The sequence below is a fragment of the Tamandua tetradactyla genome, chromosome 2 (assembly GCF_023851605.1).
Source record: "Tamandua tetradactyla isolate mTamTet1 chromosome 2, mTamTet1.pri, whole genome shotgun sequence".
Taxonomy (NCBI): domain Eukaryota; kingdom Metazoa; phylum Chordata; class Mammalia; order Pilosa; family Myrmecophagidae; genus Tamandua; species Tamandua tetradactyla.
The window spans coordinates 154221311-154293399 of record NC_135328.1 but is presented as its reverse complement, the minus strand read 5'-3'; the positions used below and the strand labels follow the sequence as shown (position 1 = coordinate 154293399).

The 72089-nt window shown below is 39.4% G+C and overlaps 1 long non-coding RNA gene across 1 annotated transcript; it reads right to left on the bottom strand.

Moving 5' to 3' along the window:
• Positions 1-13271: 13271 nt before the first annotated feature.
• Positions 13272-70467, bottom strand: LOC143662766 (uncharacterized). Its single transcript, XR_013165573.1, has 4 exons — positions 70368-70467; positions 69887-70003; positions 14521-14572; positions 13272-13429 (listed from the first exon to the last, which is right to left on the bottom strand). It is a non-coding gene; the product is annotated as an uncharacterized LOC143662766 (long non-coding RNA).
• Positions 70468-72089: the final 1622 nt, after the last annotated feature.

Here is a 72089-nt window from a genome sequence, read left to right as displayed (position 1 = left end):
GATGAACATTAAAAAATCTTTGAATGGGCCTCTCACCTTCCTCAGCCCTGTCTTTGCAAGAGTGGCCACATGTCCTCTTACATGTGTTCTCAATAAATTTTCTATCTGCTTACTAAAAAAAAGATCTTTGGATGGAGATTAGTTGCCTTTTTTATGAGTTTTAAAGTGGGGGAAATGGAAAGTAATGGAATGTAGCTTGGAAATTTATTTGATAGGCTAATCAGTTTTTCTCTTAGTAAGGACCCCTTTTTAGAAGCATCATTCAAAAGAGCTTTCTTCTAGATGGATCTAGGTTATATCGTCTTCTCTACTTCTCTATTGTCATCAGTTATTTATTGAGGGTCTATCATGTTCTTAGTTCTGGGGGAGATTCCAGAAAAATATAGCAAATCATCTTGTTCTTAATATCTAGTTTGGGAAACAAGAGGATAATATAAGTTAATGCATGATTAAATTATCAATTATAGGCTTAGATATAAGTGCCACAGAATATCAGAGCAGAAGGAGAACACCAGAAATCTAACTGTAGAAATCTGATGATGGTGGCAAACTTGAGATGGGCATCCACTCCTTGAATATTTAACACATGCCAAGGAGTAGATACAATATAATTGTTGTTTATTTAAATCCTCACAACAGCATTAGGAAATATGTATTATTAACCTCATTTTAAAAATAAGAATATTGAAGCTCCAAGAGGTTGCCCAACTTACCCAAGTTAAATAAGAGAGAAGATGGTGACCATCCCTAATGGGGAAAACTGTCAGACACTGCACCTGCCACACACACACACACACACACACACACACACACACACTCACTCACTTACTCACTCACTCACTCAGGGATATAGGGAGTTAGCCTAGCAGGCCAGTGCATAATTTGGAGCTCAATGGGACTGAGTTAGAATGTGATATCTTGTTGGAAAGAATCAGAGCAAAGGAGCCAGAGAATTAATCTCCAGTTGAAGCCACCTGGGGAAAGCCAAAGGATGAAATGGAAAATCAAGATGAATCAATAAATTCAGTGTATATTTTAAAAAGTGGGGGGAAGGGGAGAAACAGAAATTGAATATAAACCAAAGGGAAACCCCAGAAAACTGGAATGATGAAGGGATATGGCTGTGAGTAAAAGACTCCGTGGTGATTCTTTTCTAATAGAGCAAAAGGGCTGATGCTTACCATGATTGGTCGAGGAGTGTTTGTTGTGGACTCAAAGAGAGATAAGTTGGGATGGATCCAACAGTAACAACAACATGGAGGCAAAATTGGACCTGGCAGCAGGGTGAATGACCTAATGAAGTAAGGGGCATGGCTGCAGGTCCCCAGGGACCTCAAGTTGGAGGCAAAGCCAGATAAGGATGGACCTCGAATAACAAGAGCTTCAATTCAAGGCACATGTGTATAGAAAGCAAGGGAGAGAAACGTTTTCAGCTTCTCAACTTTAAAGAATCTGTCCTTTACCTACACTTTTGAAAAAGGAACCGCAAAATGTGAAAGCATCATTAATACTTCCAGAATTAAATTTGTTTTGCAATTCGATCAGTGAACGTGAAGAGGGACCATTTATACTTGGCGAAACCCAATTTCCCCATGACTTGTATCTCAGGGTATTAGAGAAAGATGTGACTTAAAATTCAGATTAAACTTCCTCAGCTAATCTTCTGTCACTCTAAAAGCAATTTACCCTCAAGTGAATAAAACTACATATGTTTTTTGATAGGAATTTAAATTGTCAAATTCTCTTCTTGTGTAGTCACTCACAAACTTTGCTTGTTTCTAATTCCATGATGTGGGCTGTCTTTTAATGACCATATGCCACTGACTTTCCCAATATCTTGTCCCATTGTTCATATAAATATGACTCAACATAGGAATACAGAAAATATTTAAACAGTATTCTATCCAAGTCCTGCACAGCACATTCCTAGAAAGCAAGGCCTATGTCTGTGAAATTACTCTGCCCAATTAGGTAGCATTGTAAGAGCTCAAGGCTATCTTTGTCATGATGAGTCAAAAATCTGTCCTGGGTCCCCATGTAGAGTATTCAAGCATACTGAGATTCATACCTTTGATGAGGCAATTTCAGAAGGGCATACAGTCTTGTGAGAGATGTATATGTAGATTTACTGAGGGTAGAAATTCTGTGTTGCTTCTTTTCCCCTCCAAATTATGGACATTTAGGTTTGTGATCAGTGCAGTTTCAGCTTGCCATTAAACAAACCAATAACAAAAGGATTCATGGCTCTATGCTTCTACAGCATCTTCCTCCCTACATAAAGTTCTTTCTTTTTCCCTTTAAACCATTTCTTAAAATGAACACTTTCCATAAATTCCCCATTTCCTCACCACTTCTTCATGACTTAACTCCATCCAATCATACTTTTGCCCATGATTCAATTAAATCCACATCCACAAAAGTTACCAGTGTCAGCAAAATTTATGTTTTGGGGAGGGCATTTCCTAATTTAACTTACATGGTCAGTTAAATTGAACACCATAAGTACGTGGAATCTTGAACAGGTCATGAGATTTTCCTGGTTTGTCCAAGTTAGTGGCACGCCCCAATAAATCCCAGAGTGATTTGGACAGTGAATAAAGAAGTGTTTGCAAAGTTCCCTTGGGGGAATGGGGCAGGGGGAATAATCAACTTCCCCATTTGGAGAATTTCTGATATTCTTGCAAGCAGTGGGGACAACCAAATCAATAGGTTGAGCCCTTGATCTTGGGGTTTGCCCCTATGAGACATTCCTGCAAAGGATAGGCTAAGCCTACTTAAAATTAGATCTAAGAGTCACCCCCAGAGAACCTCTTTTGTTGCTCAGGTGTGGCTTCTCTTTCAGCCAACTTGGCAAGTGAACTCACCCCCCTCTCTTTCCAACGTGGGATATGACTCCCAGAGGTGTAAATCTCCCTAGCAATGTGGAACAGAAATCCTGGGATGAGCCAGGACCTGGAGTCAAGGGATTGAGAAAGCCTTCTTAATGAAAAGGGGAAAGAGAGAAATGAGAAAAAATAAAGTTTCAGTGACTGAGAGATTTTAAATAGTTGAGGGGTTATCCTGGAGGTTGTTCTTATGCATGATATAGATATCACTTTTTAGTTTATAGTATATTGGAGTAGCTAGAGGAAAATACCTGAAATTGTAGAGCTGTGTTCCAGTAGCCTTGTTTCTTGAAATGATTGTATAATGATATAGCTTTTACAATGTGACTGTGTGATTGTGGAAACCTATGTCTGAGGCTCCTTTCATCTACAGTATGAACAGATGAGTGAAAAATATGGATAAAAATAAGCAAATAATAGGAAGAACAAAGGTTAAAATTAATTAGGTAGATGGAAATACTGGTAATCAATGAGAGGGAAGGGTAAGGAGTATAGTATGTATTTTTTCTTTTTTTCTTTTTTATTTCTTTTTCTAGAGTGATGCAAATGTTCAAAAAAATGATCATGGTGATGAATATGCAACTATGTGATGATATTGTGAGCCACTGACTGTACATCATGTATGAAATGTTTGTATGTTTGAATGTTAAGTTTTATCAATAAAATTTTTTCTTAAAAAGTCACCAGTGTCCTTGTCTCCATGTCCAATGTGCTGGTTTCACTCCTCCTCCCTCTCTTTCTCCTCCACCTCCTCCTTCTCTTTTTCTCTTCTTTGGCCTCACTGTAGCATTTGTCACTGCTCACTGCCTTCTCCTTCTGGAAACTCTCTCCACTTTTAGTTTCCAAACCACTGTACCCACTTGATCCTCTAATGGTCTTTTTTTTACCCCAAATAGGCTGTACACCAAAACAACTGCAAGATCTTAGCAACATATATTGGCAGCAATCTGGATGACATACAATAGAATCTAGGAGTAGATTCTATTGAGATTAGACCAAGGAAAGCAGACGTCTAGATAGGATTAAATTCATAGATATGGGCATATTTTCTAGTGTCTTGATTTTTATGTGTTAGGTTGAATAGTTTGAGATGACTTTAACTGCTTACTTGATTGGCTGACTAATATTTGAACTCAATAGTAGCCCATGTTCGATGTGGCTGAGATGCCAGAATTCCCTGGTATTATGTAGAGGAGCCAATCCAAAGGCCTGGGGAATTAGGGGTGCCGCAGTGTATTTATTGTGTGACCTGCACACCTATCCCTCAACTACATTCCACAAAGAAGGCCCAGAAAACATTCTCTTCATTAATCCATGAGTCTTCTTAATCCCAACATCTCTGTCTACTTTACTGACCTCCTCTCTTCTCCAGTCTCCATAATAGATATGTAGCTCCAAAGCTTCTCTCCTTGACTTTCTTCTCTTCTTATTCTAGTATCAGTCTTTGGGGGATTTAAAACTTTCCCTTTCCTACAGTTAATTCCTTCCAAGAGGCTATCTCCTAAACAAGTATCAGTAACTCTCTCCATTCTCTTTAGCCTAAAAACAGTATTTCTGAACTGTGTGCCACATATTTCAACTTGGACTAGCTTTGGCATTTCAAATTTATGACACTCAGCTTGGTCTGAGCTGCAAGGCATGCTGGGAGTTCGCTTTAGGAAGAAGGCAACAAAATGGGGCTTTTCTGTCACTACAGTGGAATGAGGACTGAGAAAAACTGCCTGGACGAAAATAGACAGATCCTCCTCTTTGGGGAGAAACAGGCGATCCTAAACTGAATCAAAGGTAGCAGAGAAAACTTAGTCTAATCCAGACTTGGATTCATAGCCCAGGAAGCCCTGATATAACAAATTCAAAATAAGACTCAGTATTTTGTCTATTGGGTCATAAACCAGGGAAAAATATTTGGGAAGACTTGATGGATATGAAAAATAAAGTCCAGTTCAGGGAGGCAAAGGAACTGACAGGAGTTCCTCAAAAAGATCAGGGCACCCCTAGAGAGCTGGCCAGGAGAATCAGGGCAGCAGGCCCAAAGAGATCAGCAGTACCTACACAGTGGTCAGTTTAAAGAGACTAAAGGTCTGTGTCCACATAAGGACATAGATTTTAAGGACAGCAAATAAATTCTAGAATGCATCTGGACAGACTTGCAAGTTCGGATAAAGCAATTGCCATGTTAGGCCTATTCAAGGAACTGAGAGTGGCCTCTTAGCAGACAGAGAGGCCCTCAGTCCAATAGCCCACAAGGAACTAAATCCTGTCACCAACCATGTGAGTGTGCTTGGAAGTGGATCCTTCCCTGTCTGAGCCTTCAGATGACCACAGCCCTGGCTGACACCTTGATGTCAGCCATAAGAGAGACTTTGAAGCAAACGACTCAGTCAAGCTGCACCCAGATTCCTTGCCTATAGAGACTGAGTTAGTAAATGTCTCAAACCACCATGTTTTGGGCTATTTGTTGCACAGCAGTAAGTACTATAGATGGCTTCTGCAACTTCAGCAGTGACATAAATCTGCCTAGTACCCTGGGAGCTCTGGACAATGACTTTCCCACAATTGTGGCCCTTATAAGTCCACTTTCTGTTGTGAATCCTGTTGTGGTGGAAAGAGTGTCTTTGTGACTGAATGCTTTCCCGTTTTCGCTACAATTGCAATGTCAAAAAAAAAAAGGCATGCTGACTCAGGTCTGACTCTGATTGTTCCAGAGTCGGGGAAGAAAGAGATAAGCTTGCAGTGAGCAGACATCACTGGGGCAGCTGGGATTGGCAGAGTCCTGTGGAACTCTCCCTTCTAAAATGAAACACACTTTTCAGAATCATCTCCAGACCCAGCCTGACTCCTGATTTTCCTCTCTCTGATGAAGACTTGGAATCATCTTTGATTCTTTGTTTTTTCTCATACTTTTCATACAGTCAGCTCTCAAGACCTGTTGATTATTAATCTATGCACACTCCATATTATTCCAAAGAGGACTTGAAGTAATTTGTAAAGTTGCATGCATTATAACAAATCTAAAAATGTATAAATGGCAGTGGGGGAGGGGATGGGGAGATGGGAGAGAAAATGAACTCAAGAAAAATAAGATAAAGTAAGGAATATGGTGCCCAAAATATAGGTCATAATGCCCCTTATTAAAGAAAGTCTCCAAGTTTGGTTTTGAGATGTTTAGCAGCTAACACAGAGGGGAAACATGTTCAGTATCACTAATCACAATGTCCCCAAGATAAAAACAAATCACTCAAGAGAAGCCCATCTATTCCTGGTACCAAGACATAAGCTTCAGACCAAGATTTTATATGATGAAAAACTGGAAGCATCCCAAGGCTGCTTTTGCAATGTCCTCTCAGGGTAGATGCATGACATAAGGCCAGAGTACCATTCAGTAGAAGTTTGTTCTCCTGTACATTCTCAATAGATTTCACTCCCCTCCATTCCCTACTTTCCATGACTACCGCTACTCACTTTCTTGCCTAGACCTTTCTCCCCTAGTCTTTCCTTACTTTTTTAATTTAATTTTATTTTTTTTATTAATTAACGGAAAAAAAAAAGAAATTAACCCAACATTTAGAAATCATACCACGGACATTTGCACACCAGTGTTTATAGCAGCGTTATTTACAATTGCAAAGAGATGGAAACAGCCAAAATGTCCATCAACAGACGGGTGGCTAAACAAACTGTGGTATATACATACGATGGAATATTATGCGTCTTTCCTTACTTTAACGTGTCCTGCATCAGCATCAGTTAACCCCCTGAAACCACAGCACATCACCTTATCTCTTCCTCTTTGGAAGCCTTGATCAGTGAGGTCACCACTTATTCTTCACAGGCCCAATCTCCCTTAAGTCTTATCTCCCACCACCCCGTTCGCATTATCGAACACTCCTGCCTGATGCACTACTAACATTTCTTCAAGCATGTGCTACCCTTTCTCAACTCCACACATTTATTCTCCTTGTCCCTTCTTTCTTGGTGCCCACTTCCACCATTTCCATTGGTCAAAATCTAATCCATACTACTAGGGCCAGCTTGGTCTCTCTCTTCCGTGAAACATCTCCTGATTCCTTCCAGCACAGTGTGTGATCCATGCACTTTGCTCACACTCTGCTTGTGTTACGTTTACCTGGATCTTGGCTTACCATGCTCTGCTGGAGCGGAAGCTCCATGAGGGCAGAGATTCTTTGCCTAGGGATCAGCATCCAATAAATCTATGAAGACACTTAGAGAATTTTCATGGCAAGCATTTCTCCAAAATGTGCCTTCCCAGAGCATAGCTTAGCCAGATCAGCAACAAAATCTCCATCTCATAAATGAAATTCTGAGCAAGGAAAGCCCAAATTCATACAGTGATTCAATCATGAAATTGAATGAAGTGTTCAGAAGCCTCTGGTGTCTTTTCTCTTTCTTTAGCACAAGGTCAGTAAATAGTGGGGGCAAACCAACATTTCCTTATCCGTTAATGAGTGAAAACTCATGTGGCAAGACAAAGAAAAGCAAGAACTACCAGCAGCTAAATATTCCCACTGGCAGCTGAGCCGAGGTCCCGGTGGGGTAATTAAACTTGCTCAGTATGAAGTCACCCAGTGGTCTGTAGCCAACCACGAGGGACATCAGGAGCTGCCAGGCGGCTTGTCCGGCTGTGCAAACTGTGAGCCAATCTCCCTGCAGGAGGACGGCGCTCCAGGGTGACCAGTCACAGCTCACAGGGTCCCGTCTGACAGCAAGGCTGCAGCCCCGGGGCAGGCAGGTGGATCCGACAGAGTTTATGGAGCTGCGTGGCTCGGTCAGAGAGCTCCTTTTGAAGCAATAACTCCAACACCTCATGGAGAGCTCAGCCTGCCACTGAGGGCTTAAAATTAATAATGCACAATAAACATTTAGGTCCCACAGTCATGCCGGCCAAATAATTAATATTTGCATCTTCTATTTCTTCCAGGGATGGCTTCCCGGCGACATTATTGCTGTGTTATTAATTCTACCAGAGCTAGAGGGAACTGACAAGGTACGAGTCACTCAGATCAGGGCTATAGACCAAACTCCAGCCCCCACAGACATACAAGCATCTCAGCCATCGAGGCTTGTGTGGGTACAAACGGGACATGGTGGGGGGCACCTGGCAGTTCTGGTCCTACTGTCTCTAGTCCTGTGTCCTCTAGTTGGTCATGTAATCTAACCAGGCCTAAGTTTCATATCTGAAAATAAAGGGATTGGATCCTATGATCTCTAAATCCCTTCCGGGTGGAACGTTCTGCTTCATCTACTCTTCTTTTGACTGAATGGAAGGTTCAGGCAGAATCCACTGTCTATAGGGCCCTATTTTCCACTCCCTCCTCCTACCTCACTTATGAAACCCCTGCTCTTTATCTAGCAGGGCCTACAGGTCATTGCTTCCTTTATGGGTTCTGTTTGCCTGTGTCCAGCTAAGTGGAACACAGCAAGGAAGACTATGCTGAATTCCGATATAGACACAGGATTCCGCACAGCTGCTATTTTGTTGCTATCTTTGGTAAGTAAAGTAAATCAATAGTCTTTGGATCCCTGTCTAGAGGGAAGATTTTGTTTGTCCTTCATTCAGGACACTGCTGGACCATTCAGCCCCTGCTGCCAAGCACAGACAATTGGCTGCTGGAGACTATTGCTAAGAGGTTTATCTGGAATGGCGTTAGGATTCTTTACAGAGGGGACTGTCAGCGATGCTGCTCTCTGCCACCCAATGGTAAAGTCATGCCCCGTGCTTTGCATTCACAGACTTGAGCTTTCTTCTATCTTCTGATTTCCAGCTGGAAAAATTGAACAGCCCATCTCTGACAGGATAAACATCAGCAATGTGTATGAATATTCTAAGGAGCCCTGTCCCATTGAGAGAAGTTCTGTGGAATTTCCCCCTACCTCATCCCACTCACCTGGGACAGAGAGTGATGGTGACTATTCAATATCTCCCCTCCTCTTCCCCCTCACTACAAAATCTGTATATCTTCAGCACCTGTGATGTGCCCAGTTAAAAGGCGATATTTTCCAAGACTCCCTTCTTATTAGGGGTTGCCATGAGACGAAGTTTTAGACAATGGCATTTAATTGGAAGTGTGTTGGGAGGAACTTCTGGGAAGGTTCCTTAAAAGAAGACAGACTGTCAAGGAATTTCTTTTGCCCTTTCCCCCTTCTCACCACTCTCCTGCCTGGAATGCAGATGAAATGGCTGGATGGCAGCGGCCAACTTGGACCATGATGTGACTTCAGAGTGGAGGCCCCACACTTATATGGTGGAGATGAAAGATGGAAGAGGCCTAGAACCCTGATGTTGGTGAAGTGACCACACCAGCCTAGGACTGTCTGCCTCTGGACATCTATTTAAGAAGAAAATAAACTTCTATCTTATTTGAGTTAAATTCACTATGCATTTGAGTGTTCACTTATATATAGCCAAAGTTCACCTTAACTGTTATATCACCCTCTATTATTTCTTATAACAGTTGTGCCAACTTACCACAAACTTAGTAGCTTAAAATAACACAAACGTATTTGTTATCAGACAGTTCTGAAGGTTGGCAGTCCTAAAAAGAAGGTGTCAGCAGAGCTGTATTCCTTTGGGGGGTTTAAAAGAGAATCCACTTCCTTACTTTTTCCAGCTTCTGAACACCACTTGCAAGGAACTCCTTGGCTTATGGCCACCTCGTCACTTCACTCCAACCTCTACTCACGTCTGCTTCTCTGACCCTGACCCTCCTGCCTCCCTGTGATTATGGTGCACCCAACCAGGTAATCCAGGACACTCTCCCCAGCTCAAGTTTCCTAATTCATCACATCTGCAAAGACCCTTTTGCCAGGGAAGGTAACATGTTCACAGTTTCCCGGACCAGGATGCGGGTGTACATTGCCCTGTCTACAACACGCCCCTTTCCAATAGTCATCTTTTTGGAGACATGAGTCAACCAGCCTTTTCTGTGAATGGGATCAAGCATCAGTGGTGCCCTAAAGGCTGACTCTGGGTGAGTAGTGCAATCCCTGGCATGTTGCCGACAGCAAATCTGGGGCAGGAGAACTCTTGCTCTGCTGACTGGTCCTGGGCCACTCCTACCCTGTCCTACCTCTGCCTCCTTCCCCTCCTTCACCCTCAAGTGGACACTGATCTAGAACCATGTCCAGTTTTTTTTTTTTTTTTTTTTGGCTTTCATTATTTTCCAGGAGGGATGAGAGTGGCTTTGTCAGTCCCATCAGTACCAGCAACGAGGATTAGCTCAATATTCAGAGCTAGGACCAAGGCATAAAAGGTATCGGGACTTGAGAAAAACAGCAAAAGTGGTTGGTAAACAATAGATGAAATGGATAAATAAAGAACAGAAGACCTTTAAAGAAAATACACTGCAAATACCAAAAGATAGAGGATTGTTACTATGGCAATGCAAGGTTTGAGGCTGGGGTGCAGAGCTGCTGGCTGTGAACAAGTGCATTGAAGATGACACGTGATGAATGGAGGCAACGAGCCCAAACTTGTGCCTCTAGCAGGAGTCAGCAAGCGGCCACAACATTCAGTTCACTCCCTCACCCAGCGACTTTACCCACAATTCTTCTTGCCCATCAGCTTCAGCTGCCTCTGACCTCCAAAGATAGAATAAGGCTTTCAAAGCCAAGGCAAAGTACAAATCAGCCCTGACCTTGGCCTGCGCTCCTTTCAGCTAGAACAGTATTGTCTTTCATTTGTTTGGAAAAGAGGCAGCAGAGCCAGAAAAACAAAGGGATGCTCTCCCCATAGTCTCTGCCTTCAGGACTCTGCAGCTCCTGAATCCACAAATTGGAATCATCATCTTTCCATGTTCGCTGGTGTGTTGAAAAAAACTCCCCTCTTCTTTCCTTCCATGTTTTATTCTTTTATTTTGTGCTAATTATGGAAGATTATATGGCAGAGTGAAAACTTTCCATACCAACCTCAGATATACAGAAAAAAAATAAGGCATTTTAAATTTTCTATGGGTGACTTGAGTTTGTCCTGAAGTACCTGCTCCCATTAAGGGGTGGTCCTGGGAGCAAGGTTGGAGGGACAAGAACTTACATTCACCAGGTAAAGGAAGCTCAGTCTATTTAGTTTAAAATGGCTTTCTTAGGATAACTTGGCTTCTTTGCAGTGAATATTCTTCTTTTATCGTCTCTCCCTCTCTCTCCTCCTAGCACAGGTGACATCTGGAGGTAGGTTAGGGGAAGTTGACAGGTCTGTAGGGTGGTGAAGATGGGGCTTTGGACCCACGAGCCTGTCTTGTTTTGGACCCTCCACCCTTGCTGGTCTCCTCAGGAATATTCCTTGAGCTGCCAGACTCTGGACATCCCAAGGCACTTGCTGTTTAGGTTTGCCATGGAGAGGCTGGATTTAGTGGGCAAATCCAGTGCCATTTCTGCCACCTCTGAGTATCCACCATATGCTCTAGCCAGCCCTGGTTAGGCTGGACACCACAACTTCTGCTATAGGGTCACCTCTCACTTTGCCACTGCTCTTTGGTGTGCACCCAAGCTCTCGGCTCCCAGCTTCCTTCCAACCTGGAATCAATGGAGACTCCAACTCATGCCCCCAGTTCTCTCACCTCAGCGCATTATACTACTATTTATTTTCTGCCAGGACCTCTCTCTGATGATATAGGAAGCATTCTTTGAGATTTTATCTTCCCAGTGTCCCACAGAAGGAAAGAAGAGGAAAAGACCCTCTTCTCCTGCTTTCCTTTTGGTCTATGTCCTAGTTTGCTAGTTGCTGGAATGCAATACACCAGAAATGGAATGGCTTTTAAGAAGGGGAATTTAATAAGTTACAAGTTAACAGTTTTTAGGCCATGGAAATGTCCCAATTAAGGCAAGTCTATAGAAATGTCCAATCTAAGGCATCCAGGGAAAGATACCTTCATTCAAGAAGGCTGATGAAGCTCAGGGTTTCTCTTTCAAGTGGAAAGGCACATGGTGAACACAGTCAGGGTTTCTCTCTCATCTGTAAAGGTACATGGTGAACATGGTTTCATCTCCTAGCTTCCTCTCCAGCTCCCAAGGAGGCATTTTCTTTCTTCATCTCCAAAAGTCTCTGGCTGGTGGACTCTCTGCTTCATGGTTCTGCAGCATTCTGAAGCTTTCTCCAAAATACTTTTTCTTTTATAGGATTCCAGTAAACTAATCAAAACCCATGTAGAATAGTGGAGACATGTCTCCATCAAGTTTAATGCCCACAATTGATCGAGCCACATCTCCATGGAGATAATCTGATCACATTTCCAACCTATAGTTCTGAATAGGGATTAGAAGAAGCCATTGCTCTTACAAGATTGATTAGGATTAAAACATAGCTTTTCTAGGGTACATAAATTCTTTCAAACTGGCATAGTCTATCTTGGATGTTTACCTTTTCCCACAGCATCTTTAGCGATTTGCCCCAAAGACTCTGGATTCTCACATTTGACTGGTCACTACCCTTTCTATCCAAACCAGAAAGGCTTTCACTTCCCCTTCCTGTCAGATAGGGATTTTGCTCCATCATGGCTTCCTTCTTCTCTACCCTAAGGACTCGCTGTGTTAGTTTCTCTAGAGAAACAGAACCAATAGGAAATATCTGTAAATATGAGATTTATAAAGGTGTCTCATGCAACCATAGGGATGGAAGAGTCCAAATCCATAGGGCAGGCTGTGAAGCTGGCGGCTCTGATGAAGGGTCTGGATGAACTCCACAGGAGAGGCTCATTGACTGAAGAAGCAATGAAAGAGTCTCTCTTCTCCCTTAATAGCCTCTGACTGATTGGATTATCTTGGTGTGGGAAGCAGGCCTTAGTTGATCATGGATGTAATCAGCCACAGATGCAATCCACTGACCGATGATTTAATCAACCAGGCAGGAAATACCCTTGCAGCAATTGTTAGGCCAGTGCTTGCTTGACCAGACAACTAGGCATAACCATTTGGCTAAGTGAACACCAGAACCTAACCACCACAGGTACTAACTACCCATTCCCTCGGAAATTCCCGTGGCTTAGTGTGTATAGTAGAATGAATGCAGCGAAGGTGGCCACTTATATATCACAAAGCATTTCAAAAATACTTCATGCTATACAATTGTTACTAGATTTATTTGATATAATATTGAATTATAATTATAACATATGCAAATTAAAGGACACAGAAGTTAGAAATCTTGCCATCAATACTATTAACTATATGAGTATTTTTACAAACTAGAAATTTCTATAAGCAAATTCCTTTATGGATTTATTTATATAGCGATACATGTTTTATAAGATACCAAAACTCTGTCTAAATTAATTAGCTGGGCTATCAGTCAGGAATTCATTTGACTATAACAGAAATCTAATTAAAGGGACTAATCAAAACAAACATTTATTGTTCTCACATATCAGAGCCTGGATCTAGGCAAAACAGAGCTGGAGTGGCTGCTTGACAAAGCTGTTGGGGACCAAAGATCATTCTATCTTCCTGCTTCACCAGCCTCAGCATGCTGACATTCATTCTTAAGCATGTTGCCTCTTAGTAAAAGATGGCTGCTGCACCTCCAGACCTCACACCTATGTTTCAGGCAGAAATATGAATAAAGAACAAAGAAAGAAGGGGAACATCTAAATCATGAAAGGAAAAACTCTCCTGGGCAGACTTAACTTATATTCCATTGGACAGAACTTTACTGCATGTCTAGTCCTGACTGTAAGGAACTTTGTGGAAACAAGTATTTTTAACTGGGCACATTGCCTCTCTGAACATATCTAGGGTTCTGTAGTTTAAAAAAAGTGGGAAGTGGATGGGAAATAGATATTGTGTAAGCAATCTGCAATCTACCAGGCTGGGGGATTAGGCAAAATATTTCATCTTTCTGGGCCGAGTATCTTCAGTTATAAAATGAAAATTGGACTAGATATAAAAATTCCAAAAACTTTCATCAAAGAGCCCCTAAGAGTAGAATATAACCAACTCTTTACCCCATCCCATCTCAGGGATAAAGCCTATAGAGGACCACAAACTCCATTGAAATCTTACATTAAATCTTGAAAGCTCACGAGGTACTTTTATTCTGGGTCACCATACAAGTTTTCATATTTAAAAATTAGCTTTAAAATATATATTTTTAATTTACAAATAAAGCTGCCCTATGTTTATCCTGTGACTTTGCATGCCCCTTCCAAGGGACATGTGCACCCAGTCTGAGGTGCTTTTAAATTCTTAAAACAGTGCTAAGAAAAGATGATTATTGTTAGATTCTTCCCTAGCAGGAGTGGTCATGAAGCAGGTGGTCAGGACAGCAATGAGACAGAGCAGTTGTCTGGTCTTGCTGAAGTCTAAACTAGAGCTTCTTTTTAAAAAACAAACCAGTTGGTCTCCGTGGGCATGCTTAGATAAACTGCAACTGTCTTCTGAGTCCTAGAACTTGGATCTCTGCTTCATAAATGTTCATCACTTTGGCTAATGCTGTATTATTTGGCGACTTCTTGATTTAAGATTGTAAATCCTCATAGTCCTGTTCACCGGGTGATATAGAGAACCAAGGGGAGCTTTGGCTGCTTCTTTTCTGAGCTCCAAAGCAATACCTGAGAAATAGACCTGCTCAGGTATCCCAAGCCCAGTGTCAGACAAAACCTAAAATAGCAGCCTTGTATTTACTTACCTCACTCTCCTCAGTTACTTTCTTTTTATCCATGCATATAGCAAAGAGAGACCTGGAATGCAAGAATTAAAGACAAAGCTCAGGAAAGGAAGAGAGCACACATCTTTCCCATCTGTATTCCTTATTTAACTGACAGCACATCACAGTAGAGTTCATTGGGCATGGCTGCATCAAACTTATTCCTATGACAACTCAGAGTTTTTTAAACACCTCTTTTGTGTACTAATATGGTGAGAACCCATTGATTTTGAGAAGAGATGTGCCCATAGAAAATCATTCACATTCCTCTAAACTTCTGTTTAGAGAAGGTTGCAGAGCTGAGGATCAGAAGTTCCCCGTGGAGACACACCAATCTACAGAGCTTACAATCTACAATCTACAATCTTAGAGTCGCAGTGTATATCTGCATGTTAAAAGGCTCTGAAAAGTCCTGTAGAAAGGAGACCTATTTAACTCCAATAAGTGTACAATTTCCTAAACGCACGTAGACATGGATTGCTTCTCTTCTCTGCATATCTATTAAGCACAGAATGAATGAAGTTTCATGGAGCACCACTTTAGGAGACAGTGCTCAAACTGGCTGAATTTTGGTGGACATTAATTTATAGTTTTACACATTGTACTTGCTCCCACAAAGCCATATCTATTGTTTAAGGTATGAAATGAAAAGTCAAGGATTTCTATGTCTAATTCTCAGCTGATATTCTGCTCCACTCTTACCTTGGGTGAGCTATCTCTTATTCTTCCCATCTGCAAAGTGAGGATGGCGGTACTTGTCTTACAAGAACATTGTGAAAATTACTTATAAAGTCTTTAAAGAAAGAAACTTCTGGTCATTAACAAAAAGGACATGCAGCATCTTGGTAGGAACGGTTCTTATTTTGCTGAACTCTGTATTCTGACTTGGGCTTTGACTGAAATGTAGAATGTTAAAATTAATGAAGATTTTATTTTAAAGTAGGCAAATTACATGACTAAGAAAATTAAACTTGTGATTAGAAGAGCAAAAGAAAAAGAGGAGAAAAAGGAACTTGAATGGAGAGAAATAAGAAAATGAAAGTCACTACGAGAAAGGCTGGAAAGAATGCCTGGGTACTTCTCTAAGGCTGTCATCTCACAAGTACCTTTGGCCTCCTATAGCAAGGTATTCACCTGTATGGCACTTTCTCCCTGTTTCCTACAACAACAAATTAAATATGTATGGGTTTTTAAAATATATATATGGATGTTATAGCCTTTTTAAGAAAAGGGGACTAAACATAATATCACATGCTACTCTTCTTATTACAATAAAGATCTCTCCCGGGCCCCCATATAATTGCACCTATTTAGATTGTTTGAAGGATATTGTAAAAGAACATCACACAGTGCCTGGCTCTAGGGTGTTAACAAATATATCATGAATCTGCAGCAGGGAAAACAGGAAGTCATAAAGAAGTAAAAAAAAAAAAGCATATGGAAGACATGGGAACAGAGAGTAGAGTAGCACTGGTAGGGCCACTGCCCTTGGAAACCTTATTCTCCTTTTTCCTGATTTGGGGAAAAAAAGAAAATAGGATAGCCATATTTACCTCCAAGCTATTTCAAGTCCTTGTTAAAGAAAGAAGGCAGGCATAAATAATCAAGGAACAAAAAGTCAAAGGAGATGGAATGGTATGGCAGCTGGTTCAGGGTCAGAAGATCTGGGTTCAAATTAGAATTCTGGCAGCCAAATACTTACATGCCTTGGATCACTGAGCTTCCCAGAGCCTCAGCTTCCCTGTCTGTAAGATGAGGATAACAGCACATCTCTCACAGGGTTTTGAAAAGCAATTGAGAGTATTTGTGAGCAAACATATTGTCCCCACTGGCACTCAGTCTGCCAGGACTGTTTTCATCTTATTTATCCCATATCCTGGGCCAGGTTGATACCAGAAACTGAAGATGAGATTTAAAACATGGTGGTCTGGGGCGGGCCGCGGTGGCTCAGCGGGCAAGAGTGCTTGCCTGCTATGCCGGAGGACCCCGGTTCGATTCCCGGCCCCAGCCCATGTAAGAAACAAACAAACAAACAAAATATAATAAAACAAGAAAATGTTTAAAGATGTTTCCCTTTCTTCCTCCCTTCCTTCCTTCCATCCTTCCTTCCTTCTCTCTGTCTTTCCTTCCCTTCCTCCCTCTCTCTAAAAAAAAACAAAAAAAAAAACAAAAAAAACATGGTGGTCTGCTTGGAGGTATAGCGCACATCATTTCAAACTACTCTCTGCAACTCCAACCTACTGCTAAGGACTATAATCATTTTGATGCTTTTTTCTGGTTTTAAACATAAATATTTTAGAATAAGAAACATCGCAGGCAACCAATTTTTTAAAACCTTCTGCACTGGGGTTAGCAGTAAAAGAGGTTGATAATGCATGAGCTTCTACTAAAAAATTGAAATGTAATGAAGTTACAAATAACCTTCTTCTTATTATTAATAATAATCTATTAAAGCTACATGCGCTTCTGATTTTAATATTTCCTTATAAATCTGTCAAAAAGACAGGCCCTTTTTAAAAAAACTATGCAATGTCAAAGGTAACTAGTGTTTTAACATTTTGATGTGTTTCCTTTTAGTCCTGAACCAAAGGAGATGTCACCACATCCTTATGGAACCAGGCTCCATCCCTTCCCTACAGTCCCAGGAACAACCCCTGCCTATTTAAGAGCAGAATCGACTACACTCAAGGGAAAACCCATTGACATGGGTGTGCTTGACAGCAAGTCTCCTTAATGACCTGCCAGCTCTGGTGAGTACCAGTTCTGGCCAGCAACCCTGTCCCAACTGCTACCCTGCCTTCCTCTTCTGATGGGCACTACCTTCCTGCCCCTATGGGCCATTTCTCTTCCTTGTCGGTCCTCTTCCTTCCTCCAGAATTCAGACTTGCCAGCCCCACGTAACTGTGTGAGCCAATTTCTTATAATAAATAATACATATTATCATTATACATGCACATACATATACATATATGCTATTGGTTCTGTTTCTCGGGAGAATCCTGATACACTGGCCTTGTAAAACTAAAAACTATAAAATATGCAAAAGTCATAGAGATTAAACAGTTTCTTGCAAAATATAGAAGGACTGCTTCTCCTTTATTAATATGGGAAGGACACTTCCCCTCCCTGCCCCTGTTCTTCCAGTCTGCATTTATCCAACTCATGCATCTTTTCTAGGGGAGGCTGAGACTAGAGGGCGAACACAGTACAATATTAATGGCAGATGTTCCCAAAGTGACTGCCAGGCCTTAGGAAGATATCTGTAGCTGTTGCATGCTGGGGCTCAGTTTTTCCTTCTATAAAATGAGCATGTTGGCAGTGTTTCTCAGGAAACTGTAATCATAAAAGATGTGAGGATCAGTTGCTAATATATGGCTGCATAGAAGCTCAAACAATTAAACAGCACCTTAGGTGTATTGTTCTCGAATTCTACATTCAATGTTCTAACTGCATTGTATTTAGTCTTGTCAGTATCTCTAAGTACCAACAGTGTATCCAGAATTTTCCAGGGTATAATGATCATGACCTTATAATTGTATATAACTGATATTAATCCTGATGGAATCAAATAATATTTAGGTCTTCCAAAGTACATACAGCCAGCGTTCATTACCCCTCACTTTAAAGTCATGACTTGGGTGAGCAGCCTGTTATCTCCACTTTACAGATGGAGAACTGGAAGGTCACAGAGAGTCAGCAAGGAGGAAAGAATGATAATCACAGTAATTTGCATTTATAAAGCCTTTCCCTGCTCAAAACAACTGCACAACTTTTTTAACAAAGGTTTTCCAAAAGTATTAATTTCTTTAAGGGGGAAAAGTTTGAAAATACATTTGGGCAACTAATGTAATAACCATCCAGCCTATGCAAAAAGTCATAGTTTGCATTGTACCCCAACATGGAATAGTGTGAGCTTAGTGAGCAATTTGAGGAAGAGTCTTACTCAGGTCAGGATTCTCCCAAATGCACTGTTTGCTTCCTGTTCCCCCAGTTGAAACTAGAGCAATAGACATATGGTAGGTACTTAAGGTAATAATTGTGAAATTTGGAGCCAGGCAAACCTGGATTCTTATCTACTGTTAGCCACTTACTGTGCAATCTTAGGTAAGAAACCTATCCTAGAATAAGCCTGTTTTCTCATTAGTCAAATAGGTATAATTACTCAACTACTTATGTAAAGGTTAAAAAAGAAATCAGGTGTCCAGCATAGTCTGGCACAAAATAATTGTCTGATAAATAGTCGGTATTATCATTTATATCTATTAACAATAAAACATAAATCATTCTTTCCATTTTTTTAACTTGTAAACAAATGACCAAGTTAATTAACCAGGAAATTCTGAAAATCAAACACATATATGGAGCTTAGTTAAAAGTAAAGGAGGGTGCAGCTGAGACTGACTAGCAAGTTCCATCATCCAACTCTGGCCCCAAAGTTTCTTTTAAGATCCTTGCCTGCCTCTCACTCCAGGTCCAGTGGGTCTTATGCATGGTGGATCTGGGTCCAGAGCTGAAGAGGGCTCTCCCCAGGTTGGACCTTGGGTTTAGAGAATGGATTTAGAGAAAGATGGTCATGGAAAGAATTTCTCCAGCCAGTCCAAAGAAAAGAAGAGAGGTTGAAAGAACTAAGCAAGAACCAGAAAATGGCAGACCTTGGGAATCTGTGGGAAATAAGTCTGGGAAAATACTCTTAGAAAGCAACCAATTGAGGAGGTAAGAAGCTGAAGAAAACTGCTCTTCTGGAAACACCACAAGCCAAATCTTCTCTGACAGAGAATGGGGAAACTTCCATTGCTGCCCAAGATGTAGCACCCTGTCGAAATTCTTCCATTAGGAAAACTCCCACTAGGCAAAGAGAATTCTTTCTTTAAAATATCAATGCCTTTGGGTGAACAAAAGTGGGCCTAACAGTTTACACTATGCATGAAATAGTTCCATTCAATGTTCCTGTGGTAATATCTAGCTGAGAATGGAAATTTGAAGAAGTAAGGGTGAGGAGGGGAATCACTTTGGAAGGGACAAACACCACTTGGTGGGTTGTCAATGGGTCCGTCCATAACAGAAATGAAAGAGAGAAGCAATAAAATCCCAAGCAGCTGCATCACAGAATCAGTGATTTCCATAGAAGGTGAAAGACTTCCTCATGTAATATTTAAGCTGGAAATTGTTTCTTCTCACCAAAACCAAAGCATTCTATAAAAGCCTTTGCTGCCACTGCATCAGAGTGGAGAGGAAGCTATGCAGAGTCAGAGCACACAAAGAATCATTCCTATGTAAATGCTGGCCACAGCATGGGATTTGCTAATCATGTGAGGTTTCTTTGTTTTTTTCTTAAATTATATCTGCTACTCCACTAGTATTTACAATGAAAAATATATGCTAAAAGTAAAATGGTAAGGGATGAGATAAAGATGAAATAAAATATTTAAAATACTCAAGGCATACAAATTTTTCTTGGTCTAATTATTAATAAAATATTTTTGGTCAGAGTAATACTCATCATTGTTTTGAAAATCTTAGTTTCTGTGATAGTGTATCAAAGGTCTGGAGTTAAATTAAGATTATTTCAATATATTTTAGATGGCTTGAAAATATTGACTCACTAAGATACAGAATAAGATACGCACTTAGAGCAAGGTTCATAACTAATAATGGTGTATGTAAATTCATATTTTAAATAGTCTTCTTGAGAAGTTCAAATTGGAAAGTCAACTTTTCTTAGTTTCTATTAGATCATCATTACTTTTACTTTGTAATATAACTAAAGAAATAGCTGTATTAGAGATGCCAGGTTGGCGATTTTCATGATACTTTCTTGTGCTTGCATTATTAATGTGAACGTCAGTTAACAGTTTTTTAAAGAAAATGTTTAAAATTGAAACTGAACAATAACTGGGAAGAAACAGGTATACTCATACATTTCTGACTAGAAAGCAAAATGATACAACACATGAACAGAAAAAATTGGTACAATCTTGCAAAATACATATTCATTTACCCTTTGACCCAGCAATCGTAGTTCTAAGAATCAATCTGAAAGATACAATGGCAAAGATTAAAAATTAAAAAAAAGCATGTACAGTTCTCTTTGTTGCAATACTAATTGAATTATCAAAAGAATATAACATCCAATGTCCACAAATAATACTTCACATAATGATGAACTCTGCAGCTTTTAAAAGAAATAAGGAGAAACTCCTGCTTCTAAGAAGATGGAGCAGAAACACTTTTACCTATGCAGTCCAACTGAAAATCCTGCACATTATATGTAAACAAACTCAAAAAGATTCTGAAAGGTAAAATGAAGAAAGAAAATGAACTAGGGACCTTGAGACCCAAGAAAATACATGGCTGTGAGTTTTCAATTTGCCTTTGTAGTTTCTGATTTAAAAAATCCTCTGTCATTTGAATTGTTTTTCTTTCAAGATTTTTTCTTTGTTTTTAGTCTTCAGAAGTTTGATTATGACGTGTCTTGATTCAGCCTTTTTGAGTTTATCATAAATGGGGTTTTCTCATCTTCCCATCTTATGTCTTTTGCTAAATGTGGGAAGTTTTATAATGCTATTTCTGTGAGTACTTTTTCAACCCCTTTCCTCTCCTTTGGCTAGATTTTTTGCTATAGACCCACAAGTTATAATACCTGAGGATCTGTTTATTTTTTAAATCTCTATTGTTCAGATTATTCTATCTCCCAGTTCACTGATTCATTCCTGTCTTCTCCAGTCTGCTGCTGAGCTCCTCTGCAGAGTTTTTTTTATTTCTCTTATTGTTCTTCTTGTTTCTAAACTCTCTGTGTTTTTCTTCTTTATAGCTCCCATTTCTTTGTTGAGATTTCCTCTTTCTTTTGTGATACTTTCTGGTTTTAATTTGTTTTCAGCATGTTTGCAATTGCTCATTGAAACATTTTGTGATGGCTGCTTTAAAATCTTTGTCAGGTATTCTAAATCTGTCATCTCAGAGTTGGCATCTATACAGCTCTACAGCACTACTAGGGTTATAGCAAAAGTAGTGAAGAGACAACCTGAATAAAGATGGGACAGTTTGAGCATCAATAAGAATAATATTTGTCATGGATTGAAACATATGAAATAAAAAAAATAATATTTAAAAGATGCTAGGGAACTTCCTTATTATTTTGAAAATTATTAACTAAAGGGAAAGAATCAAGCTTTTGTTCTGCATTGAACTGCACCTCAGGAAGAATTAATGAAGGGAACTTTGTTTTGTAGAAGTATTCTAGCAAAAAGAATTAAAGATAGAATAATAGAATTTAAATGTCATAATATTGCCAACACTCATGAATTAATGAACCTACATAATAATCATCCTTGATGGTAACATCTCACCAAAAGAGAAACAGCTAGGCATTATTTATCTTCTGAAGGAAGAAAATTTCATGATTGTTGAAATAGTCTTTATTTCTCCATGCTCTACCTCTACTCCCATCTCAAATCGAGCTGCATCTATTGATCTAACTACCACAAGGGACAGAAGAACATGCTTTATGACACTAAATGGATGCAATAAGTGAATTCCAGATTGTGAGAAACCCTTCAGGAAGATAACTGAGTTTTTTCAATAACAACAGAAAATATGTATATATAAATATTGAATACAAAGAAAAAAAAAGAGACGGATAGGAAATCCTTAGATTAAAAGACACTTAAAAAGCACATCAGGCAATCACAGTTTCGTGACCTTCTTAGAATCTTAAAAAAAACTGTAAATAAAATAATAAAAAAAATCAGAAAAGTGTGACTGTATATTTTGACATTAAGAAATGTTTGTTAATTTTTAAAAATTTTTTGTGTGATATACTGTGGTTATATTTTTATTAAAGATGCTGATTCATAGATTAAATTATATGATGTTTATGATTTCTCCAAAATAAAAAAGGGGAAATGTAATGGATACGAAAAAAGATGGAAGAAAATTGGCCATCTATTAGTAATTACTGAAGCAGGGTGAAGGGTACAATAGGCTCATTACACACATTTCTATAGCTTGTGTATGCTTAAAAATCTTAAAAATTTTCTCATACTAGATAATAACAACCTGTCAATCCATTCAACCAGGCACAAATAAACTTCATTTCTTTCACAATATGCTGAAAGTTGAACAAATAAAAAAGGATACTGCTGTCAATTCTTTAGTTTCAGGGCCTCAGGTCACTTTGCAAACTTAGATATTAATGCAATAAATACCACTAACTGAAGATTAATTTCTTTCTTTTTGGCATAACAACGGTAATTCTAATATTTCCTTCTCATTGTCAAGTCTGTTGTCTTGTGTACCCTGCATGATGTGCCTTCTTCCTTTGAAGATCACTGCTGTACAGCAGAGCTACATCTAATTCATCTTCTTGTACAATAGAGCACAGCACCTCGGATTTAATAGGTGCCACAAGCATTGGTGAGACTGAATTGAAAGCAAAAAAATGGCATTGTTAGAGGCACAGAAATACAATTTGCCAGCCAAAAGAGAGAGAGATTTCCAAAATTTATATAGAAATGTCAAAGTGTCCATTCCACTCTTAGCTAACATAGACTATTGAGCAATAACCACTGTTTAGGAGTAGAATCTAATAAATATTGTGGTTAATTATTTATTCAACAGACGTTTGTTGAGCCCCACTGTGTATCTGGCACATAGTGTCTAATTCATTGACTGACAAACCCAGGACACAAGTAAAAGAACAGGCTTTGTAGAAAAACATTTGCCAAGATTTCTCCAACTCTATTAAAATAAACTGTGCCCTCATGCCAAAGCCAGAGACAGATACCCCAAGAAAAAAAATTAGAGACCACAAACTAGTATGAACACAGTTGCAAAACCCTGAACAACATACTACCAAACCACATCAATAGCACATTAAAATAATATACACCATGATAAAGTGAGATTTATCCCAGGTATGCAAAGGGGGCTCAGTATAAGAAAATCAGTTAATGTAATATACCACATTAAGAGAACAAAGGGGAAAAAATAAATGATCATCTCAATTGATGCAAAAAAAAGGCAACTGGCAAAATCCAGCACCTCTTCTTAATAAAAAACACTAGAAAACCAGGAATGGAAGGAAACAAATGATCCAATTTAAAAATGAGTAAAAAGATTTGAATAGCCATTTCTCCAAAGAAGATGCACAAATGGCCCGAAAGCACATGAAAAGATGCTCAACATCATTAGCCACTGGGAAACCCATATCAAAGAAGTATCATTTCACATCAATTAGAATGGGTATTTAAAAATAAAACAGAAAATAACAAGTGTCAGACAGAATATAGAGAAATAGGAACACTCATTCATTGTTGGTGAATATATAATATGGTGCAGCCACTGTGGAAGATAGTTTGGCAGTCTCTCAGAAAGTTAAATATGGAATTATCATATGATCTGGCAGTACCAGTACTAGGTATATAGGGACTCAGATATTTGCAACACTGATAACATTATTTACAATAGCCAAAAGACAGAAGCAATCCAAGTGTCCATCAACTAATGGGTGAATAAACAAAATAAATGTGGTAAATACACACAAAGGAACATTATTCAGTTGGAAAAAGGGAAAAAGTTCTGGTACATGTGACAACCTTGAAGATATCATGTTGAGTGGAGTAAGACAGATGCAGAAGGACACATATTGTATAATCTCACTTATATGAAATAATTAGAATAAGCAAACTCATAGAATCAGAAACTAGAATATAAGTTACCAGAGTCTGGGGTGGAGGTAGGGAATGGAAAGTTAATGCTTAAATTGTACAGGGTTTCTATCCAGGATGATGGGAAAGTTTGGAAATGGATGGTGGCAATAGTAGCACAACATTGTGAACATAATTAACAGCACTCAATTATATATTTGAACGTAACTAAAAGGGGAAATTTTAGATTGTATATATTGCTAGCATAAAAATTGTTAAACTATCCATGACTGTACAACATGAATAGTGCACCCTAAGATAAACCATGGACTATAGTTAATAGTACAATTATAAAAATGTGCTTTCAGCAATTGTAACAAATGTACCATACTAATGGAAGGTGTTAATAACAGGGTGGTGTATGGGAACTCTGTATTTAATGCATGATTTTTCTACAAACCCAGATTTTTGCTAAAAAAAAATAATAAACTACATTAATTCCACATTTATACTCTCTCTTCTTCTATTTTATGCATTATATAATCATACCATTTATTTACCTACTTACAGAACATATTTTTTCCAAAATATGGATTCAGACCTACTCAGTGAAAGTCTTTTGCCTGCACAAAATCCTGAATTTTAAAAAAACCTCTCCTACATTGTTGTAGGAAGCATCTAATCAGGATGGAACTCAAGTGACATTTACAGTGTTCTAGCTCCCAGAGTATGGAAACACGGAAGGAGCAGCCTGAGTGCCTTCTGGCTGGGTACACAGTGGATAGCATCCAATCTTGACTCCCTAGGTTAGTATCTCTCAAACCCTAACCTTTATAAGAATCACTTGTTTAAAATGCAGTTCTCTGAACACCACTCTCAGAGATGGTGGGATGCAGTGAGTCCCACAGGAATCTACATTATTAACAAGCACTCTCTGATGCTGGTAGATATTTGTCCACACATTGAGAAGCAATGAGAAATGAAATAGAGGAGTAGTCACACCCAGTACTGGGAGAAGGGGATACAGAGGGAGCTATGAGGATGCCAAAGATAAAGCACCTAAAATAGTTTTACTATTTTCTCTTAGGTCTGATTTTGACTTTTTCTTCCTCTCAGAGAATAGAAGTTTTGATCTTTAAGAAAAATCTTCAAGGAGCTCCCAGGGAGTAACTCAGTCAACACATTTTTCCCTTCCTAATAAAGAAAAGAGGAGTTCCCCATAATACTTCCAGCCTAAAGTCCAGCCTTGGATGGACTTCACATTGAAGCAAAAACAAAAATAATCAAAATCTATTGAGTCTTCCCTATGTTCCTGGCATGGTAAGAAGACTCTAGTTGGCCAGCCTCATTTAATCCCCATAATACCCTGTGAGGTAGATACTATTTGTAACTCCGTTTTATAGAAGTTGACACTAAAATACAGGGTGTCACGCGATTTGCCCATTGATAGTCAGCTTTTAAGCACAGTCAGTGTTCTAACACAGGACATCAGATTCCAGGCCCACACTCTACCAACACACTATCTCCCTTGGAGGGTTCACGGGATCTAACAATAGCACTCCACAGAGCCAGAGTGACCTGAAGGAAGAAGTCTGTACACTTGACTAAAGAACTAAGCTGTTTTCCCTCTTTCCAACTGAGAAAAGCCTTGGTTCAGCTTTCATCTTACCAATAGTGCATGCCTCACTCACTGGTGAAGTAACACAGAGCAGAACGAGCCAGAGTTGATTGCTCAGAGTTCTTTTAGAACCACAGCTCCATGCCACAAGATCCTGGGAAGACCTTGCACTTGTTGACCAAGACATCCATCTGTTTTCCTTGTGGCAATCCTTCTCCCATCAAATGGGGTTTTTAAGCTTGCATTCCTAGAGTAAAGGCCCCACACAGATGTAGAGATTTCATTCCAAAAAGATAATTTTATATTTGTTATAATAAGGAAAGACAATGGGGGTATAAAATGTCCTATTAAATTTTTACCTCTATTCCTTTTTCCAGAAAATTACACATGCTTACTACTTCATAATACTTCTTTTAGAAAATCAAAAAAGCCCACCACTCAGCATCCCAATAAGAAAGGATAAAATGTAATTGGATATTGTGTTAGCCAAGGTCAGCTGGGTTATGCTGCAGTAACAAACCATGCAAAAATGTCAGTGGCTTAAACAACAAAATCAGCTTTGTTCATGGAAGCAATTGAGGGACCGAGGCTGACAGAGGCTCAGCATCAACACATGCCTTCTCAGTCACCAAAGCTGGGGAAAAAGAACATGGCAAGACAACGAGAACTTGACAAAACTGCATCGACTCTGAAGGTTTCTACCTTGGAATAGCACATGGCTTCTGCTCGCAGTTGGTTGGCCAAAGTCAGTCACACACCTGAGGAAAGAGGATACCTCCTGCAAGTAGGGGACTGAAAGTTTGGGGACAGAAATCCAGCTGACCACAGGTGTCATCATGCACAGTCATCTCAGATAGGAGGGAAGCAGGTCCTGAAGCAGTGGTCAAGTCATCTCACAGAGCTAAGATCCACGCAATCATGCCTTCCTCTTCCTGTCATCATCAGCAGACAGAGAGAGGTCATCCCCACTCATGTATTTGAGTCAAAAGAAAGAACACTTTCTTGCAAAATCTTGGGGATCCAGTTTCACAAGCATTTAATTATTACTCAAACTTTTCTTTTCTTCATGGAAAAACACTACTGCCAAGTGTCTATCTTACATATTTCTGAATTTTTGATGCATTGTTTTATAAAAAGCCTCATTAATTAATTAAATCTTGACATTCAATAAGACAGTCTGCTGTCAAATTCACCATAAAACCTTAATTCTTTCTGTAGAACAACTAGACCTAGCATGACTTGTAATAGATACTTAGAAAGCATTTTCCCATGAAGTCAATGATCAGAAAAAAATGCAGCAGAGAATCTTACCACATGGCTGCACACAGGAAGACTAGCAATTTCTTAAGCAATTGAATCTGGGGCAATAACATACTACTTTCAGCTTGGTTGTATATTAAAAATAGCAGTCATGGGGACCATTCATCCTTTTTTTAAGGATACTTGTTCTGCTGTAACCGCTGCTAAAGAAGTAGCCAGTTGACAGCTTTATTTACCCTGTGGGGCCCCTCCCACTCTGTTGGCCACTGCTGATAAGACCAGGTGGGAACATGACCCAATGACCACAATTCTTTAGGCTGGTCATCAACCTATGACTTCATTCAAAAGATAAGCTGATTCCATCACATCACATATTTCAACCACCTGAATTAAGAAAAGACTCAATTAGCAGAGGACATAAAAACCAAAAGGTCATGATACGAGAGGGCAGACTGGGCAACTATGATGGGCCACAAGAAAACCAAGGTTACTAGGGAATAAAACTTTGTCTGAGTACACAAAACAGGAAGATGGAGAGAGGAAAATGGAGCAGACAGGTAGAGAGACACAGAGGTGCCGAGAGAGGAGCCTGGAGGGCAAGAAGGAGAGGCGTCTGGCCTGGAGCAGTCTGGCACATCCTAACCTGCTGACCCATAGCCTCAGGCTCTTCTTCTACCTCTAGTGGCTTATCATCGATTTGCCTAAACAAAGTTCTCTCTTTAGAGGAATTCTGATGCCAGCTGTTTATATGCCTTTTCCTACACTACTAAAAATTAGAACATACTTGGAAAACATAAACCCAGTCTATGCCTTTAATCCCTCAAACGGATTAGAAATCTGCTCTCTCACTGCCAAAAAAAAATGCTCAAATCAATAGTCAGGGTCAATTCAAAATGATCCCCAGGTCCCACAACCCCAATCAGATAAAGAACAACAATTTTCTATGATACGCTGAAAAGTTCTCTGTCATGTGTGGCCATGTACTGACAATCTCTGTGTCAGCAGATCATTAAAGCACCATTCTTCTTTCAGATGTGTTCTCCCAGCGAGCCCCATTAACTTCAATACCACACACACTGCCAAGGACAAAATAACCTTAACCCCAGCTGCCCTCCCAATCATAACCCCTCTAGGCCTCTGTATTCTTTATCAGCAAAACAATGGACTTGGAATAGAATAAGTGATTTCAAACTAAGCACCACAGAACCCAATTTCTGTGGAGATACCTTGGAAGCTTCCACAAAAGACAAGAGGTGGAAGAGTGGCATCATCAACATGGCGATATAAGACATACCCTGAAAAAAACCTTCCTGGAAATTCAGTGGATAAAAAGACAAATCCCACTTGCTTAGATCTCTGGATGATAATAGATATGGAGAAAGACTCTACAAATGCTGAATCAAAGAGAAAATACCAGGTAAGAAACTTTCACCCCAGACCCACTAGTCCACTCCCTTTCCTTCACTTGGTTCCATTCAGCTTGGGAGAAGCTCAGAGGAGCTCAGATTCCTCCCACCTCCCACTGAAGACAAAGATTATACAGCCCATGGCAGTCAGTTAAAACATCATGCATACCCAGGCACAGGGACCCAAATCCACAGAGAACCAGGCAAATCCAGTTTATCTTGACCGGGCCACCTAAATGCAAAACAAACTTTTCTGGAGTGACCCACTGTCATAGTCAGGTTCAGTGTCAACTTGACCAGATGGTGGTATCTGGTTGTCTGGTCAGGTAAGCGCTGGCCTGTCTGTTGCTGTGAGGACATTTCATAGACTTAAATCATAACCATATTGTCTGTATCCACCACTGACTGCATTTGCAATCAGCTAAAGGGGGTGTCTTCTGCAATGAATGATGCTTAATCTAATCACTGGAAGGCTTTTAAGGAGGATTTAGAAGAGACAATCACTTTTCCTGCTTCAGACAGCCAGCCTCTCCTGAGAGTTCATTGAGGACCTTCATTGGAGCTGCCAGCTCGTGGCCTGTCCTATAGACCTTGAACTCTATATCCCCATGGTTACATGAGACACTTTTATCAATTTTATATTTACATATATCTCTGGATGATTCTATTTCTCTAAAGAACCCTAGCTAATACAGCTTGGTACCAGGAGTGGAGTGGTTCTTAAGAAACAGAATCTTAAAAATGGGTTTTTTTTGTTTGTTTTTCTATTCTGACTAGACTCAAAGACACTAATGACTCTGTTCCCTGTAATCAGAATGACACTACCAAATGGGGTGAGCTAGCAAAAGAGATAGTCAAAATATCACCATTCAATTCTGCTAATTGTTCGCTTTTATGAAGCCAGGCTCTGGGTAACAATGCTTTTGACACCTGTACAGAGTTTTGTGGAATTAAGAGGTATTGAGATGTTGGTTGGTTGTTGTTAGATACGCTATATATATTGATGCAGGAAACAGATGAGCTGAAGGCTTCAAATGAAAAGTTTACTCACCATATGATAGATGTAAAAGATTCTATGAGTGCCCTGAAGGAAAATCTTATTTTCTGTAGCCACAGACTTGAGATCCCTGAAAATCAGACTCAGACTCTCATTATTAGAGTAGTAACTTTACAACATAAACTGAAATCTCAACTTTACATGGTGTCTACCATTAAAGCGAGGGCATTGATTGGAAAGGAGTGGGACAATGAAAAATGGGATGGTGACATATGGATTGATAATGATGGCTGTGTGTTGAAACCCTAGATTGTGCCGAGTCTTTTCTAGTTAAGCCTCTTAAGACCCATTTGACTCCTGGCACCAATCTAATAGTCTGCCCTGAGGACATAGCTGCTCCCACCTTCAGCCTGCCTTGAGGAGCTGGACATCCAACCTCCACCTGAAGAGATTAACCAATTCACTGCCTGTGAAGCACATAATTACCCTCCATAGGGAAACAGCCCTTGCTCCTATGCCTGGAATGATTAATTCTGTTTCACCATATGAAACTGCAAATGAATGCTCTGAAGCAATTGGCTTAGAAGATACTTCTAATTTTTTTTCATAACCCACCCCCACCACCCCTCTTTTCTTCCAAACCTATAGCTAGACTAAAGTCCCAATAGACCCCAAAAGGTGAGGTACAAAGTGTCACCCATGAGGAAGTATGCTATACTCCAAAAGAACTGCATGAGTTTTCCAATTTATGTAGACAAATCAGGGAAATATGTGTGGCAATGGATTTTAAGGGTGTGGGATAATGGTGGGAGGAATACAATGCTGGATCAGGCTGAATTTGTTGATATGGGCCCACTAAGCTGAGATTCTACATTCAATGTTATAGCTTGAGGGGTTAGAAAAGGTATTAACAGTTTGTTTGGATGGTTGGTTGAAAGATGGATCAAAAGGTGGCCGACATTACCTGAGGCTGAAACACCAGAATTGCCCTGGTATAATGTAGATGAAGGGAGCCAATGGCTTAGAAAGATTGGAATGTGAGAGTGGATTTATCATGGAATGCCTGCTCTTATGTACTAGGAATGTCTGGAGGACACACCTCTTACCAGAACGCTGAGAAATAAATTGGTGAGACTAACTCCATCCCTGAAGAGCTCTGTGGTTGCACTTCTCTGTAGGTCAGATATTACTGTAGGAACTGCTGTCAATGAGCTGGAATCCTTAAACACAATGGGGATGATCAGATCCTAAGATGGCAGAAGTCAGGTGGTAGCACTTAATCGCCAAAGTCAAGGTGGATGTGGCTATCATAATGGGCAGCAGACTCAAAGCAGAAGTCAAAATAATCTGACTCACAGAGACTTGTGGCATTGGCTACTAGATCATGGGGTACCTAGAAGTACAATAGATGGATAGTCTACTAAATTCTTGTTTGAGCTATATAAACAAAACAGTTTTAGGTCAAGTGAACAGAAGTCTAGCTTGAATTATAAAAGCACAGAGTCACAGCCCCTTAATCAACTTCCAGACTTGAGAGAGTTTACATCCAAAGCTCCTTGAATGAGGGGGAGGCCAGGTTCCTTTGGGGGAGAACCCTGTTACACTGCCACAAATTTATACTGTTAATCTTCCTCCAAGCCTTCCCCAAGGAGACCAATGGCCTTTTACCAGGGTAACTGTGCACTGGGGAAAAGAAAATGATCAGATATTTCAGGGATTATTAGACATTGGTTCAGAAGTTACATTAATTCTGAGGGACCCAAAACATCACTCTGGTACACCAGTCAGAGTGGGGGCTTATGGAGGTCAGGTGATCAATAGAGTTTAAGCTCTGGTTCATCTCACAGTGATTCCAGTGGGTCCCTGGACCCATCCTGTAGTTATTTCTCCAGCCCCAGAATTGGAATAGACATACTGAGTAACTGGCAGAATCCCCACATTGGCTCTCTGACTTATGGAGGGAGGGCTATTATGGTAAGAAAGACCAGGTGGAAGCCACTGGAACTGCCCCTACCTAGCAAAATATGTAAATCAGAAGCAATATCAGATTCCTAGAGGGATTGCAGAGGTTACTGTCACCCTTAAGGACTTGAATGATGCAGAGGTGGTGATTCCCACTACATCCCCATGCAACTCTCCTATTTGGCCTGTGCAGAAAACAGATTAGTCTTGGAGGATGACAGTGGATTATTATAAACTCAACCAGGTGATGACTCCAAATGCAGCTGCTGTTTCAGATGTGGTACCATTACTAGAGCAAATCAACACATCCCTTGGTACCTGGTATGCAGCTCTTGATCTGGCAAATGCTTTTTTCTCAATAGTTGTTACTAAGGACCACCAGAAACAGTTTGCTTTTGGCTGGAAAAGTCAGTTATACTTTCACTGTCCTACCTCAGGGGCTGTATGTCATAATCTTGTCCACAGGGACCGTGAGCATTTCTCCCTCCTACAAGACATCACACTGGTCCATTATATTGATGATATGTTGATTGGACCTAGTGAGCAAGAAGTAACAACTACTCTAGACTTATTGGTAAGGCATTTGCATGTCAGAGGATGGGAGATAAATCCAACAAAAATACAGGGGCCTTCTACCTCAGTGAAATATCTATGTGTCCAGTGATGTAAGACATGTTGAGATATCCCTTCTAAGTTGAAGGATAAGTTGCTGCATCTGGCCCTTTTTATGACCAAAAAAGATGTACAATGCCTCATTGGTCTCTTTGGATTTTGGCGACAACATATTCCTCATTTGGGTGTGCTAGTCTGGCCCATTTATCAAGTGACCAGAAAATCAGCTAATTTTGAGTGGGGATTTGACCAAAAGGAGGCTCTGTGACAGATCCAAGCTGCAGTACTAGCTGCTTTATCACTTGGACCATATGATCTAGCAGATCCAATGGTGCTGGAAGTGGCAGTGGCAAATAGAGATGCTGTCTGGAGCCTTCGGCAGGCCCCTATAGGAGAATCACAATGCAGGCCCTTAGGATTTTGGAGCAAAGTCTTACAATCTGCTGTAGATAACCACTCTCCTTTTAAAAAAAACAGCTTTTGGCCTGCTATTGGGCCTTAATAGAGGCTGAGCACTTAGCCATGAGCCACCGAGTTACCATGAGACCTGAGTTGCCTATCATGAGCTGGGTGTTGTCTGACCCAAAAAGCCATAAAGTTGGGTGTGCGCAGCAGCACTCTATCATAAAATGGAAATGGTATATATGAGATAGGCCAGAGCAGGTCCTGAAGGCACAAGTAAGTTACATGAGGAAGTGTCCCAAATGCCCATGGTTTCCACTCCTGCCAAATTACCTTCTCTTTCCCAGATCAGAGCTATAGCCTATGGGGGAGTTCCTAATAGTGAATTGACTGAGGAAGAGAAAACTCAGGCTTGGTTTACGGATGGTCCAGCACGATATGCAGATACCACCCAAAAGTGGACAGCTGCAGCATTATAACCTCTTTCTGGGATGTCCATGAAGGACAGTGGTAGGGAGAAATCCTTCCAGTGGGCAGAACTTCAACCAGTGCACCTGGTTATTCATTTCACTTGGAAGGAGAACTGGCTAGAGGCGGTTTATATACTGACTTATGGGCTGTTGCTAGTGGTTTTGCTGGATGGTCAGGGACTTGGAAAGAGCATGATTAGAAAATTGATGGCAAAGAGGTCTGGGGAAGAAGTATGTGGATAGACCTTTCTGAATGGGCTCAAAACATGAAGATATTTGTGTCCCATGTAAATGCACACCAGAGGGTGACTTCAGCAGAGGAAGGTATAATAATCAAGTGGACAAGAAGACCTGTTCTGTGGATACCAGTCAGCCTCCTTCCCCAGAAACTCCTGTCATTACCCAATGGGCTCATGAACAAAGTGGTCAAGGTGGTAAGGATGTAGGTTATGCAGGGGCTCAACAACATGGACTTCCACTCACCACGGCTGACCTGGCTACAGCCACTGCTGAATACCCAGTCTGTCAACAGCAGAAACCCACACTCAGCCCCCGAAATAGCACCATTCCCTGAAGTGATCAGCTGGCTACATGGTGGAAGATTGATTACATTGGACCACTTCCTTCATGGAAGGGGCAGCAATTTGTTCTAACTGGAATAGACACATACTCTGGATATGGGTTTGCTTTCCCTGCACACAATGCTTCTGCCAAAACTACCATCCATGGACTTACAAAAAGCTTTATCCATTGTTACAGTATTCCACACAGCATTGCTTCTGATCAAGGAACACACTTCACAGCAAATGAAGTGCAGGAATGGGCACATGCTCATGGAATTCTCTGATCTTACCATGTTCCCCATCATCCATAGGCAACTGGATTGGTAGAAAGGTGGAATGGACTTTTGAAAACTCAATTATGGTGCCAACTAGGTGGCAATACCTTGCAGGGCTGGGGTAATGTTCTCCAGGAGGGTGTGTATGCACTGAATCAGCATCCACTGTATGCTGCTGTTTCTCCCATAGGCAGGATCCATGGGTCCAGGAACCAAGAGGTGGAAACAGGAATGGCGCCACTCACTGTCACCCCTAGTGATTCACCAGGAAAGTTTTTGCTTCCTGTCCCTGCACCCTTGAGCTCTGCTGGTCTACAGGCTTTAGTTCCAGAAAGGGGAGTACTTCCACAAGGAGAAACAATAATGATTCCATTGAACTAGAACCTAAGACTTCCACCTAGTCACTTTGGGTTACTCGTGCCCCTGGATCAACAAACCAAGAAGGGGACTACTTTACTAGCTCGGGTTATTGAACCTAATTATCAGGGGGAAAGAGGGCTGCAACTACACAATGGAGGTAAAGAAGAGTTTTCTGGAATATAGGAGACCCCCTAGGGCATCTTTTAGTACTATCATGTGCTGTGATTAAAATCAATGGAAAATTGCCACAACCCAATCCAGGCAGGACTACCAATAGCTCTGAAACTTCAGTAATGAAGGTTTGGGTCACCCCATCCGGCAAAGAACGATGGCCAACTGAAGTGCTTGCTGAGAATTCAGGGAACATAGAATTGGGAGTGGAAGAAGGTAGTGACAAATATGAACTCAGACCACATGATCAGTTACAGAAATGAGGACTGTAACGGTATGAATATTTCTTACTTGCTTTGTAATTAGTATCTTTGCATTTATGCATAAATCAAATATCTCTGTTTTCCTCCTTATTTTATCCCCTTTATCATATGACATAAGCTGTTTTGTTCATGTTATGGCATTTAAGTTGTAAGATATAAAATTAAAAAGTGAATATCACCCAAGGACTTGCACCCTATTCTGGAGAGATTTAATGCATTTCTGGTTGTGTGCAGGACAGGTGAATATCATTAGGTGAGGAAAAAAATGTGCCTGCTATTGTTTTCTATTTAGAGATCAAGCATGGTTTAAGGTGATCTGTATAGCTACCAAGTTGACAAGGGGTGTACATTCTTGGTCAGGTTCATGTGTCAACTTGGCCAGGTTATGGTGCCTGGTTGTCTGGTCAGGCAAGTGCTGGCCTGTCTGTTGCCATGAAGTCATTTCATGGACTTAAAGCATGACCATGCTAGCAGGAGAGTGTCTTCTGCAATAAGTGGTGTTTAATCTAATCAGCTGAAGGTTTTTAAGGAGGACTCAGAAGAGACAATCACTCTTCCTGCTTCAGCCATCCAACCTCTCCTGTGAGTCTGTTGAGGAACTTCACTGGAGCTGCCAGCTGACAGCATGCCCTACAGACCTAGGACTCTACATCCCCATGGTTACATGGAACACTTTTATAAATTTTATATTTACAAATATCTCCTGATGATTCTGTTTCTCTAGAGAACCCTGGCTAAAACACCCACCTTTCTGGATTGACCTAATCTGGCTCCCCAGGCATGATAACCTAATGGGGAAGAAATTTTAAAAGGGGAGGGAATGTGGGTTAAACTGAACTGCTCAGTTCCCAGAACTGAAAGGAGTAAGGAAAATGCTAAGTGAAGGAGAGAATTTAACAAATCATAGGAGATGGGGAGAAAATTCTGCACAAACAGAACAGATCAAGATTCCTGGAGAAGGAAGAGGAGAAAGAAAGTTTTCTCCTAGAGGTGAAACAATTCCAGAAAAAGTGCAATCTTAAAAATTGTATCACAGGGTGGTCGGTGCCAAGATGGCAACTTAGCAAGATGTGGGATTTAGTTTGTCCTCCACAGAAGCTCCTAAATAGCCAGGAACAGTACAGAACAACTTCTGGGGACATGTCAGTGACAAGACACACAGCCTATCCGAGTCTGGGAAAGCTGGACCAGCTGTGAGGCAAACCAGAACCCTGAGTTCCCCAAGCCGCAGCGACTAGTGCCCCTCCCCCAGTGGCTGCTTCCCAGGGGGAAAGGAAAGGGACTTTACCAGCAGCAGGGGCTGAGTGCAAATAAGCTCCAGTGTGGAATTAATTCACAAATTCTCACTACTAAAAATAGGCCCCGAGCTCAGCTGAACCTCGTCAAAGCAGAGGTTGCTGATTTTTGCCCCAGTGCTAAGGGGGCAGGGCTGACAGAAAAAGAAAAAAAGAAAAAAAGAAACAGAGGTTTTTTGGATGGGATAGCACATAATACTTGCAAGGGTGTAGGCCCTTAAGGAAAGGAGGGGGTATATAGAATCTGAAGGCACACAAAGCAACATACCAACTTATGCTCTTGATTGGCAAACCCAAGGAACAGGGGTCCTGCTCTGAGAAGGATTTTTCTCTTTCTTTTTTGTGGTTGTGTTTCTACAAAAGCTTGACTGCCTTTGATACAGTGGCAGGGCTTCTCAGGCTACAACTGCCCCAGGCATAGGCAGAAACAAGCTTGTCTGAGAGTTGTCTGGAGCCTGTGCCTTCCCTAGGAGAGGAGTGGGGCCCAGCTCAGGTGGATTCCCTCCATCAAGGAATTCAGACCCCAGGGTTTAGAAAATTGAAGTGATTAAAGCCAGCCTACAACCTCTCCTCTGTCTCCACCATGCCCCCAGCAGGGAGAGTCTGCTGAAGTTAAAGGTAAGGCATCACCTTATGTTGGTGGGACCCACAGGCAGAAAACACCACATGCTGGGCAGGATAGGAAAAACACAGAATCCAGAGACTTCATAAGAAATTCTTTCAACCTGCTCAGTCTCACCCTGAAGGAAAAACTGATGCAGAAGACTCTTTCCTCATGATAGGAGGCCAGTTTGGTCTGGGAAAATATGGCTGGGGTCTATAATACCTAAGTAGACCCTCTTAAGGGTGAGGGGGAAAGGCACCATACAGGCAGAGCAAGAACCAAGAAAACAAGAATGGAAAAATTCTGCTCTGTTAAACAAAACCTAAACTAGAGGTCCAGAATAAACTGAACTGAATGTCAAAGAACAGATAGACAACAAAGTCATCCAACAAGAAAATCCAAGGTAAAAGAAGTGAAAACAATCTCCAGAATAAACTAACTAAGGTAATTAAATGCCTAGATGCCAGCAAAAAATAACGAATCACACTAGGAAAATTGAAGATATGGCTCAGTCAAAGGAACAAACCAATGATTCAAATGAGATACCAGAGTTGAAACAATTAATTCAGAATATACGAACAGACATGGAAAACCTCATAAAAAATCAAACCAATGAATTGAGGGAGGATGCAAAGAAGGCAAGGAATGAACAAAAAGAAGAAATCAAAAGTCTGAAAAAACAAATCACAGAACTTATGGGAATGAAAGGCACAGTAGAAGAGATGAAAGAAACAGTGGAAAGCTACAATGTTAGATTTTGAGAGGCAGAAGATAGGATTAGTGAACTGGGGGAAGGAACATCTGAAATCCAACAAGCAAAAGAAAGTATAGGGGAAAAAAGGAAAAATATGAACAGGTACTCAGGGAACTGAATGACAATATGAAGTGCACAAATATACGTGTTGTGGGTGCCCCAGAAGAAGAAGAGAAGGGAAAAAGAGGAGAAAAGCTAATGGAAGAAATTATCACTGAAAATTTACCAACTTTTATGAAAGACTTAAAATTACAGATCCAAGAAGTGCAGCATACCCCAAACAGAATACATCCAAATAGACATACTCCATGACACTTACTAATCAGAATTTCAGAGGTCAAAGAGAAAGAGACAATTTTTTTCTTTTTTTTTTGTTTTTTATTAATTAAAGAAAAAAAAAGAAATTAACCCAACATTTAGAAATCATTCCATTCTACATATGCAATCAGTAATTCTTAACATCATCACATAGATGCATGATCATCATTTCTTAGTACATTTGCATCGATTTAGAAAAAGAACTAGCAAAACAACAGAAAAAGATATAGAATGTTAATATAGAGAAAATAATAATAATAATAATAGTAAAAAAAAAGAAAAGGAAAAAGAAAAAAAAGACAAACAAACAAACAGACAGACCAAAAAAAAAAAAAAAAAACCTATAGCTCAGGTGCAGATTCATTCAGTGTTTTAACATGATTACTTTACAATTAGGTATTATTGTGCTGTCCATTTTTGAGTTTTTGTATCTAGTCCTGTTGCACAGTCTGTATCCCTTCAGCTCCAATCACCCATTATCTTACCCTGTTTCTAACTCCTGCTGGTCTCTGTTACCAATGACATATTCCAAGTTTATTCTTGAATGTCGGTTCACATCAGTGGGACCATACAGTATTTGTCCTTTAGTTTTTGGCTAGACTCACTCAGCATAATGTTCTCTAGGTCCATCCATGTTATTACATGTTTCATAAGTTTATTCTGTCTTAAAGCTGCATAATATTCCATCGTATGTATATACCACAGTTTGTTTAGCCACTCGTCTGCTGATGGACATTTTGGCTGTTTCGATCTCTTTGCAATTGTAAATAACGCTGCTAATAAACATTGGTGTGCAAATGTCCGTTTCTGTCTTTGCCCTTAAGTCCTTTGAGTAGATACCTAGCAATGGTATTGCTGGGTCGTATGGCAATTCTGTATTCAGTTTTTTGAGGAACTGCCAAACTGCCTTCCACAGTGGTTGCACCATTTGACATTCCCACCAACAGTGGATAAGTGTGCCTCTTTCTCCGCATCCTCTCCAGCACCTATCATTTTCTGTTTTGTTGATAATGGCCATTCTGGTGGGTGTGAGATGATGTCTCATTGTGGTTTTGATTTGCATTTCTCTAATGGCCAGGGACATTGAGCATCTCTTCATGTGACTTTTGGCCATTTGTATTTCCTCTTCTGAGAGGTGTCTGTTCAAGTCTTGTTCCCATTTTGTAATTGGGTTGGCTGTCTTTTTGTTGTTGAGTTGAACAATCTCTTTATAAAATCTGGATACTAGACCTTTATCTGATATGTTGTTTCCAAATATTGTCTCCCATTGTGTAGGCTGTCTTTCTACTTTCTTGATGAAGTTCTTTGATGCACAAAAGTGTTTAATTTTGAGGAGCTCCCATTTATTTATTTATTTCTTCAGTGCTCTTGCTTTAGGTTTAAGATCCATAAAACCGCCTCCAATTGTAAGTTTCATAGATATCTCCCTACATTTTCCTCTAACTGTTTTATGGTCTTAGACCTAATGTTTAGATCTTTGATCCATTTTGAGTTAACTTTTGTATAGAGTGTGAGAGATGGGTCTTCTTTCATTCTTTTGCATACGGATATTGAGTTCTCTAGGCACCATTTATTGAAGAGACTGTTCTGTCCCAGGTGAGTTGGCTTGACTGCCTTATCAAAGATCAAATGTCCATAGATGAGAGGGTCTATATCTGAGCACTCTACTCGATTCCATTGGTGGATATATCTATCTTTATGCCAATACCATGCTGTTTTGACCACTGTGGTTTCATAATATGCCTTAAAGTCAGGCAGCGCGAGACCTCCAGCTTCGTTTTTTTTCCTCAAGATGTTTTTAGCAATTCGGGGCACCCTGCCCTTCCAGATAAATTTGCCTATTGGTTTTTCTATTTCTGAAAAATAAGTTGTTGGGATTTTGATTGGTATTGCATTGAATCTGTAAATCAATTTAGGTAGGATTGACATCTTAACTATATTTAGTCTTCCAATCCATGAACACGGTATGCCCTTCCATCTATTTAGGTCTTCTGTGATTTCTTTTAACAGTTTTTTGTAGTTTTCTTTATATAGGTTTTTTGTCTCTTAAGTTAAATTTATTCCTAGGTATTTTATTCTTTTAGTTGCAGTTGTAAATGGGATTTGTTTCTTGATTTCCCCCTCAGCTTGTTCATTACTAGTGTATAGAAATGCTACAGATTTTTGAATGTTGATCTTGTAACCTGCTACTTTGCTGTACTCCTTTATTAGCTCTAGTAGTTTTGTTGTGGATTTTTCTGGGTTTTTGATGTATAGTATCATATCGTCTGCAAACAGTGATAGTTTTACTTCTTCCTTTCCAATTTTGATGCCTTGTATTTCTTTTTCTTGTCTAATTGCTCTGGCTAGAACCTCCAACATGATGTTGAATAATAGTGGTGATAATGGACATCCTTGTCTTGTTCCTGATCTTAGGGGGAAAGTTTTCATATTTTCCCCATTGAGGATGATATTAGCTGTGGGTTTTTCATATATTCCCTCTATCATTTTAAGGAAGTTCCCTTGTATTCCTATCTTTTGAAGTGTTTTCAACAGGAAAGGATGTTGAATCTTGTCAAATGCCTTCTCTGCATCAATTGAGATGATCATGTGATTTTTCTGCTTTAATTTGTTGATATGGTGTATTACATTAATTGATTTTCTTATGTTGAACCATCCTTGCATACCTGGGATGAATCCTACTTGGTCATGATGTATAATTCTTTTAATGTGTTATTGGATACGATTTGCTAGAATTTTATTGAGGATTTTTGCATCTATATTCATTAGAGAGATTGGTCTGTAGTTTTCTTTTTTTGTAATATCTTTGCCTGGTTTTGGTATGAGGGTGATGTTGGCTTCATAGAATGAATTAGGTAGTTTTCCCTCCACTTCAATTTTTTTGAAGAGTTTGAAGAGAGTTGGTACTAATTCTTTCTGGAATGTTTGATAGAATTCACATGTGAAGCCATCTGGTCCTGGACTTTTCTTTTTGGGAAGCTTTTGAATGACTAATTCAATTTCTTTACTTGTGATTGGTTTGTTGAGGTCATCTATTTCTTGTTGAGTCAAAGTTGGTTGTTCATGTCTTTCCAGGAACCCGTCTATTTCATCTAAATTGATGTATTTATTAGCGTAAAGTTGTTCATAGTATCCTGTTATTACCTCCTTTATTTCTGTGAGGTCAGTAGTTATGTCTCCTCTTCCATTTCTGATCTTATTTATTTGCATCCTCTCTCTTCTTCTTTTTGTCAATCTTGATAAGGGCCCATCAATCTTATTGATTTTCTCATAGAACAAACTCCTGGTCTTATTGATTTTCTCTATTGTTTTCATGTTTTCAATTTCATTTATTTCTGCTCTAATCTTTGTTATTTCTTTCCTTTTGCTTGCTTTGGGATTAGTTTGCTGTTCTTTCTCCAGTTCTTCCAAGTGGACAGTTAATTCCTGCATTTTTGCCTTTTCTTCTTTTCTGATATAGGCATTTAGGGCAATAAATTTCCCTCTTAGCACTGCCTTTGCTGCGTCCCATAAGTTTTGATATGTTGTGTTTTCTTTTTCATTCACCTCGAGGTATTTACTAATTTGTCTTGCAATTTCTTCTTGGACCCACTCGTTGTTTAAGAGTGTGTTGTTGAGCCTTCACGTATTTGTGAATTTTCTGGCACTCCGCCTATTATTGATTTCCAACTTCATTCCTTTATGGTCCGAGAAAGTGTTGTGCATGATTTCAATCTTTTTAAATTTGTTAAGACTTGCTTTGTGACCCAGCATATGGTCTATCTTTGAGAATGATCCATGAGCACTTGAGAAAAAGGTGTATCCTGCTGTTGTGGGATGTAATGTCCTATAAATGTCTGTTAAGTCAAGCTCATTTATAGTAATATTCAGATTCTCTATTTCTTTATTGATCCTCTGTCTAGATGTTCTGTCCATTGATGAGAGTGGTGAATTGAAGTCTCCAACTATTATGGTATATGTGTCTATTTCCCTTTTCAGTGTTTGCAGTATATTCCTCACGTATTTTGGGGCATTCTGGTTCGGTGCGTAAATATTTATGATTGTTATGTCTTCTTGTTGAATTGTTCCTTTTATTAGTAGATAGTGTCCTTCTTTGTCTCTTTTAACTGTTTTACATTTGAAGTCTAATTTGTTGGATATTAGTATAGCTACTCCTGCTCTTTTCTGGTTGTTATTTGCATGAAATATCTTTTCCCAACCTTTCACTTTCAACATATGTTTATCTTTGGGTCTAAGATGTGTTTCCTGTAGACAGCATATAGAAGGATCCTGTTTTTTAATCCATTCTGCCAGTCTATGTCTTTTGATTGGGGAATTCAGTCCATTAACATTTAGTGTTATTACTGTTTGGATAATATTTTCCTCTACCATTTTGCCTTTTTTATTATGTACATCATATCTGATTTTCCTTCTCTCTACACTCTTCTCCATACCGCTCTCTTCTGTCTTTTCGTATCTGACTCTAGTTCTCCCTTTAGTATTTCTTGCAGAGCTGGTCTCTTGGTCACAAATTCTCTCAGTGACTTTTTGCCTGAGAATGTTTTAATTTCTCCCTCATTTTTGAAGGACAATTTTGCTGGATATAGAAGTCTTGGTTGGCAGTTTTTCTCTTTTAGTAATTTAAATATATCATCCCACTGTCTTCTAGCTTCCATGGTTTCTGCTGAGAAATCTACACATAGTCTTATTGGGTTTCCCTTGTATGTGATGGATTGTTTTTCTCTTGCTGCTTTCAAGATCTTCTCTTTCTCTTTGACCTCTGACATTCTAACTAGTAAATGTCTTAGAGGACGCCTATTTGGGTCTATTCTCTTTGGGATGTGCTGCACTTCTTGGATCTGCAATTTTAGGTCTTTCATAAGAGTTGGGAAATTTTCAGTGATAATTTCTTCCATTAGTTTTTCTCCTCCTTTTCCCTTCTCTTCTCCTTCTGGGACACCCACAACACGTATATTTGTGTGCTTCATATTGTCCTTCAGTTCCCTGATCCCCTGTTCAAATTTTTCCATTCTTTTACCTATAGTTTCTGTTTCTTTTTGGAATTCAGATGTTCCATCCTCCAAATCACTAATTCTATCTTCTGTCTCTTTAAATCTATCATTGTAGGTATCCATTGTTTTTTCCATCTTTTCTACTTTATCCTTCACTTCTATAAGTTCTGTGATTTGTTTTTTCAGTTTTTCTAAAAGAGACAATCTTGAAAGCAGCAAGAGAAAAGCAATCCATCACATACAAGAGAAACCCTATAAAGCTATGCATTGATTTCTCACCAGAAACCATGGAGGCAAGAAGACAGTGGGATGATGTATTTAAATTACTAACAGAGAAAAACTGCCAACCAAGAATTCTATATCCAGCAAAATTGTCCTTCAAAAATGAGGGAGAAATTAAAACATTTTCAGACAAAAAATCACTGAGAGAATTTGTGACCAAGAGACCAGCTCTGCACAAAATACTAAAGGGAGCACTAGAGGCAGATATGAAAAGACAGAAGAGAGAGGTATGGAGAAGAGTGTAGAAATGAAGACTATGAGTAAAGATAAAAAGAAGGAAAATTAGATATGACATATAAAATCAAAAAGGCAAAATGGTAGAAGAAAGTACTACCCATACAGTAATAACACTAAATGTTAATGGGTTGAACTTCCCAATCAAAAAACATAGACTGGCAGAATGGATTAAAAAACAGGACCCATCTATATGCTGTCTACAGGAAACACATCTTAGAGCCAAGAATAAACATAGGTTGAAACTGAAAGGTTGGGAAAAGATATTTCATGCAAATAACAATCAGAAAAGAGCAGGAGTAGCTATACTAATATCCAACAAATTAGACTTCAAATGTGAAATGGTTAAAAGAAACAAAGAAGGACACTATGTATTAATAAAAGGAATAATTCAACAAGAAGACATAACAATCATAAATATTTATGCACTGAGCCAGAGTGCTCCAAAATACATGAGACAAACACTGAAAAGAGAAATGAACACATCTACCATAATAGTTGGAGACTTCAATTCCACACTCTCATCAATGGACAGAACATCTAGACAGAGGATCAGTAAAGAAATAGAGAATTTGAATAACACAATAAATGAGCTAGACTTAGATATTTATAGAACATTACACCCCGCAACAGTATAATACACCTTTTTCTCAGGTGCTCATGGACCATTCTCAAGGATAGACCATATGCTGGGTCACAAAGCAAGTATCAAAATTTAAAAAGATTGAAATCATACAAAACACTTTCTCAGATCATAAAGGAATGAAATTGGAAATCAATAATAGGCAAAGTGCCAGAAAATTCATAAATATATAGAGGCTCAACAACACACTCTTAAACAACCAGTGGGTCAAGGAAGAAATTACAAGAGAAATCAGTAAATATCTCGAGGCAAATGAAAATGAAAACATGACATATCAAAATTTATGGGATGCAGCAAAGGTAGTACTAAGAGGGAAATTTATTTCCCTAAATGCCTGTATCAAAAAAGAAGAAAGGACAAAAATCGAGGAATTAACTGCCCACTTGGAAGAACTAGAGAAAGAACAGCAAACTAACCTCAAAACAAGCAAAAGAAAGAAATAATAAAGATTAGAGCAGAAATAAATGAAATTAAGAACATGAAAACAATTGAGAAAATCAACAAAACACAGAAGTTGGTTCTATGAAAAAATCAATAAGATTGATGGACCCTTAGCAAGATTAACAAAAAGAAGAAGAGAAAGGATGTAAATAAATAAGATCAGAAATGGAAGAGGAGACAGAACCACTGACCCCACAGAAATAAAGGAAGCAATGACAGGGTACTATGAACAAATTTATGCTAATACAAAAATGTACATGAAATGGACAACTTTCTAGAAAGGCATGAACAACCAACATAGACTCAAGAAGAAATAGACAACCTTAACAAAGTAAAGAAATTGAGTCAGTCATTAAGAAGCTCCCCAAAAAGAAAAGTCCAGCACCAGATGGCTTCACATGTGAATTCTACCAAACATTCCAGAAAGAATTAGTACCAATCCTGCTCAAACTCTTCAAAAAATTTGAAGAGGAGGGAAAGCTACCTAACTCATTCTATGAAGCCAACATCACCCTCATACCAAATCCAGACAAAGATATTACAAAAAAAGAGAAAACTACAGACCAATCTCTCTAATGAATACAGATGCAAAAATCCTCAACAAAATTCTAGCAAATCGAATCCAGCAGCACATTAAAAGAATTATACATCATGACCAAGTAGGATTTATCCCAGGTATGCAAGGATGGTTCAACATAAGAAAATCAATTAATGTAATACACCATATCAACAAATCAAAGCAGAAAAACCACATGATCATCTTGATTGATACAGAAAAGGCATTTGAAAAATTCAGCATCCTTTCCTGTTGAAAACACTTCAAAGGATAGGAATAGAAGGTATCTTCCTCAACATGATAAAGGGAATATATGAAAAACTCACAGCTAACATCATCCTTAATGGGGAAAATTTGAAAGCTTTCCCCTTAAAATCAGGAACAAGACAAGGATGTCCACTATCACCACTGTTATTCAACATTGTGTTGGAAGTTCTAGCCAGAGCAATTAAACAAGAAAAAGAAATAAAAGGCATCAGAATTGGAAAGGAAGAAGTAAAACTCTCACTGTTTGCAGATGATATGATATTGTATGTCAAAAAACCCAAAATATCCACAGCAAAACTACTAGAGCTAAAAGAGTAAAGCAAAGGGCAGGTTACAAGATCAACACTCAAAAATCTGTAGTGTTTCTATACACTAATAATGAACAATCTGAGTGGGAAATCAAGAAAAAAATTCATTTACAATTGCAACCAAAAGAATAAAATATTTGGGAATAAATTTAACTAAAGAGACAAAAGATCTATACAAAGAAAACTACAAGAAATTCTTAAAAGAAATCACAGAAGACCTAAATAAATCAAAGGGCATACCGTGTTCATGGATTGGAAGATTAAATATATTTAGCATGTGAATTCTACCTAAATTGATTTACAGATTCAATGCAATACCAATTAAATCCCAAAAACTTACTTTTCAGAAATAGAAAAATGAATAACCAAATTTTTCTGGAAGGACAGGGTGCCCCAAATAGCTAAAAGTATCCTGAGAAGAAAAATGAAGTCAGAGGTCTTACGGTACCTGACTTTAAGGTGTATTATGAAGCTACAGTGGTCAAAACAGCATGGCATTGGCATAAAGATAGATATACTGACCAATGGAATGGAATAGAGTGCTCAGATATAGACCCTCTCATCTGTGGACAATTGATCTTTTATAAGGTAGTCAAACCAATTCACCTGGGACAGAACAGCCTCTTCAATAAATGGTGCCTAGAGAATTGGATATCCATATGCAAAAGAATGAAAGAGGATCCATATCTCACAACCTATACAAAAATTAACTCAAATTGGATCAAAGACCTAAATATTAGATCTAAGGCCATAAAGCTGTTAGAAGAAAATGTAGGGAAATATCTTATAAATCTTATAATAGGAGGCGGTTTCCTAGACCTTACACCCAAAGCATGAGCATTGAAGAAAGAAAGAAAGAAATGGGAACTCCTCAAAATTAAACACTTTTGAGCATCAAAGAACTTCATCAAGAAAGTAAAAAGGCAGCCTACACAATGGGAGACAATATTTGGAAATGATATTTCAGATAAAGGTCTAGTATCCAGAATATATAAAGAGATTGTTCAACTCAACAACAAAAAGACACACAACCCAATTACAAAATGGGCAAAAGACTTGAACAGACAGTTCTCAGAAGAGGAAATACAAATGGCTGAAAGGCACATGAAAAGATGTTCAAATTCTCTGGCTTTTAGGGAAATGCAAATCAAAACCACAATCAGATATCATCTCACACCCACGAGAATGGCCATTATCAATAAAACAGAAAACGACAAGTACTGGAGAGAATGTGGAGAAAGAGGCACATTTACCCACTGTTGGTGGGAATGTCAAATGGTACAACTGCTGTGGAAGGCAGTTTGGCAGTTTCTCAGGAAGCTAAGTATAGAATTGCCATATGACCTGGCAATACCATTGCTATGTATCTACTCAGAGGACATGAGGGCAAGGATACAAATGGACCTTTGCACACCAGTGTTTATAGCAGCATTATTTACAATTGTGAAGAGATGGAAACAGCCAAAATGTCCATCAACAGACGAGTGGCTGAACAAGCTGTGGTATATACATACAATGGAATATTATGCAGCTGTAAGGCAGAATAAAGTTATAAAATATGTAACAACATAGATGGACCTTAAGGACATTATGCTGAGTGAGATTAGCCAGAAACAAAAGGACAAATACTGTATGGTCTCACTGATATGAACTGACATTAGTGAATATACTTGGAGAATTTCATTGGTAACAGAGACCATCAGGAAATAGAAATAGGGTAAGATATTGCATAATTGGAACTGAAAAGATACAAATTGTGCAACAGGACTGATTGTAAAAACTCAGAAATGGATAGCACAATACTACCTAAGTGTAATACAATTATGTTAGAACACTGAATGGAGCTAAATGTGAGAATGATAGGGGGAGGAGTGCTGGGGGCACAAATCAAATCAGAAAGAAAAATAGATGATAAAGACTGAGATGGTACAATCTAGGAAAGCGTACAGTGTATAATGATAGTAACTAAATGCACAAATTTTAAATGTTTTTGCATGAAGAAGAACAAAGGAATGTCATTACTGCAGGGTGTTGAAAATAGATGGTAATTAATATTTTAAAATTTTAACTTATGTGTGAGACTAAAGCAAAAAATTATTTGATACAAAATTTATATTTTGACTAGTGCAAGTTCCTAATGTAACTTATGTGGACAGCTTAATTGAACACCATAAGTGCCTGGAACCTTGAGTAGGGCATAGGATTTTTTAGGTTTGTCCAGAGGGATGCCTCAATAAATCCCAGAGTGATTTGAACAGTGAGTAAAAAAGTATTTAAAAAGCCCCCTTGGGGGAATAGTGAGAAAGGGAGAAAATTCAACTTCCCCAAGTGGAGAATTCTTGATGTTCTCACAAGCAGTGGGGACAACCAAAGCAATAGGCTGAGTCCCTAATCTTGGGGGTTGTTCATATGAAACATAACTCCACAAAGGATAGGTCAAGTCTACTTAAAATTAGGCTTAAGAGTCACCCCCAAGAAAACCTCTTTTGTTGCTCATATGTGGCCTCTCTCTCCAGCCAACACAAAAAAGCAAACTCACCGCCCTCCCCCTGTCTACATGGGACATGACTCCCAGGGCTGTGGACCTTCCTGGAAACATGGGATAGAAATCCTAGAATGAGCTGGGTCTCAGCACCAAGGGATTGAGAAAACCTTTTCAACCAAAAGGGGGAAGAGAGAAATGAGATAAAATAAAGTGTCAATGGCTGAGAGATTCCAAACAGAGTCAGGAGGTTATCCTGGAGATTATTCTTGCACATTAAATAGATATCACCTTGTTAGCCAAGATGTAATGGAGAGGCTGGAGGGAACTGCCTGAAAATGTAGAGCTGTGTTCCAGTAGCCATGCTTCTTGCAGATGATTGTATAATGATATAGCTTTCACAATGTGACTGTGTGATTGTGAAAACCTTGTGTCTGATGCTCCTTGTATCTATCTCATCAACAGACAAGTAAAATATATGGCATCAATTATAAATAATAGGGGGAGCAAATGTTAAAATAAATTTACTAGATTGAAATGCTAGTGATCAATGGAAGGGGGGTAAGGGGTGTGGTATGTATGAATTTTTTCTATTGTCTTTTTATTTCTCTTTCTGAATTAATGCAGATGTTCTAAGAAATGATCATGATGATGAATATGCAACTGTGTGACGATATTGTGGATTACTGATTATATATGTAGAATAGAATGATCATATGTTAAGAATTTTTGAGTTTGTTTGTTGTTATTTTCTTTTAATTTATAAAAAAAATTGTACCACGTATTCAAGGCAAGAATCAGATGAAGAAGAGCTGAGATAATCTGATCAGTTTAATATGGGCTAGTGTAAAGATCTAGAATAAGTTGAACCAAGCATCAAAGAAGAGCCTTAATGCAAAGCCAATCTACAGTAAAACCCTGGAGAACAGAAATAAATAGAACTTTAGAGTAAACCCATCAAGATAATCAGATGCATAATGTAGCAAAAAATTGCAAAACTACAAAGAAAGAGGAAGATATGACTCAGTCAAGGAAACAAATTAAAACTTCAGGGAGATGCAGAATTTGGAACAACTAATCATAGAAGTTCAAACAAATCTCCTCTATCTATGAAGGAAAATATGGCTAAATAAAGTATTAAGAAAACAGTGTGGGAGCACAAAGACAAATTTGAGAGAATAAAAGGAAACATAACAGAAAATATGTGGATGAAAGGCACAATAGTAGGGATTTAAAAAGATGCACTAGAGGCATGTGTATAAGTTTGTTTATGCTGCCAGAAACGCAATATACCAGAAATGGGCTGGCTTTTATAAAGGGATTGTATTGTTACAAGTTTACAGTTCTAAGCTCACACAAATGTCTAAACTAAGGCATCCAGGGAAAGATATCTTGACTCAAGAAAGCCTGATGGGTTGACCTCTATCAGATGGAAAGGCACATAGCTGGCATCTCTTGATCCTTTGGCTTCTGGTTTCAAACAACTTTCCCAGGGGCGTTTTCTTTCTGAATCACCAAAACGTCTCTGTGTCAGCTCTGGGCTCTCTCCAAAATGTTTCCTCTTTTAAAGGACTCTACTAAACTAATCAAGACCACCTTCAATGAGCAGATTCACATCTCCATCTAATCAAAGCGTCATAGCCATAATTGAGTGGGTCAATCTCCATGGAAAAATCTAATCAGAGGTTCCACCCTAAACAATATTTAATCAGTATTAAAGGAAATTGCTTTCCTAAGGTACAGTTTCAAACTAGCACATTCCACCCTCTGGACCCTAAAAAGGCCTGTCCTTTCCATGTACAAAATACATTCATTCCGTCAATATCACAAAAGCCTTAAATCGTTTCAGTAACATTACAAATACAATACAAAGTCAGAAAAAGTACAAAATCTCATCAAATTCAGTTGCAGGCATGATCTGTTCTAAGGTGAAAAGTTCTCCTCAGCAAGAAGTTATCTGCTTCCAATATACAAAGGAAGGACAGTCATAGGATACATGTTCCCACTGCCATAGGGAGGAATTTAAAGGAAAACGGGGGGTCAAACATCCCAAACCATTCTCAAAAACCTTCAGGACAAACTCCTCTAGAATTCAAAATCTAATGTTCATTTAGAGAATGGCATTTCATCCTCAGGGCTTCAGAGAGCAGCAGTCCCATCCTGTCTAAGGGTTTATGCAGCAGCCCTGCTCTCTGAAAATGTTGAGATGAGGGCTGCAGATGGGGGCACCTTGGGGGGACTACCTTTCTCTCAACTCTGCTCTCTCAAGCATCAGGATAGCACCCCATCTTTCTGCCATCTCTGGGACACATGCTCAAACTCCTCAGAACAGTGGGCAACTCCCAGGTTCCCCCATCCCTAATTTATGTGCTCTACCCTCTCTTAGGCCTGAGGCACTGAAACTTTTCATGAGCATAGACGTGGAAGATCTGCCCTCTGCTTTTGGGACAAACTCATCCTTTCCATGTGGATGGGTGGGCCTACTCTCCTGGCCCAAGATTTCTTGACTTCTGACCTTGACTTCCATAGACCTGCCTTTCAAGTTACTTTTCCTTCAATCTGTTCCTTTTCTATTTCTTTCAGAAAGACTATCAGTGGTTCTGTTTATATAGCTCTCAGAAAAAAAATATTTGATTTTCCAAGCAGCACACAGGGATCAAAGCCATCAGACAATAGAACTTTCCACAAAGCCTTTCTGGATAACTCATTTTGGCTTGTTCTGACACGCCTGACTGGTTCCATGCTTGTAAATCCTTACATGAGGCAATAAACACTGAGGCCTCTCTTTCTGGGAGCCCAGGATTTTCCAGACCATTAATTTCTGGTTTCTTTATATCAAGCATTCAATTCTCAACATATCCCTTTCCTCTTGCATTTCACTATAAGCTGCAAAGCGCAATCAGGTTGCATTTTCCACATTTAGTTTGGAAATTTCCCAACTTGAAGTATCCTGGGTCATTGCCTATAAATTCTAACTTCCATCCAACAGCAGTACACAGTTTTCCCAAATTTTCTGCCACTTGAAAACAAGTCACCTTCTATCCAGTTTGTAAAAACACATCCTCATTTCTGTCTAAGAACTCATTGGAAGTATCTTTAGAGTTCACATTTATACCAACAGTCTCTTCAAAGCAATCTAGGACTTCTCTATCAAGCTGCTCAAAATGTTTCCAAAATTTTCCCCTTATCCATTTAAAGCCATTACAACATGTTGGTATTTGCAAACTGCAGCAACCCACTTTTCTGGTCCAAAATCTGTATTAGTTTGTTAATGTTGCTGGGAATGCAATGTATCAGAAATGGGTTGGCTCTTATAAAGGGAAATTATTAAGTTACAAGTTTACAGTTCTAAGGCCATAAAAATGTCTAAACTGAGGCATCCAGGGAAAGATACCTTGACTCCAGAAAGGCCAATAGCTCTAGAACAACTCTATCAGCTGGGAAGGCATACAGCTGGCATGTTGGTCCTTTGGCTTCTGGTTCCAAACAGCTTCCCTGGAGGCACTTTCTTTATGCATCTCCACATGTCTGTGTCAGCTCTGAGCTCTCTGCAAAATGTTTCCCCTTTTAAAGGACTCTGGTAAGCTAATCAAAACCCAACTTAAATGGGCAGAGTTGCATGTCCATCCATTCAAAAGTTCACGCCCAGGTGGTGCAATGGTGGCTCAGAGGCAAGAAGTCTCGCCTGATGAGCTGGAGACCCGGGTTTAATTCCCAGAGTCTGCCCAAGCAAAAAAAAATTTCACATCCATGATTGATGGGTCAACCTCATGGAAGCAATCTAATAAAAAATTCCACCCTAAACAATATTGAACTAGGATTAAAGGACCCGGCTTTTCTGGGGTACACAACAGTTTCAAACTAGCACAGCATGTAACAGCAGATTTGAACAGGTAAAATAAAGAATCAGTGAAATAGAAGACAGAACAATTGAAAACATACAATCAGAATAACAGATAGAGAAAAGGACAGAAAAAAATGTGCAATTTCTCAGGGAGTTGTGTGGCAGCACAAAGCACACAAATCTATATGGCATAGGTATCCCAGAAAGAGAAGAGAAAGGCAAAGGGGCAGAAAGAATGTTTGAGGAAATAATGGCTGAAAATTTCCCAACTCTTATAAAAGACATAAATATACATGTCCAAGAAGCACTACATACTCCAAACAGAACAAGTCCTAATAATTCTACTCTGAGATACATCCTAGTCAAAATGTCAAATGCCAACAATAAAGCAAGAATTCTGAAAGCAGCAAGAGAAAGTGATTCATCACATTCAAGGGATGCTCAAGAAGACTACATTCAATTTTTCTCATCAAGAAATCATAAAGGCAAGAATGCAGTGGTATGATATATTTAAGGTACTGAAAGATAAAAACTCTGCCAGCCAAGAAGTCTTTATCTGACAAAACTGTCTTTCAAAAATGAGGGAGAATTTAAAATAATCACAGACAAACAGAAACTAAGTCAGTTCATCAAAAAGGGACCAACTCTACAAGAATTACTAAAGGGACTTCTGCAGGTTGAAAGGTAAAGACAGGAGAGATTGGCTTGGAGTTGTGTGAAAAAGTGAGGACCATCAGTAAGGGTAACTAAATGGGTAAATTCAAAAACCAATATACTAAAACCTCAATATACAACACTACTCTTTAGTTCCTATAAGAGTCAGAATACAATTGAACAAGAAAAAGACATATTTCCTGATAATGTACATGCACAATATAAAGGGATAAAGTGGAACAAAAACAACATGAAGAGGGGAAACAGAGGGATATGGGAACAGAGAACACATAAGCTATTGAAGCTAAACTGGTATCTTTTCAAATTATTAGATTATAAATGCACATTGTATAATATAAATTCCAGGGTAAGTACAAAGAAAATATTTTTTAAATATACAGAAACAGAAATAAGGAATGGATTTGTAAGACAGCCCCCAAAGTACAACTTTTTGAAAAAGAAAAAGAGAGACCAAAAAAAAAAAAGACCTATAAATACCGAAGGACGAAATTGCTGAAGTAAGTACTACCTTTATATTAATAAAAATGAGTGTTAGTATATTAAACTCCTCCTTCAAAAGACACAAAACAGCAGAATGGATAAAAAAAAAAAAACATAATCCAATTCTATGTTGTTTACAAGAGACTCACCTTAGACCCAAAGACACAGATCGGTTGAAAATAAAAGGTTTGAAAAAGATATTCCATGCAAATAGTAACCAAAAAAGAGCTGAGATAGCTATACTAATATTGTATAAAATAGGCTTTAAGTCAAAAGCTGTTATAAGAGACAACAAAGGACATTGCACATTAATAAAAGGGGCAATACCCCCAAAAGAAACAACAATCTCAAATATTTATGCATCTAACCACAATGCCTCAAAATACATGAGGCAAGCATCAACAAAACTGAAGGGAGAAATAGACACCACTACAATAATATTCATAGATTTCAATATACCGATTTCATCAATAGATTGAACATATAAACAAAGACCAATAAGGACTTGAACTTGAATAATACAATAATGAACTAGACCTAACAGACATATACAGAATATCACTCCCCGAAACATCAGGATATGCCTCAGTCTCAATAAAACATCAGGATATGCACATGGATCATTCTCCAGGATAGAGCACATGTTGGGTCACAAAGTCTGAATAAATATTATAAGATTGAAATTATACAAAGCACTTTCTCTGATCATTACAGAAGAAAGCTGTAAATCAATAACAGGCAGAGAACTGGAAAATTTGAAAATGTATGGAAGTTTAAAAAATACTCTTTCAATCAGTAAGTCAAAGAAGAAATTGCAAAGGAGAGCATTCTAAACATCTTAAGGCAAATGAATACATGAACACAACAAATCAAAACGTATGGGATGCAGCAAAGGCACTACTGAGAGGAAAATTTATAGCCCTAAATGCCTACCTTAAAAATGAAGAAAGAGCTGAAGTCAAAGACAAAACTGCACACCTGGAGGAACCAGAAAAAGAAGATCAAATTAATCCCAAAGCAAGTGGAAAGAAATGACAAAGTTTAGAGCAGAAATAAATGAAATTGAGAACATACCCACAATTTCTCTAATAAAAATTATTTTTTAAAAAAGACAAGAGGATGCCTAATTGAGCTCCAGGCCCACCTTAACCTCCATTTTCAATGGAGCCACTTGACTTTTACCCCTTCTACATGCTGGATTTCAGGTGAAGGACACATTTAAGAGAATATTTCCCCTGCTAAAAAATGTTTGAAAAGCATTGGACTAGCTTGTCTCTACACTCCCTGCCTGCAACTTCTATCACACTGTAACAAAGCACTTGTTATTCTAGGAGCTATTATTTCAAACTGCAGGCCCATATGACATCAGTTACAATACTTATATGAAGGGAGATCCAGCCTAGGAGATGGAGAACAGGGGTAGAGTTTTCCAGGTTGTGGCAATATACAAATCCAGGTCCTTAGCAGCATGTGGCCCCAGATGGTCCCAAAGCCACAGCATGTGACATCAAGACTATAGCTTTACAGAGATGGCTTAACCAGTGATTCACTGGTTTGCCTAAGATCAAATCCCTGTAACTAAGTCCACATATACATATACACAGTTATACATATGTATGTCTTCTAGTGGCAGAGCCAGCCTCAAGGACATACAACCTGTGTAGTCACAAAGGCTCTCACATGTCAAAAGACCCTGCATTTGGTTTACTGTTCTGCTGTCACCATTCTGAAATTATAATAATTTTTTAAAAGGGGAACCTGTATTTTCATTTTGCACTGAAACAAGCAAATTATGCAATTGGTCCTACCTATGATCAAACCCTGACACCGCCTGCTGCTTTCCCTTTCAACAAAGTCCTATAGGAGACAGCTCAGTCTAGAGCAATTCAGCCTGGATCAGAGAGGTAAAGAAGACAGTAAGGGGAGGGAGCCATTGTCTACCTGCAACCCTGCTTCTGTGCCCTAAACTGAAGCCTTACAACTGGTGGCTGGAAGTCTGGGAGATAAGAATATATCCTGCCACATAAAAAACTGGCAAAAGGGGGAAAAGAAGTGTAACAAATAAGGTATCAGTGACTGAGAAATTTCAAATAGAGCTGAGAGGCTACACCAGAGGTCACTCTTATGCAAGCTTCAGTTAGACATTGCTATCTATCATAACTTGCCAAACCCCAACCAAAACCATTCCTGCTAATCCTAAAGAATACCAAGGGCATTATAAGATTATACAAAGGTTCCACGCACTAGGGTAACTTTCCAAAACCTACAACCTCCAGGTGGGTCCCTGGACCAGATAAGTCCTGAAATGTAGAGGGATCAGCCTCTCCAGAACATCAACTAGTTCCATGCCCCATCCCATATTATCAAAAGCCCCTTCCAACATGAAAAGGTCAGAATGGCCATAGCCCAAATACCCCTAAAGAGTGGGAGAAAGACCAAAGGTGATGGTGGAGTTATACAGAGGAGGTCGGGTTTAACAGGTATGTATGAGTGCTGAATCATTCTACCGATATTTCTTTTAGCCTCCAGTACCTTACAGCAGCTGGAAATAAAAATCTAAAATTGTGGCATTGCAACCCATACCAAACTCTGAAATCTGTTCTAAAGCTAATTGTTGCAATGTACTTTGAAATTTATTGCTTTTGTGTACATATGTTATTTAAAGGGAAGGAGGAGTATAACAGAGAAGATAGGACTTAACAAATGGATATGACTGCTGAATCACTATGCTCACATTTCTGTTGGTCTCCAGTGTCTTGGAGCAGCGAGAAGAAAACAATGAAAAATTGTAGAACTGTAACCCATACCAAACTTTAATATCTGTTCTATAACTACTTGTTAAATGTACTTGGAAATTTACTGCTTTTTTGTACAGATGTTATATTTCACAATTAAAAAAATAAAAGAGCTGGCAAAAAATAAAAAATAAAAAGCTGGTGAAGAGAATAACCTTTGCACCAAAGTCCACTGTTTCAGATGGTCCAAAACAGAGACTTTAAATTCAGGGGAACAGAGCAAAAGCTAAAGCAAACAGCGCACAGGCTTAAAAACTATATATACACAAGATCTTTGGTTGATTATTCACACATGGAACCGACTGGAAGAAAATAGTCTAAAAGACTGCTAAGTTTTTCAGAGAAAGACATAATTCTAAAGAAATCCTGACAATAAGCAGCCTGTGTAGGTTAAAATCCGAAAGCAGAGCCTTGGGCCATGATAGATAATAGAGGATGAAAAACCCCTACAGGGCAAAATGAGGTTCCCAGAGAGCAGAACCAGGGACTGGCTACAAGGATAACACAAGGATGTACTCCTAACATGGATATCCTCTCCATCAGGGTCAAAGGAGAAATTAGAATTAATTTCTTGGAAGTCTGCCATGCCATGTTGGACCTACAACAGCTTCCTTTTCCACACTTCTGATTTCAGACAGGTAGACTCCTGCCCACACATGACTGAGTCCATGTCAGTCACAGGGCTGACTTCTCAGTAGACTAGAGACAGCCATAAGGAAGTAGATCTCCTATTTGTAAACGAGCTTTTAGCTGCTCAGCACCCACCTACTGGAGCAGATGAGGACAGCCTCATCCCAGTGTCCTGAGAGATCAGAAGCAGGTGAGTGACTTAGCAAAGATGCAGTGACATGGATTCTAGTGACAGAAGAGGAGCTGCTGTGAGTGAACTTAAAGTCCCTTACGCCTGAGATTCTGATTTTAGGATTTCTATATAGCAGGTGAGGAATAGATCCCCATGAAGCCAATCTGGAATAGAATTGATACAACAAGCTAACAAGGCACTGCTCTGGAAAAGTACAAAAAGTGCTGGCTTCTCCACAGGTCACCAAGTGGCTGTCCATCTTCAGGACAGATCTATTGTTTGTTGGATCATGTCAAAACCAAACTGAGAAGCAGAGAACACAGCTCAGACTCATCCTCTATTCCTGGAATTGTTGGCATGTCCCCTTTCTGAACTTTAGAGTCACTGCTACTAATTGCCTTCTACTATGAAGATTGATTTAGTGTGTGTGCATTTGCATGTGTGTTCATGTTTGTGTTTATGTGACATGGACAACCATCCACCTGATCTCTCAACTGACCTTGAATCATTGAATTATTAAGAATCTTCATGAAATGATGTCATTGCCTTCTGAATCCCTACTGTATTGGTTTGCTTTACAAAGCTGCTAGAATGCAATATACCAGAAATGGAATAGCTTTTAAAAAGGGAATTTATTAAGTTGCAAGTTTACAGTTCTAAGGCCATAAAAATGTCCAAGCTAAGGTATCGAGGGAAAGATACCTGGACTCAAGAAAATCTGATGGTGTCCAGAAACCTCTTTCATCTGGGAAGGCACATGGCTCGTGTCTGCTGGTCCTTTGACTTCTGGTTTCAAACAGCTTCCCCAGGGGCATTTTCTTTCTGCATCTCCAAACGTCTCTGTCTGTGTTGGCTCTTTCTGTCAGCACTGCAAGCATTTAAGCTAAGCTTCCTCCAAACTGTTTCCCCTTTCAAAGGACTCCCGTAACTATTCAAGACCCATCTTGAATTGGTGGAGTTACAGTCTGTCTCACCAAAAGGTCACACCCCTAATTAGGGGGGTCAATCTTCATAGAAACAATCCAACCAAAGGTTTGCACCCTAAACAATAGGTCTGGCCCCACAAGATTGGATCAGGATTAGAACATGGCTTTCCTAGGGTACACAATAGTTTCAAACTGGCACGCCTACTATACAGCATGGTGCTTGACAAGGTATTAATGCTTAATAAATGTCAAGCCTCAGTTCAAAACGATGAAATATAGAGTCATCACATGATCCAGCATAATCCACTCCTAGGTAAATGCCAAAGAAAAATGAAAAGATACATCCACACAGAAACTTGAACACAAACATTCATAGCAGCATTATTCATAATAGCCTAAAGGTAAAAGCAACCCAAATATCCATCAACTGACAAAAAGATAAATACAATGTGATATAATCACAAAATGGAATATTATTCAGCCATAAACAGGAATGAAGTGCTGATACACACTACAACATTGATGAACCCTGAAAATATCATGTCAACCATGAAAGATCACATATTATATTATACATTCATAGGAAATGTCCAGATCAAGGAAATCTATAGCTACAGAAAGTAGATTAGGGCCTAGGCCTGAGGGAGGATTCCCAGGATCTGGAAGAGGAACTAAGAACATGTTATTTTCCTCTAGGTAAGAGGGCCTTTGAACAGGAACATGGGCTTACCAGTACATACCAGCAAACCTATTGTCCTCCACCTCCACCTTAGATACAGGGGGAAGTAAAATGTTGCACTCAGGCAAGGGGAGAGTAAGGTCAAAGCTCTGCTTACTCCAGATGGGGTACAGCACTTGCAGATGAGGGTGGGGATTGGTGGGGTCCTGGCAGGTGGCAGGGTCTTCCATCTTGTGAGGAAAGGGCCACCATTTCCAATGACAACTTCCAGCTCCAGTAACTGCAGGGGCTCAGTCTGCAGGCTGTGCAGAGAGGGGGCCCAGAGATGCCTCTTCTCCAGCTAACTGAGTATAGCTGTGGCTCTTATTGACAGCAGCCAGGCAGCCAGGCAGTCAGGGGTGAGGGCACTACAATTCTCCAGAAAACCACAGTATTATAAAGCAATTTTTGTAATTCAAACATAATAGTTGTGCCTACATTTAAATTACTGCCCTCTAATGAACTTGCATCATTTCATTATATCTTTTTTTTTTTTTTTTAAGAATTCTTTCTTCTTTTCAACCACTGAATTTCAGTTTTTACAAATACTCTTAAAACAATTCAGGTAACTAGGGTTTTGGGGAAGAACAGTTCTTGTACATGAAGAACTCTATTACATGCTCCATTTTTCTGCAAATAATTCTATTGGCTAGATTAACAAATAACTGCCATAGAACCAAAGTGGGTTTTTTGGTCATTGCTTAAGTCATAGATAAATGTGTTTATATTTACAAAAAGTCATAAGCAAACATGCATTTCCCCCTTAATAGGAGGTTGTAAATAGATGTTTAAACATTAAGGCAGTGATAATTCTAAATCATGATGAAATTCTCAGTTAAGTCTTTGTTTTGAAATTCATTTTCATAGGCAACTGTGATCAAAGCAAACCCTTTCCTCTACTCAGTTGAGTTCATCTGCTCAGGATGTATACTATTTACCCACAGCCAACACATCCTCTGGATCTGATGTATGGAATATGAATTAGAAACAACACCATCATTTTAGTTTAAGGAATTATTAATCCTCTGCAACATTTTCTTCTGAGGATTTAGCCTTCAGTGGCACAAGGTTGTATAAAGAAGGGACAAAGCATTTTTGTAAACGTAGAACACTTACAAACGGCACCAATTCTTACTTTTCTGAAAGTTGGCCAACAATTAAGCAGGCTCTCCTAAATACAGAAAACCCCAAAAACATACTTGACCATGCTCCCATCTCAAAACAAAACAAAAAACATTCTTGATGGTTGAAACAATAGGTCTTTGCTTTCTTTATTCTCTTTGAAGAAGATTTTGACATAACTTTCTTTAAAAAAAAAAGGTAAAATGCACACTACAGTATTTTGGGTGGTTCTGTTCTGTAATTGCTTACACTCAAGGCACAAATAATATGCTTGCTAGACTGATATCTTCCAGAAATCATTCAAGGAAGAGATAAGAGTGGTGGATGAAGGAAGCAGGGTGCTCTAGTTTGCTAGCTTCCAAAATGCAACACACTAGAGATGGATTGGCTTTTAATAACAGGGGACTTATTTCATTAAAAATGTGCAGCTCTTCAGAGGAAAGGCAGCTAACCTTCATCTGGGGTTCTTTCTTATGTAGGAAAGCACAGGGCAATCTCTGCTGGCCTTCTCTCCAGGCCTCTGGGTTCTAACAACTTTTTCCAGGGTGATTCCTTTCTGCATCTCCAAAGGCCTGGGCTGAGCTGCTTGGGTTGTGCTACATTGAGCTCTCTCATTTAAGCATCAGCCAATTAAATCCAACATCGTTCATTGCAGCAGGCACGCCTCCTAGCCGAATGCAGATGAAATCAGCAACAGATGAGGTTCACATGCCATTGGCTCATGTCCACAGCAGTAGAACTAGGCACCTCCACCTGGCCAAGTTGATGCCTGAATCTAACTACCACATAGGGTCACTTTAAAATAATTGTAGATTGCATTCTTGCCCTATAAAGCTTCGTAGAAGTGCCACACATTGTAATTTAGGGGAAAGTGTCCTATTCTCTTCCCACTTTTTTTTTTTTTTAACATACAGCATGATAAAGCTCAGAGCCAGCCTGTGGGTGAACTTTGGGAAGCAGCTCTGGGGCCGCAGTGTGCACTACCACTGCTGTAGACAGCAGGGTGTGAGCAGGGCTCAGCCCAGTGTTTCCATGCTGAGGATGACTTACTGTTATTTCAATTGGGAGGATCACTATTTACACATAAGCCCTCGTTATTATTCCTTTACGCAATAGTTTTACAGCCATAAGCCTCTTGTGAATAAAATACTGTATACTTACATTGGTATCAATAATAGCTCATGTAGAGAAATTGACTACATGAAAACTATTTCAAAAGTTAGAGACAACTATGACTTTCCTTAGTGTCTTCAAGTCAGAAGAGTAAGATGGCAAAGCTGATGAAGCTATAAGCAGCATGAGTCTCAAACCACACAGGCATTATGGTTTAAATCCACTTCACAGGTTACTATCAAGAAATAGGGATTTCTAAGAAGCAGCATTAAAAATATATCACAGGTACAATTTAAGTTAAGTGTGTTGCACTCCAACACGAAACAAAAACTTTGTGCCCTAGTACCTGTTAATCTTGGCTTCAACTAAATGGCTAATATTGCTTTCTAAGGTGTGAAGCAGATTTATTTCTTAGAAGGAAAGACTAGCTTTGAAGGGGCAATGGTAGGCAACACAAAAGCAATCATTTTTAGAACAACATCATAATTTTATAATACACTCATATTTATATACAAATTTCATGTATACAAGTACAAAAGACAAAGAATCACAAAGAACCTAAGCAACTGCATAAACAACTACATTCAGTAGTTAATGCTGTTGTCCCCGTTCCCCATTTTCCAAATACAGAACAAAACCTTAAATGCCATCCTACATGTGAACTTCACTTTTAGAAGTTGGAAACTGTGTGTAGTTCTACACATGTCTGAGTTTCCACAGAACTGAACTGAGATTCCAGTATATTCCAGGCCAAATCAGCTAGAAGGAAGTCATCCATAGCTGTCTGAGTTTCAATGCTGGTGAAAAACAAACTCCCCCGGGTTTCAAAACCAGAATTCTTGCTCTGTGCCTCTGTACTGTCCAACTGAATTTAGCTTTCTAGAGCGGGTAACTTTTAGCGGAAATCCCTCTGTTTGGGTTTCTGTGTCAGATGAATCAAAGCTCATGGAAAAGCTCCAGTGTTTCAGAATACTGCCCAGAGGCAGATGAGGGCTGCTGTCTAAAGAGAAGTTTAAATCTGTCTGTGTCTGCATTTCAAACATTTCAAGGCCCAAGAAGTTAGCATTTCCCCTGCAATCGCTGCACTGAGCAGAGGTGTCTGCAAGGAAAAAATCAGTTTGGGCCTCTATGTCCGGAGATGCCAAGATTGGTTCAGTATTCATATTACAGAATTCACTCTCTTCCATTTGAGCTTAGATATTTAAGGCCAAAAAAACCCCCTTCAATATCAGAATCTATCCCAGGATTCTGAGTTGGGCCAGATGGGAGCTGGGTGTCAGGTCCAGTGTTTGTGTCAGACAAAAGATGGTGATTTTTCAGTGTCTGACCCAGCAGGTGACCTGAAAAGATGTTTTCTAAATCACTTAATAAATCTATGGCTTGGGTCTGATTATCTGTCATGTTTTATGAAGGAAGCATGAGTTACAATCTCTCCTACCAAACTGTTGCTCATAATATTGTCCGTAGAAATGCTATATGATGAATGGGCAGTTTCAAAAATATTGTCACACATTACTGCTTGGTCCATGTGTACCAGCCATCTGTGGAACTTTGCACTCCACCGGTTTGACTTTCTCTGGAGATCCCACCTGACTGAAATCAAGCATCAAAAAAAAAAGAAGCATCAGTCTGAGCAGCTATAGATGGAGTTACTTTAGAACTGGGTAACAATGTTTGAGTATGAACATTGATGGGAAGTGAAACTTGAGAACCAAACGTCAAATCAGTTTGAGAACAAGATGGCCCAGAGGAGTCTGAGGAAGCCCACTGTGCAGAAGGCGTGAAGCTTGGTGAGGCATAAGACAGAGCTGTCTGCACATTGATGGAAGAAATGCTGTTCCCCTGACACATTCCCCAGTTGTTGCAAAGTAGTGGGTGGACTTTTACCCAAGTTCACTTGAACACCCGTACGCATTGGGTCAACAGCAATGGGATTCACAATTTTTAGGAGAGGTAGGCTCTCCCTAAGAGAGCAAGCCTTTGAATCAACCAAGGATTGGGGGAAGTGAGAGAACAATGCCTGTGGCAGAGCCCTACTTCCACAGGCTGGGCAGAAGAGTTGACTGTAGCAGGCACAAAAACAGGCATAAGAGAACCCTGCATAACAGGCAGTTGAACCAAAGCCACTTCAGACTTTGGTAAAGCAACTTCTGAGGATATCTTGGAGGTGTTGTAAAAGTCTGTTTTCTGATATTAGAACTGCAAGAATCTCCAAAGGAAGCTACTAGCTTTATTTCTGAAGTTTATTGCTCTTGAGTGTCTGGTCTAGAGGTTGGGTTTATTGATTAACAATTCAATGGTCTGTTTTGACAACTTTTGGTTGTTCATGGAGTTCTCCATTTTCCTTTTCTTACTCGGTACACCCCTGTCCTCGACAGGGAGCTCATAGCCAGTTCGGTAGATGTGTTACTGTAAGGTGGTTCTGCTGGCCTGAGGACCGCCACATGTTCACCGGAAGGTCTGGCCACAATTCTCTGCGAGTCTTTTCAAGTCCCATTCAGTACCCTAAGAGCTGCTGCACTTACTACATTCATGCTTCTTTTTAGCAGGCATTTTCATAAAGGTTTTACAGGAGAAAATTGAGAAAATGGTCAGTCAGGGCCTCTAGGGCATCCTTCGATTGGACAACAGTAGGATTTCGGTACAATTTTCAAATATTTCATTACTGTTGGATTTTACTCGGCCATCCTGCAGATGGCGGCTTCCTGACCAGGTATATGCTGAATGCGGGGCTGTAGGGCAGGATCGCGCTGCAGCCACGCACAACGCACAGCTGCTGGTGCGCACCGGCTGGGACAGCTCCTCCCCCCCCCCCCCCCCCCCCACCCTGCTGGAGCAGCTCCGAGGCGGGCAGCGCCTGGCGGCTGGGCCACGTGGCCGGCTGCCCCTCAGTGACTGCCGGGGTGCCCCAGCCCACAGCCACGGGACCCCGCTGCCACCGCCGCCTCAGAGGCCGCCATGCCTCCCTTATCATATCTTAAAGCCTACAAACTTCAACTAATTTAAAAGGCAATCTAGTGAGCAGAAGTAAAAAGTCTTGTTACATGGCTAGCATTTGTGTGGTGGGTCCAAATTTAGGTTCTTCTAACAGTCCCTGCTGATACCCCAAGGGTCCGTGTCCGGCCCTTTTTTGCAGTTACCTGACATTTCAGGTCAACAATGGACAGGACAGGCGAAGAAAATGAATTGTGTTTTCCTCAATCTGCAAGCACTTCTTCACCCACTATGTATGTACCCAGCACAACACACAGCACTGTGCTGAATTAAGAGTTAGAAGACACCGTGCTTTCTCTCAAGAGCTTCTGAACTGGCTGAACAGACAAAGCAAATGGAGATGTAATCATACAAGACAAAGTGCTGCACTGCATGGTAATGACAACAAATGTAGTAACAGCTTAAACTGAAAAGCGTGGTGCTTCTTGGAGAGATGCAAGAGTGAAATCACTGTGTTCTTAGTGGCAAATATACCATTTCAACTCATATCTGCTTGGCAAATGAGAACATTGAAGTTTAATATCAAACCAAAGGCTACATAAGTCAGGACTCAAAGACAGGGCTTCCACATCTGAGATACCTGCTCTTTCCACTGAACCGTATTTCACAGACTTCTTAGAAATTTAAATAGCTGCTCTTTATTCAGCTTGAGAGTGGGGTGGGAACTGCTTTAGCCTTTGACAGTATAGTCATGTTTGTGTTGTCCAGAAAGAGAGGGCAAAACTGGATTTGCAAACTTGCATGAACCAATATCCTCTGGCCACTGTGCAAACTGCCCGTCCCATGATGAATCATCTCCTTTGACTTCCATCCTTGGGGATCTGACCTGAGGAAATAGCCCATTTGCCATTTTAGAGCTTCTCCATACTTTCCTTCTCTGCAAAGAAAATTTCCAAGAGTTGAACAGTTTGGGTTCCATGATTTGTAGTCCACCAAACCAGCATCAATATTTATGTTCTCTCCTTCAGTTCCAATTGCTATTCTTTTCCCTAGTCTACTAAATAATATTTAGATTACAAAAGGCAAATGTTATACACTTGTCAATGGGATGAAAATATGTGGAGAAGTTGGTTAATTCATTCAAGTCTGGCTGAAAATGGTGCAAATTTATTTTCCAAATCTGTGTTTGAGGGTGCCCTGTTTTCCTCAAAATATTTCACCTTTGACAACAGCTAATACCTTTCATTGCACACAAGGTTTAAAAAGGGATTCTAATCAAAACTATTCCTGCTATACAGTCAACCTATTTACTAGTTAAATTTTACAAAGGCTTAAATCCAAGGGGCAATTCAAGATGTTGGGTTGCCATCAGCTCCATGTCTGAGGCTGTCTCCTTTTCCCATAGGTGCACAATAAAAGCTTTTATACTGCATGTTCAGGAGGGGAAAAAATATATTGCCCATAATAGGAAATTAAGAGAAATTGCCATGGAATTGCCATCATAAATTAGGTAGGCTATCAGGAAAATATGATGGAATGGGCTGCTATGGAAAAGCTTATTTCTCTGAGTGCATTTATTTTTCATGAGTTTTTATTATTCAGTAGCTTTAGATTCAATTAATGTGCCTCCATCTGTCATAGATGGTCAGGATCTTTTCAAGGAAAGGAGCAAAGAAGGGGAGTTTTCCTACACATTTCTCTGCAGGAAACTCTGAAAGCATTTATGGAGGAATGTTTTAAGAACACAAGAAAGAATCTGCTTCCAAGGAGCTGGTGCAAAGTAAAGCATTTTAATGAACTTCCCAATAAGCCTAGACAAAACTTAAAAATGTCAAGAACTGAAACATGAAGCAAGCCTGTCAATACAATAGCTTTTGTTAGAACTTTTCACCCTAGATGGCCCCCTTTTTGTAGATTATCCCAGGCACCTTAGAATTTAAACAATGACAAAACACCTATTAAACCAGGATCTGAGAAAATTCTGCCAAGCCAATGAACACATCCCTCTCCTTAGTTCTTAGAGTCTGTGCAACAGACTAATACCTTTCATTGCACACAAGGCAAAAGAAAGAAAGGTCATCTCTTGGCTAGATGGATCTTCTTTCTTCCTGTCTTTGAAAAAGCCTGCCTTGTTTTGGGAGACACCACTGTTCTCAATGAGATTCTACCTCACTGGGAGTGCGTGTCAAAGATTAGCAATGACTTCTTTGTCTTATTTACAGAGGATTTATCACAAATTCTAGGTTGCAAGATTTGAAAGTGGAAAACTAGGGAACGAAAAAATGAGGTGTCAGAGCATATGAACTCTTTCTCCTCTTATGAAATTTGCCTGAATTACTGAACTCATGGGGAAAAATTGTTCCCAAGTGACCTAAAAAAAATAGTTTTTTTGCAAGGCATTGTATGTGGTGTGAGTGGGGCAAAAAATATAACTTTGTCACTGGCTTTGAAGACCTTTGGTACAGAAGAAAATTTAGAAGAAATTCCAGTGCTTGATAAAATAAAAAATGAGCCCCCAAATATTCTATTTTATAGTCAACTCTGCTTTCCCCTCATTTCTCATTCCTCTATGTTATATTCCTGGTCCTGGAATCAAAGCATGGAAGAATTCTTTGATGGCACTAGACAGAGTAATAGAGTAGAAAGAGACCTGGTTTAGGAAACAGAAAGCTCAGGACCTTGTTCTGATTCTGCCAATTACAGGCAAGCTGGTCAACAACTCTGAGCTCTTACAAGTTGTTTCATTCTGCAATTCTGGGATAATTTCTGTTGGTTCTAAATGTCCCTGTACATAAATGTCAAACCCACTCTTATAGTAGGTCCCATATCACAGACTTACCCTTCATTCCTTCACTCAGCAAATATTAAGCACCTACTGAAGTTTTTTTAAATGGAAAATGGATGAAAAAAAAAGACAGAAGCTATTTTAATCATACAAAGATAATGTATAACAATACAGGATTCATGGCAAAGAGAAGTATCCACTCAGTCTTGTTGAGAAAGAAAAGGCACTTATCTGAGTAGGTCAAGGGGCTTACAGAAACTCTACCAGGAACCCAATCATACTGTAAGGGCTGTTCTAGCCAAGGTTCCCCTCTCAGCACCTACAGCAGTCACCACCATGGCTCCCACTGATGAAGCCTGGGCTGCACCCCCTCGCCACAAGTAACTGCCCCTGTGGCATCCGAAGAGACAGACCCCTCCATTGACATGCTCGCCCAAGGATGACCTCCACACTCTTCCATTTTCTTAGGTTGCTCCCCAACCCCTGCAGTCCTTCAGGGTCCTATTTAACTGTCAGAACCTGGGTCACATGCCTGCATGTTAGCAGCAAAGGAGGTGGAGCAGAAGGACTCATAATATGGGATTTTTCCTTAAAAGAGAAAAGATGCTCAGGAGGTGTTGGGCAGCAACCAAAAAATGGAGATTAATGTCCATAGAAATGTCTTTGGGAAATCTTTTATCAAGAGCTGGCTAGGAATTTTATTCAACTGAGACTGTAGAGAATTTGCAACACAATCTATTAACTATTTGAAAATTATGATAAAAATAAAACAAATGCATTATCAAGAAAAACATCAAACAGAACACAATTGGTTACAGGAAGAAAATAAAAGATTCCTATTTCCCGTCCCATCCATTGCCACTCCCACTTCTAACAGTTTGGTATGAATTATTTCGTACATTTTGTGCATGCATATCATGATAGCTAGTCTTGTGTGTCACCATGGCTACGCTATAGTAATGAGTTATGCACACAAACAGGAATCTAGGTGCTGCTGTGAAGGTTTTGGTAGATATGGTAAACATTTATAATCAGTTGACTTGAAGTAAAGGGGGTTGCTCTAAAAATGTGGGAGGGTTTTTTATCCAATCACTTGAAGGCCTAAGGGCAAAAAAAGGTTTCTCGGAGAAAAAGAAATTCTGCCTCAAGACTAAATCAATTCTTGCTTGAGCTTCCAGCCTGCTGTCCTGCCCTATGCATTTCAGACTTGTCAGCCCCCATAATCCCCACAATTGTACAAGCCAATTCCTTAAAATAAATCTCATTACACAGACACATGCATACACATATCCTTTTGGTTCTGTTTTTCTGAGAACACTGACTGGCGCACACATATATAAATTTGCTTTTTAAAACTCTAATAGGACTGTGCTGTCCCATTTTACAACCTCTTTAACAATATATCATGGAAATTTTTCACGTCAGTGACTACAGATTTACCTTATTTTAAAAAGATTTCATTGTGAAAAATTTCAAAAATACGTATAAGTAGAAAGAATAGTATAGTCAACCAGAAAGATAAACCCAAATTCAACAATTGTAAATACATGGTCAATCCTGTTTCATCTCTATCACCACCTGTTCTTCTGTCCCTGGATAATTTTGAAGCAAACCCCAGATATTACATCGTTTCAATTGATATCTCTAAAGCAGAGGTTAGTACGCTTTTTCTGTAAACAGCCAGATAAGGTCTGTGTTGCAACTACTCAAATCTTCTGTTGTAGTGCAAACACAGATATAGACAATATGTAAACAAATAAGCATTGGCTATGTTCCAGTAAAACTATATTTACACAAACAGCCTGTGAGCCCTATTCCTCTCACAGACCATGATTTGCCAACTCCTTATCTAAAAGATAAGGACTTTTTTCTTTAATACATAATCACAATATCGATACTACATTTAAAATGTTAATTTGTTGATATTATCAAATCCACTGTGTTCACTTGTTTCTGATTGTATTATAGTTTTATTTATAGTTTGTTTAAATCATGATCAAAATATGACCCACATGTTCTAATTGGTCATGTCTCTTAAGTCTCCTTCAACCAACAGTTTGTCCTGTTTCTTTTTATTTTTGCCTTGGAATTTATTTTGTTGAAGAAACAGGTCATTTGCCCTGTAAAGTTGTCTACATTCTGAGTACTGTTCATTCTATCTCTGTGGTATCATTTGACTTGTTCCTTTCCCCACTTGTATTTCTTTGTCTCCTTGTGAATTGGCAGTAAGATCTAGAGACTTGACCAGATTTGGGGTCAATTATTTTCCTTTTTGACAAGACAGCTTTATCAGGAGGTACATATGTCTCTTGTCTCTCACTATGTTATGTTATCAGTTACAGATGATCATTGACTAATGATATTCTAAGTTTGCTATTTCTTCTTCATTTATCAATTAGAATGCTTCTATAAAGAAAAATTTTCCTTTATCTACTATTTAGTTGCTCTAAGGTACAGATCATCTGGGGAAACCCATATGATTTCTCATTCTTTCCTTTATTTGTTTGCAAAATAAAAGCATGGTTCCCTACAATCCTCCAGAGATGGCTAATGAGGAAATTTTTTGTATCATTATGAACCTATGGATCTGCACATTGCAGTTATTATCTTTATTGATGCTGAAATTATTCTATCTTTGGTCAAGGAGAACTTGGCCATCTTAGCTCTTCAGTTGTTTTTTTACCTAATTCTAGCCATATTCTATGGTGTCTTTGCTTTCTGGTATGAAGGATTTCCAGATTCATCTTGGAAGATGATATCTATCAGAGATGATAGATATGCTTTATTTTGTTTAGGATAATAATAAACACCATGAGTTCATAACAATATTTCCAATTCAAATTCAGGGATATAGGGTTTCTATGTAACCTCATCAATTTTACATTTGCGTTTTGTTCTAGTTTGCTAGTTGCCAGAATGCAATATTCCAGAAACAGAATGGCTTTTAAAAAGGAGAATTTAATAAGTTGCAAGTTTACAGTTCTAAGGCCAAGAAAATGTCCCAATTAAAACAAGTCTATAGAAATGCCCAATCTAAGGCATCCAGGAAAAGATAACATGGTTCAAGAAGGCTTATGAAGTTCAGGGTTTTTCTCTCAAGTGCAAAGGCACATGGTGAACACAGGGTTTTTCTCTCATCTGGAAAGGCAGTGGTGAAAATGCATTCTTTACTAGCTTTCTCTCCTGGCTTCCTGTTTCATAAAGCTCCCTGGGAGGCACTTTCCTTCTTCATCTCCAAAGGTCACTGCTGGTGGACTCTCTGCTGGCTACGTCATTCTGCTCTGCTCTCTCTCTATCTCCAGCTTTCTCAAAAATATTTCCTCTTTCATAGAATTCCAGTAATCAAGACCCATCCAAATGGGTGGAGACACGTCTCCACTTAATCCATCTTAACAGCCACTCTAGATTGAGTTACACCTCCAGGGAGATGATCTAATTTCAGATTCAAACATACAATACTAAATAGGGATTAGAAGAAATGGCTGCCTTTACAAAATAGGACTAGGATTAACACATGGCTTTTCTAGAGTACATACATCCTTTCAAACTGGCACACATTTCTTTTCAACTATGCCAAAAATCCCAATTCTAAACAGCCCCAAGATATTTACTTTTCTTATTATATACACACAAAATAACAATATTAATACTAGCAATTTTGAGTGTTCCTATTTCTCTACATATTTGTCAACACTTAGGATTGTCAGTATTTTTATTTTGGCCATCCTAATAAGTGTGTAATGGTATCTCATTGTGACAGTCAACCTTGGATGATATTCTGATGAATATAATCCTTTTCTTGTTTGTGGCATTCATTCACATTTCCCCAGAATGCTCCAGAGCACGCTAACCCTTCAAATGCCATTCATTTCTATTTGAAAAAAGGGTTCCATGGCAAAATAAGTTTAGGGCACAGGAGTTGAAATACTTTAAGTAAGTTTTTGTATCACAGGACTTCTCAGAGTTTTAAACATACCTGTGGGCATAGTGGTGAGGAAGATACAATATTCCCCCACAATTTGGCCATGAAATTCTTTTCCCAGGGAGCATCCTCAAGGATGGATATTGGACAAAACTCTTTTGAGAAATACTGCTGCAATTCATAGAGAGGAGAAAAATAATTATATGGGTGCTCAATAAAACACTATTTAAAACATCTTTTCTACTCCACCAAGCAAAGTTAATAAAGCCTCCTCTGTAATTCCTCAGTCCTGTCTATGAATAAGGTTCTGAGACTCTTCTTCTGAGAACATCCCTCCACAGAACTGTGATTTACTTAAAAAATCAGGCAACATTGAGATTTATTGACTCCCCACAAGGGAGGGGAATTCTTCATTGAAAAGTTATCTTTCTTCTGTGGATTCCTCACTGCAAAGGGTTACTTCATGGTACTGTAAGTTGTTCTCAATCACCAAAAATCAGAAAATAAACCAGGACCCATTATCCCATTGTTTTACCCCTGTTCTTGTCCTCCTTGGTGCCACTATTTAACATAAAAGTCCAATGTCCTCTTTTTTCTCACAGGTCCAAGTACAAGTCCTATTCTGAAAAAGTCATTCAATGGGTCAATTTGTCAGAGTAGCCTCTGTTTCCAAGGACTATTCTTACATAATAATAAAGGACTATTATTTGTAACTGCAGGGCTTCTCTCTGGGCTCTGATCATTGGTGGTAGTTAGTGGGCTTGGATAGTGGTTAGGAAGATTTGATTCCTCACTGGTGATAACAACTAGAGAAAATTAATAAAAGATTCTGAGAAGCAGTTAGTCAACCTGAATTCTTGAATGATGGCTGAGAAGGGGCTTTGGGGAACCCCGATAATGTGATCAGCCCACTTCTCTCTGTTTCTACTGATCTCTTCAACACAGCACCAGGGCAATTTGGACAATATAACCAATCCAGCATGAATTACTACAAAACTGAAACCGTGTCCCCAAAGAGCTAACTGAGATGACGATGAGTATTTCATGAAAAAGGTCAGATCACTGAGACAAGGGGTTCATCTAAATCAGTGTTTATGATTGCTGTTGAGCCAACAGCAAAGTGGGATTTTCATTGTTTTGACCCAGCTGGTTTCTGCAGGGTACCTCTTGCTCACATATCTGAACCTTTTCTTGTTGGACGCCTTCAGCCACCTAAATCTGAGGTGCACCTTCTATACACTATCTATGCAGCCAGCAGAGGGAGAGCAATTCTTGTACCCAATACTTCATCACCTCTTGTCCACACTCAACTTATCTCTTGATCTTCCACTGAGTCCAGAACGCCAACTGCTTTCCCATTGATCTCTTGTCAACCAATTCTTACTCCCCCTCCCCTGGCTTCTGCTAGTCTTTTACCCATGTGGAGAGCCTTGTCCATGTGTCTGGGCTGGAATGGGTTTGGACTCACTTCAGGATGCTCTAATGAGGAGGTTTTAGCTAGTGTTTCTCAAAGTATGATCCACAGAACATCTGCATCAGAATTACCTCAGGCTGCCTATTAAAAATAGAAATTATGGGGTACTGCCCTAGACCTACTGAATCATGATCTCTGGTAGGGGACTTAAAATATGCCCTTTTAGCAATGCTTCCCTTTATATTAGAGTTTAAGAACAACTGGCCTATAATTGAACACCATAAGTACATGAAACCTTGAATAGGGCATGAGATTTTGTTGATTTGTCCATTGTGATGCCCAGATTTAAATCAGAGTGATTTGAACAGTGAATAAAGAACTAGTTGCAAAGTTCCCTTGGGGGAGTGGGGAGAAAGGGGAAAAATTCAACATCCCCATTTGGAGAATTCCTGATGTTCTTGCACGCAGTGGAGACAGCCAAATCAATAGGCCAAGCCCTCAGTTTTGGTGTTTGTTCATATGAAAAGTATCCCCACAAAGGACAGGCTAAGCCTATGTAAAATTGGGCCTAGGAATCACTCCCAAAGAACCTCTTTTGTTGCTCAGATGTGGCCACTCTGTCTCTCAGCCAACACAGCAAGCAAACTCACTGCCCTCCCCGTCTCTATGTGGGACATGACTCCCAGGTGTGTAAACCCCCCTGGCAACATGGGACAGAAACCCTAGAAAGAGCTGGGACTCATCATCAAGAGCTTGAGAAAAGCTTCTCAACCGAAAGGGTGAAGAGAGAAATGAGACAAAATAAAGTGTCAGTGGCTGAGAGATTTCGGAGTCAAGAGGTTA